Source organism: Carcharodon carcharias, chromosome 9, assembly GCF_017639515.1.
Source record: "Carcharodon carcharias isolate sCarCar2 chromosome 9, sCarCar2.pri, whole genome shotgun sequence".
Lineage (NCBI taxonomy): Eukaryota > Metazoa > Chordata > Chondrichthyes > Lamniformes > Lamnidae > Carcharodon > Carcharodon carcharias.
This window is the reverse complement of record NC_054475.1, coordinates 44565699-44626646: the sequence shown is the minus strand read 5'-3', so window position 1 is coordinate 44626646 and position 60948 is coordinate 44565699. Positions and strand designations below refer to the sequence as shown.

General features: G+C 41.5%; 2 protein-coding genes and 1 non-coding gene across 4 annotated transcripts in view; 2 read left to right on the top strand and 1 right to left on the bottom strand.

The window, feature by feature from the left end:
- Positions 1–242: 242 nt before the first annotated feature.
- On the top strand, positions 243–29858 carry mkrn4 (makorin, ring finger protein, 4). The gene is made up of 8 exons (XM_041194824.1): positions 243–393; positions 4866–4994; positions 5805–6235; positions 13390–13505; positions 17606–17799; positions 20866–20973; positions 25947–26076; positions 29004–29858. Exons 1-8 carry the CDS (start codon positions 341–343, stop codon positions 29217–29219), a joined length of 1377 nt encoding a protein of 458 aa, XP_041050758.1. The 5' UTR covers positions 243–340; the 3' UTR covers positions 29220–29858.
- LOC121282699 lies at positions 19981–20128 on the top strand. Its single transcript, XR_005944116.1, has one exon. It is a non-coding gene; the product is annotated as a U4 spliceosomal RNA (small nuclear RNA).
- A 7991-nt stretch (positions 29859–37849) lies between the features above and the next one.
- The window catches only part of fance (FA complementation group E), a 235753-nt gene continuing 212654 nt past the window's right edge, over positions 37850–60948 (bottom strand). The window contains exons 3-11 of one of the 2 annotated variants that reach the window (XM_041194850.1): positions 57964–58618; positions 53895–53939; positions 52984–53037; positions 47860–48003; positions 46638–46761; positions 45267–45342; positions 43529–43595; positions 42287–42412; positions 37850–38163 (exon numbers count right to left, since the gene is read on the bottom strand). In XM_041194850.1, coding sequence (XP_041050784.1) covers positions 38059–38163; positions 42287–42412; positions 43529–43595; positions 45267–45342; positions 46638–46761; positions 47860–48003; positions 52984–53037; positions 53895–53939; positions 57964–58618 — 1396 coding nt within the window. In that variant the 3' untranslated portion in view covers positions 37850–38058. The remainder of the gene's footprint in view (positions 38164–42286; positions 42413–43528; positions 43596–45266; positions 45343–46637; positions 46762–47859; positions 48004–52983; positions 53038–53894; positions 53940–57963; positions 58619–60948) is intronic. The other variant, XM_041194852.1, reaches the window with a different exon arrangement.

The window sequence follows — 60948 nt, the reverse complement described above, 5'->3', positions numbered from 1 at the left end:
AGATTCAGATCAATTCTTAGCCCACGATCATATTTCAATCTGGCGGGTCTTGACATCATAATAGTGATCCACTGTGATTGGCTGATGTGTGGACCTATTAACATCGCGAGTCGTGGTAATTAGGTAACATCTGCTTGTGATTGGTGAATTGTAAAGGATGACGCGAGGGATGCTCTACAGCGATTGGTCGGTCTTGGGGTCACTCTTCAGTGATTGGTCAACCGATAAGAGGGCGGCGGCCACCGGCGAAGCCGAGCGGCCGGGGCCCACCGGTCTGGAAATAAAGGGGCAGAGCGAGAGGTCCGTGGTTGTCAGGGTAAAGAAGTGGGGGGTGGGTCAGATGGCGGAAGCATGGTCAGGAAGTGTTCCGCGTCGGAAGCGTATCCTGTGCAGGTAAGGGGCGATGAAGAAGTTCCAAGACTTTCCTTCCAGCTAGGGAGATAAATTAAAACAAAAATTAAAATTCCGTCGAAGCTGAAGCGACGGTTGAGGCCCGAGCTCAACATTCTAGAGCGCCGGGGAGGGGCGGGTTGCGCGTGCAGGCGGCGGCGGCCCGGGCTGAGCACTGTAGAGCGCGGGGGCGCGTGCAGGAGGGAATGGTTGGGGGTCTATTGCTGCCTTGTTTACTCCTGTGTTAGCGGGTGCAGCGGGGAGTCGGCTCCGTTTTAAGTGTAAAATCAGAAACCTATTACATGTGACCATTTCCACAATACCCCCCACCCTCATGTCCAACTAACGCACCAAAAGTTGTTTTTTTTTTCCACATTGAAGCTCTGCTTTGTGCCCATCCATTTGTAGACTTGGAGGGTGGTGCGGGTGAATTTATAATACAGGTTTACAAGCTTTAAACGATATTTAGTGGAAGGACAGACTCGGAATATCTTTATATGTTTTTTCGCAATTTAAAGAAGACAGGAGTTGAGGTGCCTTGTGCCTGATATTTGCGCTGCTGAGGTAAAGAAGCATATGTAGTACTGCTGAATGGTTTGTATTATAGTTATTGAATAATTAAGTTTTATGCTTGGAAGTGCGTATCAGCTCTGTTAGTCAGCAGAGGTTCAGACTTCAGGATTCCAAGAAGGCGGTTTTTCCCTCTGTCTTGGCTTCTGTTTGCAGACTGCTGTACGTAAAGTTATGTGGACGTCAACTAAGGTAATATGTGCAAATGCTGTTGTAATCCTTTAACCAAGCTCTCTTTCTGGTTAAGAATGGAAAGGTGATTTAATTTTTCTGCGTTTTGTAAATGTCATGCAGAAGCTAAAATAACTGTTGTGGCTGAGCATTCTAGAATTTGTGTTAATCTGTACTTTAGTAATCAAAATCTAGTAGCAAAAATAATTAAGACTGTTACTAATAAAGCTGTGAATTAAATTGATGTACACAAGATGCTTTTGTGGCCAAAGCAATCATTCAACCCAGCCATTAGGTGTGAAGTTAAGGCCCGTTAAATGGTTAATCCAGGCAATTCTGAATATTGTTCAAAAATCACTAACATTGAATGAAATTGGTGATGCCTAATCAATCTGGCAGAGGTTATGAAAATTTCTCTTACTTTAATATTGCTGACCTGAAGTAATATAGTTGCTCTGAAATAGATACAGGTAATTGTAAGGGTGGATGCTAGTCTCCTGACAGGCACCAAAGAATAAACCAGGGTCTGGGACTGCTGTTTGATACAGTCCATCAGTTGGGATGTATGGTCTTATGTACCTGTTGTTGCACCAGCACTGAAATTCATATACCACATTAATCATATATGTGTGGTAGTAAAATGTCTTTTAACTTAATGGCAGCATCCTGTTAGTGAAAAATACCACTCCTGTTGTTACAGCACAGTAGCACTGTGTAACAGTGCTTCATCTGTTGATCACAATTTGAGATACATTGTCCTTTCGGGGTAATTTGAGGTACACTGGGCACTTTTCAGTCTGAAGGTTGTGCTGTAAACCGCCCATTTACTTCTATGATGAAAAGGATTTAGGGCCAAGAATAGCTAATCAGTATTGCTATCTGGACACAAGGTTAATGGATTTCATCTAGCTAAGGGGACGAGGGAAGGAGAAGCCATTTCTGAGATCCAGATTACAAGTTTCCCTACACACCAGTAAATATCACAGACAGCAATTCTGTCTGGTCAACTGAGGAAGTGGCTGTTTTGGCTTTGAACTATCATAGCCAGATGTGGGGTTGAGGAAGTCTGCAGATGAAGAGATGTATCCTGCAACCATGTCAAGGTTGTAGGAGACTTGCTCTGGCATATCCAGGGGGTAGAAGAAGCATCGGTACAGGTTTTATTACTAGTGGTTGGCTTTTAATTTTTTTTTTTAAATTCTAAAAACTGAGAAAGTGTAGATGGTCATTTGAAGTTACTACTCTGATACAGGTATACAGAAAGCTGGGAGCAACTTTAGATGATTTGCTATCAGGACTGTAATTCTGTGGAGTGCAATGAGCTATATGCATAAAAGGGAGCATCACTTTCTACAGTGCAAAGTATAAGTTGCCTTCAAAAATAAAATAACATGTAGCCAGTAGTGCGCTTGGTCATTTTTTACAGTAAAAGTTTTGAAATTGGAAACAATGCTGTATGTTATGACACAGCAGTTGGTAAAGCTGAGTTATTTAAAAATCCCAACAACTGTCATAACCTATATTTTCATTTGGTATGTTTTGAGATGCAACCTATATTTTCATTTGGTATGTTTTGAGATGCAACTCTGAATTCAGGAATAAAACTACTAGTTCGAGAGGTTTTTATCTCAAATTAAAGGAGACATTTATTAATTTACAGAAGTTAGACATATACACATGGCTACAAATTACTACTATCATAACACACTAAGGCAACAGCAACCATAGACTTTAAGCAGACACCAGGCAAAGCATTTTCACCTTACAAATTCAAAATGAGGTTCCTTTCACTTTGGTTCCTGTGCAGTGTTTTTTTTTTGCAAAAATATACTTTATTCATAAAATATCTTCAACCACATTCCAAACCATTTCAAAATCACCATTACAAAGGTACAATCAGATTCAACTTTTACAACATGTATCACAAGGTGCATCAGTACAAACAATGAATATTTACAATCATTTGCAGACATTCATTTTGGGCAGTACAGCCCGAGGGGCTCTACACAGTTCCCAGCCCTTCGGTGCACTATGGCAAAAAGGTCTTAGGCAGCGACCCTTCCCCATTGCGCCTTTGCGGCAGCTGCCCCAAGCTTTAGTGCGTCCCTCAACACTCGGTCGGAGACAACTCTTTGTGCTGGAAGACCAACAAGTTTCGGGCAGACCAAAGAGTGTCTTTCACCGAGTTGATGATCCTCCAGCTGCAGTTGATGTTTTTCTCGGTGTGTGTCCCTGGGAACAGCCTGTAGAGCACAGAGTCCTTTGTCACAGAACTGCTCGGGATGAAACTATTCCTGTGCAGACAGTTATAGGTTTACAGCTGCTTTGATGTTACAAGCCTCTGCTCTGTACACATACAACTGCTGTCTGTTATACCCAGCACGTCTTTGAATGTAAATTCTCATTGTATCACCAGCCACTTTGATCTCCACCTCTTCTAACAATAAAACCTCTTTCATAGTACCAATTTTATTAGTAATATAAACTAGGTGCCAGATTTCACTCCCCTTCTTGAATGCTGTATTCAACAAAATGCAAATGCACTCTTATCTCTTACACCTCAAAACCGGTATACATCAAAGCACCCAGACTAGCTTTCTTTAATCCAATTAAGACCCACCTACAGACTAAACTTTTTCAGAAAAATAATTTCCAACAATATTATATATATTAGTAGCTTCATGACACCATGTCAGTTCTTTCAGCTCGAACTGAACCAGTCTCCTACGGAGATTGTAAGAAAGGTTTCAGACTATGGGAGTTTTGATAGCTGCTACATTAGCTTTTGTTATTTCCATAATGGTCACAGATTTTAGGTACAACCATGACACACATGATAAATTTCGAGTAAAATACATAATGGGAATGCTTGGCTTTGAGAACCTTGGAGCACATGGTGTTAAAGTACCATCTTAAAATCCACAGCAAGTGAAGGTCATTCAGCCTGTCAGATCTCCTCAATCTAGAATTCATATTAATCCACTGTGGCTGGCACTCTATCTCAAACGCAAACTGGAGGAACAACACCTCATCTTCCGACTAGGGACTTTACAGCCTTCCGGACTGAATATTGAATTCAACAACTTTAGGTCGTGAGCTCCCTCCCCCATCCCCACCCCCTTTCTGTTTCCCCCTTTTTTTTTTCCAATAAATTATAAAGATTTTCCTTTTCCCTCCTATTATATAAAAAAAACCCCCACTAGAGCTATACCTTGAGTGCCCTACCATCCATTCTTAATTAGCACATTCGTTTAGATAATATCACCAACTTTAACTTTAACACCTATGCTTTAACTTTAACACCTATGTGTTCTATTGTACTATTGTGGTTGACATCTTTTGATGATCTGCTTCTATCACTGCTTGTTTGTCCCTACAACCACACCTCCCCCCCTCCACCTCTCTCTCTATCTCTCCACCCCCCACACACACACCTTAAACCAGCTTATATTTCAACTCTTTCTTGGACTCGAACTCAAGTTCTGTCGAAGGGTCATGAGGACTCGAAACGTCAACTCTTTTCTTCTCCGCCGATGCTGCCAGACCTGCTGAGTTTTTCCAGGTAATTCTGTTTTTGTTTTGGATTTCCAGCATCCGCAGTTTTTTTGTTTTTAACTCTATCTCCTTTCTGTTTGTGTCCCATCTTTCTGGGATCTTGGGCTTTTAGCTGCTAACTTGAGGGATCTCAATATTGATTTGAAGCATGCATAAATTTAGTGACGTCTGTTTTCCAGGAACTTCGTCTGTGGAGTTTGCAAATGGGGACATAGCTGCTATTACTCACATGATCTTTCTATGCTGAAGTCGTCCCAGATCTGTAAACACTATTTAAATGGATTTTGCTTCTATGGAAATCGATGCAGGTCTGTATTTGGGCTGTTGTAGGAATTTTTAATGTTACAAATGGTTCTTCTTGGACTTCACATGCTAGAACTTGAATTCCTATAATACCTTATTGCATCATTGAAATACTTAAGTGCTTCACATATTTAAATATTTTGTATGATCATTATATAGATAAATATGACATGCATTCTGTGCCAGCAGGAAAAAACTATTCAAGGGGGACAGTCCCAGCACAGACTGAAACCTTTAGTTTGTGTTAAATCTTTCTGCAATATACACATTTGACGTGATTGACAACTGTTTTCTCTCTGTACCAGAATTCCCATTTTAACATGAGGCTATTCCTCCCCTATCTTTGAAGAGAATGTTGTAGTGTTTATAAATTGAGTTTTAGTAACTTCTCTTGGTGCTGTAGAGATGTCTTTCTCAGGAGCTAAATTGAAATTCAGTTAACTCTGGTCTGTCTCAAAGCAGTTCAGTACTGTAATGGCCACCTATAACTGCACATAATTTGGATGATTTGCTTGCTTTGGGGTAGCTGTTTATTGAAAGTGGTAGTACCCTGTCCTGAGGCTGGATTTGATTGGGCATTTAAGACAGCATAGTGGCAAAAATTGAGGAAGGCACAAAAATTAGTTCCATTTTCCAACCTGAATATAATTCCCCTTTTTAATACCTAATGTATTGGAATGGGTTGCTGGGATTTGGTATAATCGTAGTTAGGCTGGTTCATTACCTAGCAGTTTTGGACTTGCACCCAAAGGTTGCTTTTGTATGAGGTGGTATTAAAATGCATTAATGAGCAATATTGAAAAATCTCGTACTAGATATCAACATATCCGACCCACTGCAGGATGGTTATCTGAAAGTAGACGTGGTTCTGAACCTGCTGTTCAGCTGAAGGCTGGCGAATCGCCCCAGGGTTACTATAGTGTGAAGTCTAGTGATCCTACTGGAAGAAACTGCGCTCAAAACAGATGTAGCTCTGCTCCTGCTATTCATCAAGGCCCAGGAAAATTTGTCCAGCATTCCCATGCTGCAGAATGTACTGCCCACTCAACTACTGAAAAGGGTGCTTCAGGTCGGCGTGGTTCTGAACCTGCTGTCTCAAGCTTCACTTGCTTGGGTAGGAACACACGGTATTTTGGCATGCAGCTGGAGGAAGATGTGGAAGAGGATAAGGAGAATGAAATGCCTCAAAGCACAGACAGATGGACCCTTCCTGCAGAGTTTAAATCTCAACCATTTCAAGAGCATGGTAGGTAACAATGGCCTTGCATAAAAGGAGGGTTATGTATTTATTGGAACTTGCATTTCTCATACATTATGTTACAGTTTGATGTGATTAAATATAGGAAATAGTTGTTGCTACGACGACAGTGGAGGAAAGGCAGAGGAGAGATTTCTGCTTCCTTAGTTGAAAGGAGAGGTCTCTTCAAATTGTCTTCCTAAATTATTTTGCTGCCATTTTGTGTGAACTGTAATCAAGCAATAAAAGCTGCCTTTAAGCATGCACAGGGAATCTTTGCAAGTCTGGCAGGAATTAAGTTTAGAAAGTGCCGAACCTCAATAAGAGGACAGAAGGGATTCCAATAAATTGGAAACCAGCCAAATTCATACTTCCCATCAAGAAGTGACAGCCTTGACTTTTGAGCATGCCATTCTAAAAGGGTGTAAGAAAATTCCATGATGTAGTACACATGGACTTCAAAAAGCCTTAATCAAGTCTCAAAATATTGCAAAGTTTAAAGCAGTGGGTATTATGGGTAAAGGTTTTGAGGTTTTTAAAAGTTTGCAAGAGAACATTGCGCTAGCCAGGGGAGCAGTGTCTGTGTGCACTACTGACATTTACATAATGCTTTTCACAATCACCAGAAGGCTCAAAAGCACTTTGCAGACAGTGTAGCACCATAAAGTGTAGTCACCTTTTGTAATGTAGGAAATGCATAGATCAAGCTCCAGCCAACAGCAATGTGATAAAGACCAGATAATCATCTTACAACAATAGAGATTAACTCCCATGCTTTTGAAAACTGCCATGGGATCTATGACTTTCCTCCTAGCACCTCCCTCTGCTGTGCTGAGGGAACACTGGACTGATAGCCTCGCTTTACATTGAAACCTGTAAATTACAATGACACCATGGTGACTGGCAGCAAATCAGTGTTCCCCGGGATAGAAACAAAAACAAAAAAATTGCTGGAAAAGCTCAGCAGGTCTGACAGCATCTGTGGAGAGGAAAACAGTTAACGTTTTGAGTCCATATGACTCTTCATCAAAACTAAAGAGAAATAGAAATATAAGCTGTTTAAGGGGGGGTGATGGTGTTGGACAGGTGAAGCAGGATAGAGGGCCAGTGATAGGTGGAGGCAAAGCAGAGATTGCCAAAGATGTCATAAACAAAAGGTCAAAGGGGTGTTGACAGTGGTGATATTAGCTAAAGGATGTGCTAATGGTGACATTAAGGGTGGAAAGCAGGGTGAGCAAGTGACAGTTGGTCCTAGTGGGGGTGGGGTGGGGAGGGAGTCAAAATAGGCTTAAAGGTGGGGTTAAAACAATATGGAAATAAATTGTAAAAATAATAGAAATAGGTGGGAAAAGAAAAAAAAATACCTTTTATTAGAAAAGGGATGAGGATGGGGGAGAGTTCATGATCTGAAGTTGTTTAACTCAATGTTATGTCTGGAAGGCTGTAGAGTGCCTAGTCGGAAGATGAGGTGCTGTTCCTCCAGTTTGCGTTGAGCTTCACTGGAACATTGTAGCAGGCCAAGGATGGACGTGTGGGCATGAGCAGTCTGGTGTTAAAATGGCAAGCAATGGGAAGGTCTGGGTCATGCTTTCAGACAGACTGAAGTTGTTGCGCAAAGCGGTCATCCAGTCTGTGTTTGTTGTCTCCAGTGTAGAGGAAACTGCATTGGGAGCAGTGAATGCAGCAGACTAAACTGAGTGAAGTGCTGTTTCATTTGAAAGGAGTGTTTTGGGCCCTTGGACAGTAAGGAGAGGGGAAGTAAAGGGGCAGGTATTGCACCATCTGTGGTTGCATGGGAAGGTGCAGTGGGAGGGGGTTGAGGCATAGGGGGTGATGGAGGAGTGGATCAGGGTGTCCTGGAGACAACAGTCCCTATGGAATGGGATAGAGCTGTGTAAGTGTTCAATCCCAGACAACAGCAATTTATCCTGCTGCTATGCATGCTGAGTACAGAGATCATTGCACAAAAGTTGTTCCTTTGACAAAATACCTGTTGTGATTTGCACTGACCAGCAAATGCTGACCTCATGAATGTGGGAGTGGAAGGGAAGCAAGCTGCAAGGGAAAGTGCCAGTTCCCCTGAATCAAAGTCACAGATGTAGCAGCCATGAAACCGGCTGTATTCTGTGAAAGCTATAAAATGGCTTAATGTGTTAAAGGCAGTCCATTATTTCTTATGCTTCTGCATGATGAAATACAAGTTATTTGGATCTCAATAAGTGGCTTTTACAAGTATCTGTTTATATAGTCGTCTTTGTCTATTGGTATTTGAATTCCCAGTAGGTAATCTGTTTAAGCATCTGATTTTTTTTTTTTTTTCTCCATTTCCCTCTTCTAGCATGTATGCTTTGGAAAATTGGAATTTACCACTCAAGGTGTCTAAAGTGAATCATCTTTAACTCTGTCTAAATTTGATTTGATTGGTTTGCAAGGCAGCTGCAGGGCAGTGAGATGTAATTAATTCTAGCATTCTGGAATTGGCAATGGTGATATTGCATTCACATTACATTTGACCACACCTTTGTTAACACAATCGCTAGATATATTTAAAATTTAAGGTTCAAAATCTAAAGGAATGAGACTTGAAGAAAATTAGTCATTGAGTATAGATATGTATGTATTAACAGTTAAGATCATCATGGGTGCAACCAATATTTTAAGTACAAAACAATATTATGATCCTAGCTGAGGTTATTTTATTCCTGGACAAGCCTGATCCCAGAGTGGAACCCAGCTTGATGGATCCTAACTCTCATGTTTGTTTAGATATGTGGAGAGTAGCTACTGAATGGAGTCACAGGAGTCAGCTGATGAACTTTTAACAAAAGAATAAAACACTTATTAAACAAGAGCAAATGAACTATATTACAATACTCCACCCACAACTATACCTTTACAGATTTGTAAGGATAATACAAGTTACAAAAGCCATCTTAAACTAGAATGCCATGTAAAAATCTATGGCACCCTGTGGTCAGACACCACACTGACCTCAAGTGACAGATGCCATCTCAACCAGATGCTATGGATCTCAACTCCCCCCCCACCCCCACCTCCCCCAAGCACTTGTCTCACCATGAACTAACTAATCTCACTGAATTCTGCCCTTCACACAAGGATTTCCAATCTCTACTCTCCAAGACCTTGCCTTCTCCCAAACCGATGCTTTCAGAAGCCTTCCACAATGATTCACCTCTAGGATTTGAACTCTTCTTTCAATGTTCCTCTACCCTGGGTCACCACATGCATTCAAGCTGTCTTCCATGCACTCTCCAGCTCAGCATTAACAGTACACCACTGCTTCAGGTGTCCATAGCAAAGAGTTACAGGCCTTCAGTTGTCTCTTTGGGCTGCCTTGTCCCTTGCAAACTGTTCTCACTTCTAAATCTGCTTTCTGCAACTTTTGTCTCTTTAAATCTGAAGCATGAAGCCTTTCTCTCTGCCCCTTACTCTTAACTTCACTTAAGAGGACCTTTTCCCAGGTCCCTGTCCTTCCTTTGACTAGAAGGTCATCTTTGGACTTTTCCCTCTTCACTCCCCTGGATTTTTGGGGTTTTCTTTAGCTTGGGACAGGCTATCTGTCCTCCTTGCTCCAGCCTCTCTCCTGCCAGCAACTTTCAGAATCAACTGCACTCAAACAGCTTCCAAAACAACTGCTGTTTCTCTTCTGTGGGAGGGACCTGCCTCTCTGGGCCCCTGCTGCTAGGCAACAGTCCAATCCTTCTGTCCACTTTCTCTTTAGAGGTTGTAAAACTCTGCATTAGAACTGCAAGCATCTTTCTAAAGTGAAACTAAAACTCCTTTTTGACCTTTACACAGATACAGAAGTACAAGTCAAACAAACTTTAAAGCTAAAACTCATTCCGGACACCTGCAAATATCAATCTAACTTAAACTATCTCTATTTCCTAACAATATCTTAACTCAACTAAGATTAGCTTAACAATTTGTCAAGATTCCAGGATTACAACATTGCCAAAGTTTGCATTGACTATTAGTAAGATCCCAGTATCAAATCTATGCTTACAACTGCACCCTTTAGTGGGTGCAGTTACATGTTACACTTGCATGTTTTAACTGTCTATTCAATCAGAATGAGGTTGAATGTCAGAAGGGTATTCACCATAGTAACTTAAAGATTTTCAAGGTTAGAAAATAACCACAAAGGCTGCTGGATTCTTTAAAAACCAAACTAGTTCACTAATGCACTCTACAGAAGGAAGTATGCTACTGCCATCCAGTCAGGCCTGTGTGACTACATGGGGACGGGAAATAAATACTGTGTCTAGCCTTTGATTGAAACTGGAATTTTGGTTCTATAGTCTTTTCCTAGTGCCGAAACCAAAACTGAGATGCCTTTATCTGGGATAGGAGGTCTTTGGTTGGTTGTAATATTGTACCTGCCAGACAGACTTCTGGACTGATATTGAGTTCAACGATTTTAGATCATGAACTCTCCTCCATCCCCACCCCTTTCTGATTTTCTCCCCCACCCTTTTCCCAATGTTTTATATAGATTTTTCTTTTCCCACCTATTTCCCTTATTTTTAAATGTATTTCCATCCATTGTTTTATCTCAGATAAAAACAAAAAACTGCGGATGCTGGAAATCCAAAACAAAAATACCTGGAAAAACTCAGCAGGACTGGCAGCATCTGCGGAGAGGAACACAGTTAACGTTTCGAGTCCGAATGACCCTTCAACAGAACTAAATAAAAATAGAGGTGAAATATAAGCTGGTTTAAGGGGAGTGTGAGACAAGTAGAGCCAGTGATAGGTGGAGATAACCAAAAGATGCCACAGAGAAGGACAGCGAGGTGTTGAAGGTGGTGGTATTATCTAAGGAATGTGCTAATTAAGGATAGAAAGCAGGACAAACAAGGTACAGATAGCCCTAGTGGGGGTGGGGTGAAGGAATAGAAATAGACTGAAAGGTAGAGGTAAAACAATGGATGGAAATACATTTAAAAATAATGGAAATAGGTGAGAAAAGAAAAATCTATATAAATTATTGGGGGGGGAAAATCAGAAAGGGGATGGAGGAGAGTTCATGATCTAAAATTGTTGAACTCAAATTCAGTCCGGAAGGCTGTAAAGTGCCTAGCCAGAAGATGAGGTGCTGTTCCTCCAGTTTGAGTTGAGCTTCAATGCAGCAGGCCAAGGACGGACATGTGGGCATGAGAACAGGGTGGAGTGTTGAAAAGGCCAGTGACAGGGAGGTCAGTTTGCAGATAATATCACCACCTTCACCTCTTTTTTTTGTCTGTGACATCTTTTGGTTATCTCCACCTATCACTGGCCCTCTATCCAGCTCTACTTGTCCCACCCTCCCCTTAAATCAGTTTATATTTCACCTCTCTTCTATTTTTACTTAGTTCTGTTGAAGGGTCATTCGAACTCTAACCGTTAACTGTGTTCCTCTCAGCAGATGCTGCCAGACTTGCTGAGTTTTTCCAGGTGTTTTTGTTTTGCCTATTAATTAGGCTGACGTGCAACCTTGGAGCTCCACCTTTTATTCGTTCACGGGATGCAGGCATTGCTAGCTGTGCCAGCATTTATTGCCATCCCTAATTGCCCCACGAAGGAGGTGGTGAGTTGCCTTCTTGAACCACTGCAGTCCGTGTGGACCGAGTTTCATAAGTTCCCTACTAAAATGATAGCAATATTAGACTTTGTCTCACTTTCCCAGTGTGCAAATATTAACTTTGTTATACCAGAATTCCAGTAGTGTCTCAGATGGACTATCTTTTACCATCTGCAGTTTTTTTGTTTTTATCTTCTACAGTAGCTAACTTCTATACACTACTTTGATTTGGAGATGTGCAAGTTGGTTAAATTTTTTTAGATGGTACTAAATTAAGGATCAATAGAGCCTGAAGTAATGACCAGAAAAACTTACAAGCATGTAGGCCAGAAACTTACCTATGTCGGGCAAGCCAGGCATGGAGCCGATTGCCGGCTGCTTGACGTGAAAGAGCACAGCAATCTCCGTGAGGCATGGAGCTGCCTTGGATTGAAATTTTTTTAATAAAGAAAGTAATTATTTAGAGATGTCCCCTCCATGTGACACTGTCACATGAGCTTGGACATGTTTGTCAGTTGAACAAAATTTATTTGTTGATTTTATTAAACCTTCAGAAAAACCTCATCACACCTGTGGATGAGGTTTCCTGAAAAACGCAAAGACTGCTTGGGCTCTTTGCCTGACTGCCAATCTTAAGGTCGGAAGGGCAGTGCTGCTAATTAGCTAAATTAGTTTCCTAATTGTCTTAATAGGCCATTTGACAGTTCGGCAACTGTCTCTGGCACACACCTGCCGAACGTGATATTGGAATGACACGCGATGATGTCAGGATGCATGCCTGGCGTCAGCTCGTGTGATTTTGTGCGACAGTGTCAGACACACTGACAATATTCTGGACATAGATCTATGGCAATAGTGATGAGCTGAGTTCTTCATATTGGATAAAAGATGAGGTGTGTGTCTCTTTACTCAGCAGTGACTTAAAATTGCAGCACAGTACTGACTCTGGTGTACACATCATGGTCCATGGATGGAAACTGGATCACCATGGTTATACATGCACTAGGTTTAATTGAAATTCTTTGAGACAGGCCCTCTTGCATTCCTCTACCTAAGGATAATACTGGTAAATTTGCAATTAATTGGGCAAATTCAGCTGGGTAGCCAAGGGTAGTACAGTTGGTCTCTGCCTCATGACAAAATGTGGAGAAAATTTGACCTGTTACTGAGTATATGTTGATGATATGGCCCTAAAGCTAACACTTCCAGCATATTGGAAGAAGAGCCTCTTGTTTGGGGTTACTAGCAATTGTAGAACTATTAATCACTTCCAAAAGAAGAGCAGTGGACAAAAGGAAAGACACATTTTTGTTTTAAAAATCAAAGTATTCAACATTATAGTTCGCACACATATCAAAACTACCCATACCCCTGTTATTTGTCAATTACTACTGGAGAATTCAATTTTTGGAAACTCTAGATCTTGTGCATTACTCTTTTTAAAAAATAATTTGTTTGGAAATCTGTTTTGAATTTGCATGTACATGTACTTTGTCACCTTTTGAGACTAAATCTTGTGTCCTTTTTTTATTGTATGTACTCTAATCGGGTTTTGTGTTGAATTGTTTGCATATTTCAGATTGTGCATCAACATCTCACACAGCAGGTCCTTTCCATTGTATGCCCAGTTGTGACAACAGCATACCTCAAACTGAGAAGCCAAAGAATCGATCTTCAACTCCATCTGTTACACAGGTATGCAGTTTCAGCTCTTCTAAATGAATCCACCTGCCTGTCATTGCAATGTGATGTCTTTTTAGAATTTTTCCCCCACCAAAGGAAGTATCTGTATTTTTGGTATCAGTATTATTGCTGGGCTAGTAATCCATAGACCCAGGGTAATGCTCTGGGGACCCAGGTTCAAATCCTGCCACAGCAGATAGTGGAATTTGAACTCAGTAAAAATTGGGAATTTAAAAGTCTAACGAGGACCATGAAACCATTGGGAAGGAAATCTGCCATTCTTACCTGGTCTGGCCTACATGTGACTCCTGACCCACAGCAATGTGGTTGACTCTTAAATGCCCTCTGGACAAGGGCATCCAATAGAATAAAAAAAATCCCACTTTTTCAATGAAGGAAAATTTTACCTTTTTTGGAGTGCTACAAAGTACAGATCAAGTCAGTAAAGGTTCTTAGATTAATATGAGCCCAGTGCATCGATGAAGATTGAAGGGACATTTTGCTTTGGGTAGCACCTATGAATTTCCATCTGTTAGTTTGCATGTATATGATTTATTCTCCAAGCTGACAAAATATTTTTCTTGATTATTCAAGGATCACTGAACCATAACTTATGCTGTGATTTTTTTGGTACAGGGCAGTGTGAGGAGGCAGGCACCAGCCCCTCAGCTGGAATGGGGATCAAACCCTTCACTGGTGTCCTGAACCATACTAGCTGTCCAGCCAACTGAGCCAGCCCCGGTAGGGGCATTCTTGTTTTTCAAAAAAACATGATCCCCTGCCTTCTTTCCTAACACACTTCATTGTAGCACATCTTGCTATAAACTTTTCCTGTCAGGGGAAAAATGAGGGAAACTTAATTCTTTCCTGTGAGTTTTTGGACAGTTCTATCTTTTTTTCCCTTTTTGGGATGGCTTCTTTGCCATGGTGAAAGTAAAAGTTACCTATGTTTATAGATGATGAAATTGTGAAAAATAAAAGCTCGTGGGGTAATAGATTGGCTAGCTAACAGGAAACAGAGGATAGGCATGGATGGATCTTTTTTCTGGTTGGCAAGATTAACGAGGGATGTGCCACAGGAAGTGCTGGAGCCTCAACTCTTTACAAATTATATTAATGACTTGGATGAAGGGTTTGAAGGTACGGTTGCTAAATTTGCTGATGAGAGAGTTAGATAGGATAGTAAGATCTGAAGAGGACACATGGAGGTTGCAAAGGGAAATAGATGGGTTAAGTGAATGGGCAAAGATCTGGCAAATGGATTATAATGTGGGAAAGTGTGAAATTGTTCATTTTGGCAGGAGGAATAAAAAAAGCATAACTATCTAAATGGTGAGATTGCAGAGCTCAGATGCAGAGGGATCTAGGTGTCCTAGTGCATTAATTTTGGATTGGGGGAGAGTGGATTTTGGTCAGATAAGGCAGGATCTGGCCAAGGTAGACTGGGAACAGCTACTTGTGGGGAAATCTACAGAGGAGCAGTGGGGGGCATTCCAAAAAGGAAATGGGAAGGGTACAGGCTCAACATGTTCCCTCTAGGGTGATAGGAAGGAGTAACAAGCCCAGAGAACTATGGATGACCAGAGATATTCAGGTTACAATGAGAAGGAAAAGAGGCTTTTAGCAGGTACAAGGGAAGCAAATCAGCAGAGGCATTAGTGGAGTACATAAGTGCAGGGTGGAGCTTAAGAAAGCAATTAGGAGAGCAAAGAGGGGATATGAGAGAGCTCTGGCTGATAAAAGTAGGGAAAATCCCAAGGTATTCTGTAAGTATATCAGTGGGAAGAGGATAACCAGGGAAAGAGTAGGGGACAATCTATGGGTGGACCAGAGGACATCGCTAGAGTGTTGAATACATACTTCACATTTGTCTTCACCTAAGAGAATGAGGATGAAGGTATCCAACTCTGGGAGAGAGACCTTGAGGTTCTGAATAAAATTGATATAGGGAGTTAAGGTATTGGAGGTGTTGGCAGGTTTAAAAGTGGACAAATCTCCAGGTCTGGATGATTTGTATCCCAGACTGCTGAGGGAGGCAAGGGAGGAGATTGCAGGGGCTCCGACCCAAATTTTTAATTCCTCTCTGGCCACGGGGGAGGTGCCAGAGGACTGGAGAACAGCTAATGTGGTTCTGCTATTTAAGAAGGGTTGTAGAGATAAGCCAGGGAACTACAGGCCGTGAGTCTCACGTCAATGGTAAGAAAACTATGGGAGAAAGTTCTGAAGGATAGAATCTATCTCCACTTGGAGAGGCAAGATTTGATCAGGGATAGTCAGCATAGCTTTGTCAGAGGGAGGCCATGCCTAACAAATTTGATTGAATTTTTTGAGGAGGTGGTCAGTTGTGTAGATGAGTAGTGCAGTTGTCAAAGGCTTTGCTGAAATGCATATAAACTACAAGGTCCCACATGGGAGACTTTTATAAAGAAGGCAAATGCACATGGGATACAGGGTAATTTGATAAGGTGGATTCAAAATTGGCTTAGTTGTAGGAGACAGAGGGTGATGACAGAAGGATGCTTTAGTGACTGGAAGCCAGTGTCCAATGGCATACCACAGGGATCTGTGCTGGGTCCCCTATTATTTGTCATTTATATAGATGACATTGGTGGTGGTGGAGGAGAGGAAGATGTAGACAGGATGGTCAAATGGCAGATATGTGGCACATGGAATTTAACCCTGAAAAGTGTGAGGTGATGCACTTTGGAAGTAGTAATTTGACAAGGAAGTGTTCAATGAACAGCATGACACTAGGAAGTTCTGAGGAGCAAAGGGACCTTGGTGTGTGTGGCCATAGATCTCTGAAGGTGGAGGGGTATGTTAGTGGGATGGTGAAAAGGGCATATGGGACACTTGCCTTTATCAATCGAGGCATAGATTACAAAAATAGGGAGATCATGTTGGAGTTGTATAGAACCTTGGTGAGGCCACAGCTGTAGTACTGTGTGCAGTTCAGGTCACCATTTTATAGGAAGGATGGGATTGCACTTGAGCGAGTGCAGAGGAGATTCACGAGGATGTTGCCTGGGATGAAACATTTAAGTTATGAAGAGAGCTTGGATAGACTTGGGTTGTTTTCATTGGAGTAGAGAAGACTGAGGGGCAACCTGATCAAGGTGTACAAGATTGAGGGGCATGGACAGGGTGGATAGGGAGCAGTTGTTCCCCTAAGTTGAAGGGTCAGTCACAAGAGAACATAAGTTCAAGGTGAGGGGCAGGAGGTTTAGGGGATGAGGTAAAACTTTTTACCCAGGGGGTGGTGACGGCCTGGAATGCACTGCCTGGGAGGGTGGTGGAGGCGGGTTGCCTCACATCCTTTTAAAAAGTACCTTGAGCACTTGGCATGTCATAACATTCAAGGCTATGGGATTAGGTAGGTCAGGTGTTTCTCACATGTCAGTGCAGACTTGATGGGCTGAAGGGCCTCTTCTGCACTGAGATTCTGTGATTAATCATAAAAGGCTAGTATGTAGGTACAAGTAATTAGGAAAGCTAATAGAATGTGAGACCACATCTGGAATACTGTGCACAGTATTGGTCTCTTAACTAAGGAAGGATGTAAATGCGTTGGAAGCAGTTCAGAGAAGGTTAATAAACTAATAACCTGGATTGGTCTTATGAGGAAAGGTTGGGCATGCTAGGCTGATATCCACTGGAGTTTAGAGTAAGAGGCAACTTGATTGACCTCTCAGGATCTTAAGTTTCAATGTGGAGAGGTATGTTTCCTCTTATGAGAGAATCTAGTACTAGGGGCCACTTTGAGGTTGATTCTTTGGAACTCTTTTCCTCAAAAGGCAGTGGAAATGGAGCCTTTGAAGGCAGAAGTAGATCCTTGATAAGCAAGGTGGGGGTAAAAGGTTCTTTGGGATAAGCAGGAATGTGGAGTTGAGGTTAAAATCAGATCAGCCATGATCTCATTGAATGGGGGAGCTGGCTCGAAAGGCCAAGTGGCCTACTCCTGGTCCTAATTCATATGTTCATGTGATGATTGGGTAAATGCTTACTGATACTTTGCTGAGCAACTTTGACATGATAGAACTTTGATGGAAAAGGAATTCAAATTCAGATATGAGAAAACACTTTGCTAAATGTTTTACTTCCTTAAATTTTAGGGTAAGTTGACGAAAGACCCAGCCTTTGAAATGAGTAAAGATATAACTTGTGGAATTTGCATGGAGAAAGTCTATGAAAAAACACCAGCTAGAGATCGTTGCTTTGCAATTCTCCCTGACTGCAACCATGCTTTCTGTGTGACCTGTATCAAGAAGTGGCGAGACAGCAAGGGGTTTACCAATAATGTAATAAAGTAAGTACATGTAACCAAATTAGCAACTTCAGTATTTGAGCCATTAGTAATCTCACTATTCCAATTGTTTTATTGACTTAACTGTTGAAATGCCTAATGAATATATAATCTAAGGCTTCCCCAGTGGCTCCCCATGTTTGTCAACTAAGTAGCTGAGCTGATACTATCACCATTCTGCTGTGTTGTTCTGAAATTTTAGTAGTATTAACTCCTGGTTGGAAGAAGTGGACTTGGTGCCATTTTAGCTTTCAATTAACTTGGGAGCAGGAGGAGGCCATTTAGCTCTTTGACACTATTCTGCCATTCAATGAGATCATGGATTTCTTTGGTCATCTGTATGCATGGCTTTGCCTGTGTCCCTTGTGCCTATCAGTTAACAAAAAACTCTGTCACCAGTCAGAATTTTAAATTACCAATTGATCTAGCATCAGTTGCTCATGGAAGAGAATTCTGAACTTCTGCCATCCATTGTACTTAGGAGTGTTACTGATTTCACTCACTTTTTTAAAAAAAAAGTTTGGTTCTAATTGTTAGACTGCTTCCTGTGTCCTAGATTCCCCAACCAGCCAAGATAGTCACTCTACCTGTCCGTTCCCATTTTAATATCCTAAACTTCAATCACATCACCCCTTAACCTCTAAATACAGGGAATACAACTCTAGTTTATGTAATCTTGTAATTTAACCCTTGGAGTTCAAGTAACTTCACTGCCTGCCCTAAAGGCCAATGTGCCCTATGGTCCTAGTGCAGTGTAACCAGTGTTATGTATATGTATGTGCTTTACGTAATATTTATCCCTTTTTTATGTTCAATCCTCTGGATATGAAGACCAATATTGCATTATTTTTTCTTTTGTTCATGATTGGTGTACCTGAATTTTCACCTTTTCTGGTTTTTCACTATTTAAAATGGTTGTCCAAAATCTTCGCATGAGGGCCCACACTTTAATTTTTCCGAAACTCGTGTGAGAGAAAAATTGGAGTTTGTGCAACATTAAACATGAATTTGAAAAAAAAAAATCATGTCTGAGCAATAAATTGGTAATAGTAGCAAGCAGCAGAGCTAACCGATTAAAATCTTTTTTTGCCTTTTATGCTTAAGAAGCAGAGCTAGAGACAGACTAAGCCCTAAGTCTTGGTGACCAGGGAATGACTGGGGCCAAGCTAAGGAGTTAGATTTCACTAACATTGACCTTGTGTTTGCCTCAGGTGGTGCACACAATGAGCTGGGCACAGTGGAAAACATATGAAAGTGGGGGTCAGAAGCAGGTTGCCTTTCAGCCTGGGTTTTCACTTGTGGCCAGACAGTATCCAAGTCTGTGCACGTGTGTTTTGGACATTTTACCATCGAGGAGGAATTTGGGACTGCAGTAATGATGCCAAAACGTGCTTCCTCACTCTGCCCTGTTGCAGCAACTGCTGTTCCTTGCGGCCTCCCCAGCCCAGTGCCTGCATAGGAGGGTGAGTGATGGAAGCAAACAGCCAAAGGTACACAGAATGCACCATGGCCACTTCTCTTCATGCTGCAGAAGAGAAACAGCTTATGATTTGAGAAGTTCCTTGCCTATCTTTCATTTGGACTTGCCTGTATTTGAACAGAGAGTCTGGAGGCCAGTAAGAAAGGCATGGTGGGCTGGATTGTGGTCTGCAGACCATATCTTAGATAACCCTAATTTCAAAAGTATTTCCTATGAGAAGTATATGACCTCATTTGCTTGCATTTAAATCCTTCTATTCATAACAAAATTAGAGACACAAATTGTTTTCCATCTACACTTCTTACAATCACAGAATTTTAGTGGCACAGGAGGCCATTTAGTCCATGTCTGCACCAGCTCTCCAAATGAGCGTTATGACCTAGTGCTATTGCCCTGCCTTTTCCCTGTACCCCTGCCACACATTCATCTGCCTTATCCTCCTATTTCTGTACTCACTGACATGTGGCACTGGGAGTAATTTGGAGGTTATTACATTTGAGGTCCTGCTTGCTAATTTTATACCTAGCTTCCTAAATTCTAATTGCAGGACCATTATTCTTCTTACCCATGTCGTTAATACCAATGTGGACCATGACCTGTGGCTGATCACCCTCCCCCAGAAGAATGCCTATCTTTCCATGAGCAAATTTGGGCATGTGGCTTTCCATCCCATAGTTTAATTCATTACTAAATGGCTGTGTTTGCTCACACTACAAGTGGCAGTATCGTAGCCGATGAGGTTTAACTGAGGCGCGATTATTGCTTATTGAAAACTTTTCCCAATACCCCGCTATGACGACTTGAAATATAGTCGGCAATGACAATTTTTGATAGTCTCTACAAGTATGGAGGGCACACACTACTTGTATGCAGCTGTGGTGTCTGTGTAATCACTGTTAGTGATATCCCAGACAGCTGCCTGTGTCATAGATAGCACAGACCAAACTCACCCAGTTCACCTCTCCAATATTGCCAGTGAGGGCTTGGAAGAAAGGCAACAAACAAAAGGCAAATAACTGGTGCACAACAATAATGTCAGCAGTGGGAGAAATGACATGTGCTGGTGAATGCCAAGTGGGCATATGCAACTGCTGTTTGGTGCCAGGAGTTAGTGTTGTTAAATACTGTGCATAGTTGTGGCCTCCACATAGGACCTTGCAGGACACCATGTAAATTATCTACTAACCCCAGCCAATTTCCTAGCCAGGAAATTCCATGAGCTTCAACTTTAGGTTAAAGTCTAGGGCAAGTACAGCACAAATGTTACAATGGCTTAATAACTTTTCATGAACAAATTCAAAAACAAGTTTTGAAAACTGAATGCTTGAAAATATGTTTTGTAGCCCTGTAGTAAAGGGAAAGTAAATGTTTGGTATCTGAAAGCAATTTATGCTGGTCTCGGAGCATTTACGTCTAAATGCCTGGAAAAATAAATCTTAACTTGTGCTGCATTCATATGGTGTAGCTGTGAGGGCATCTTGAGGGTCTGGCCCAGACGGTCTTGTGGACTGAAATGGGGTTCTGGTTAAAATGTTTTTATCTTTGTGCTGAAGAAAATTTAAACTTCAAAGATATTCTTTTGTTTGCAGGGCATGTCCTGAATGTAGAGTTGTGGCCAGTTACTTCATACCATACAAGTACTGGGTAGTTGATGAACAGAAACAGAAGCTTATTGAAAAATTCAAAGCTGAAAAGAGGTAGGTTTGCCTAGAGGTATCAGTGTCACAATAAAAGCAATATTTTATCTGTTTTCTAATTCTGAATTTACTACAGAGCTGCACAAGTTTCGATTTAAAAATCCAACATTTAAACTTTTGCATTTTTAAAATTCTGAAATATGAAGTTAATTTTGAACTTGAGCCAGTTAGATTGTGTAATGCAGAATTAGTTCTGAATTTATTTCCAAAAGGATCTGGCAGATATGTACACTTGGAGTGTATACATTTCATTCACTTGTGATATGTGATTGAAATGGCTATAAAACATTTTAATTTTTAATTCCTCTCTGGCCAGGGGGGAGGTGCCAGAGGACTGGAACAACTAATATGGTTCCGCTATTTAAGAAGGGTAGTAGAGATGAGCCAGGGAACTATAGGCCAGTGAGTCTCATGTCAATGGTAGGGAAACTATTGGAGAAAATTCTGAAGGATAGAATCTATCTTCACTTGGAGAGGCAAGGTTTGATCAGGGATAGTCAGCATGGCTTTGTCAGAGGGAGGCCATGCCTTACAAATTTGATTGACTTTTGAGGAGGTGGCCAGGTGTGTAGATGAGGATAGTGCAGTTGATGTAGTTTATATGGATTTCAGCAAAGCTTTGACAAGGTCCCACATGGGAGACTTATAAAGAAGGCAAATGCACGTGGGATACAGGGTAATTTGATAAGGTGGGTTCAAAAGTGGCTTAGTTGTAGGAGACAGAGGGTGATGAGAGAAGGATGCTTTAATGACTGGAAGCCAGTGTCCCGTAGTGTACCACCAGGATCTGCTGGGTCCTCTATTATTTGTCATAGATGACTCTGGGGGGGGTGGGGGGATAGGATTAGTAAGTTTGCGGATGACACCAAGATTGGCCGGGTGGTTAACAGTGAGGTTGAGTGTCTTGGGCTACAGGAAGATAAAGATGGGATGGTCAAGTGGGCAAATAAGTGGCAGATGGAATTTAACCCTGAAAAATGAGGTGATACACCTTTTGGGAGGAATAATTTGACAAGGAAGTATTCATGACAGTAGGAAGTTCTGAGGAACAAAGGGACCTTGGTGTGTGTCCATAGATCTCTGAAGGCGGTGGGGCATGTTAGTGGGGTGGTGAAAAAGGCAAATGGGACTCTTGCCTTTATCAATCAAGGCATAGATTATGAAAGTAGGGAAGTCATGTTGGAGTTGTATAGAACCTTGGTGAGGCCACAGCTGGGAGTACTGTGTGCAGTTCTGGTCGCCACATTATGGGAAGGATATGATTGCACTGGAGCGGGTGCAGAGGAGATTCACCAGGATGTTGCCTGGGATGAAACATTTAAGTTATGAAGAGAGGTTGGATAGACTTGGGTTGTTTTCATTGGAGCAGAGGAGACTGAGGGGTAACCTGATCGAGTTGTACAAGATTGAGGGGCATGGACAGGGTGGATAGGGAGCAGCTGTTTCCCTAAGTTGAAGGGTCAGTCACACGGGGACAAGTTCAAGGTGAGGGGCAGGAGGTTTAGGGTGGATGTGAGGAAAAACTTTTACCCAGAGGATGGTGATGGTCTGGAATGTGCTGCCTGGGAGGGTGGTGGAGGCAGATTGCCTCACATGCTTTAAAAACTACTTGGATGAGCACTTGGGCACGTCATAACATTCAAGGCTATGGGCCAAGTGCTGGTAAATGGGATTTAGGGAGGTAGGTCAGGTGTTTCTCACGTATCAGTGCAGACTCAATGGGCTGAAGGGCCTCTTCTGCACTGTGATTCTGTGAAAACTGAAAACTTTGTGTATATGAACTCTAAAGCAGTGATTGTAAATGCTGAAAATACTCAGCAGGACAGGCAGCATCTGTGGTGAGTGTTAACATTTCCAGTTTATATAACCTTTCATCAGAACTAGTAAGTATGTTAAGTATGTTTAATGGGTTTTAAGTGAAGGGGGCAGGGTGGAAGAAGAACACCAGGAAAGGCCTGATAAGATGGAAGGTAGGTGAGACTAAATTACAAGGGTTGGTGATGCAAGGCCACCAGTAAAGAAACAAACTAGGTTTGAATGGCAGAATGATGAACAACTGCTATCCAAAAGCAAAGAGTAAAACCAAAAGCTAGCAAAGAGAAAAGAAGCAAAATGGGAACACAAGTAATGATCTGAAACTGTTTGAATTCTTATCAAAAGATGAGGTGCTTTTCCTTGTTTGGATTGAGTTTCATTGGAATACTTCAGGAAACAGAGCTCAGAACCAGCAAGCTGGAGAATTGAAATGACAGATATGAAGCTTGGGATCATGCTTGCATACAGAACAGAGGTGTTCTGCAAAGCTGTCAGCCAATCTGCATTTGGTCTATCCAATGTAGAGCATACTGCATCATAAACAGCAATACATAGCAAATATATATACTGAATTGAAATTATGAATAAATTGCTTTCACTTGGAAGGAGTATTTGGGACCTTGCACAGTGGAGGGGGTAAAAGGGCAGGTGCTGTGTCTCCTGTGCTTTCATGGAAAGGTGCAATTTGAGGGATTAGGGCTGATTTGAAGAATGAGCCAGGGTGTTGTGGAGAGAAGGATGCTGGAAGGAGAGGGGGGTGTGTTTTAGTAGCATCATGCTGGAAGTGGCAGGGATGATCCATTGAATACAGCCTGGTGGATGGAAGGTGAGGAGAAGGGGAACCTCATGATTATGGGAGGGACAGTGGTGAGCAGAAGTATGGGAAACTGGATGGATACACCTTTTTTAGATGGCAACTGCTCACCTTTCTGCATTTATACTTCTAGACATAACCTTTGTTCCTTTTACTCATTCCGTTACTACTCCCTTTTCCTTGCAGCACCAACCCTTTCGTTATTTAATCTCCTACCCCTCAATCCTATTGGAGGCCTTCCCTACTATGACAGGTGCACATGCTCCCTTGTGCGCCTGCATTCTTTTATTACACTTATGATTGGTCCCTGTAGAGACTGATCTTTCAGAAAGATAGGAATTTCCCAGCGACTACAAAGAACCTCATGATAAGATTTCATGTTTTAAGAATTGCTGTAACAAACTAAAATCAACATACGCTAATATTTAGTTGATTAGTTGACTATTAAGTGAACTACAAAAAAGGTTAAATTTGTTTTTCCTTGCCCCCATTAACTTGGCACAATCGCAACCCCACTCCACATTTATACATTATACTGCAGTCTCAGCAGAAACAAAGGATAGGATCCCCTTCTCCCTGCCTCACCAGTGTCCAAAAAGTCCTTTCACTTAATCTTCTGAGCATAATGGAAAAGATGTCTTTTAGCAAGTCACCTTCTGGTGATTCCTTGATCCTTAATCCTCCAAGCCTTGTTTCTATGAACAGTGGATCTGTCCTCACCAGTATGTTGCTTGGTGGTTAACTCAAAAAAAAAGCTATACCTTTGGCTAATGTGGCTATTCTTTCTACTTATTTAGCTGCTTCTTAATGGCATAATTGTGGGCTGTGTCTATTAGGGATAGTCCCTAAATGTATCTTTTTGAACTAGAGTTGCCTTTCTCTTCTCCCTTCTGCAAAAAAACTGAAGGAAGGCAAAATATAAAAGTTTGGCTCTTATTTGGAAGGACAATACTGGACCTCCAGATGAGCTTGCTATTTGATAAAAGTTCCAGGACAATTATGATGCCTCAAAACCAATGCCTAATACCAGCTTGGCTAGGTTAGACTAGTCATAGGTTGTGGATTCAAGTCCCAGTTCAAACCATCTGGGTTGATACTTTAGCATATTGGAATGCTGTGTTGTCAGAAGTGCTATCTTTAAGCCAAGGTTTTGTCTGGCTTTTCCATTGAATGATGAGGATTTTGTGGCACTGGTTGAATAACAGACCCTTTTCCTCATTCACTTATTGACATCTGAAAACTTGGAACCAGGTTCTATATGACATCCAGCTCTTCCTCTTCTTTCTCTCTCTCTCTCTCTCTCCCTCCCCACCCACCTGTTATTAATCTACTTGTCTGACCACAAATCCTGGATGTGTACAATTTCCTCCAGTGCAGCATTGCTGAAAGCCTCTTCAGGACCCCACTTCTGTGCCTTTTGCCACTGCAATGAGAGCTATGATTCTTGATTTTGTTTCTCTTCTCTCCAGGTTTTTTTTCTTTTGGTATCTATTCTGACATTCTTAAATACATCACTCAGGACCCTGTATTGCCACCACATAGTGTCTTGTCTATTCTCCTGACTGGAACTGTCCCTGTGCTTTTGTATTTTGGTCTCTATCCCTGCCTCTCCAACCCTGACAACCAGTTGCTCCACTTCTGATGCTGGTGGATACTTTCCTATTAGGTTTCATGCAACATGTACTTGGTATCAATTTTTTTCTTTTCAGCACATTCAAGCTGAATGGCCTGAAGTTTACTCCTATCTGATTAGGTGGTCTCACTTGTGTTCCTTGCTAACATTGTTTATAGGGTGGCCACCTCCTGGAACTTGCATTCCATGGATCCTTCAGCCTGCTAAATGTGAATATCACAGTTCGGAAGTCTGTACTCTAGCCTCTAAAATGCAAGCATGTCCCCAGTGTCTTTCAGTGGAAGTTTCTTTGTGCTCCTCCTGTTCCTCTTATTGTAAAGAATGTATCATTGCTCCTCCAAAGACTGAGGCTATTACTTTGTCTTTTAGACAGCAAAGACCTAGAAGCCCCAGGTTCAAAACCCAGTTGGCAAGTTGAAGTAAGGGTGATGATGCAATTGGCCTTAACATCTGAGGAGAGGTGGGTGGAATTGGTTGGTGTTCCTGACCATTATCCTTTCCTCCTGATGGGGGTACATGTAGGATTGGGCTTGTGCTCCAGTCATAGTCTGCTGAAACATGCCATCCAGGTGGCACGTGAATGGTTATTTGGGCAAAATGTGAGGGAGAGTGACTGGAGAGTCGGTTGCTGTGATTTAGTTCTTCAGTTGATGGCTTTTGAAGGAGTTGGGAACAGTTGATTCACATCTAACAACTTTTTCTTTTTCACAGAAAAATACACTGCAAGTTCTTCCTACGAAGTAACGGCAGATGTCCTTTTAAATCTGAATGCATTTACTTACATGAGTTTCCAGAGGGATATCGACCCACCCAGCGTCGACAAAGGAGGCAAAGAGATAGTGTAAGAGCATACTATATATTGCAACATAAGAACTGATGTGTTTAGTGACAGGTCAACATTATCAAACCATCTAACCACAGCCTTGTCTCCAGGCAAGGAGCTGAGTAAGTTGTCTTTCAGCCCTTTGGAATGTAATAGTGACACCAAGAATCAACAATTTTTAATTTCTGAAAGTAAAATGCTTAAAAGAACTGAGCATTAATTTCAAATCTTTATTTGATGTTTGTTTGTATCTACATTGAAGCTGTTGACCAAAGTGTTGCTGTTGTTTATACCCTCTGAAGCCTGTTTAATTGAATGGACAAATTCAGCATTTTGCATTCTTATCAGCAGTAATTTAACAACATTAGCATAAATCATGTTAATAACCCCCATGACAATTTACCCCCTTTTTTATTATTGAGTAACTTCCATACCACATTTATAATGCAGACCAGATTTGATAATATTTATGGTTAACTCTTGCAGTTAGTACCACGACATATTTTCTTGAAATCTGGCTCAACAGCCCTCTGGTGGGAGAGAAGGCATCTGGGCTTCACACCTGCATGATGTCTCTAGCTCAGCATCAGTAACTTGTCAGGAGGACTATTTTGCCAACTCATATATGAAATAATTGGAGGGGGGAAATGCCCCATTGTTTAAAACTGTTTCTCAGGCAATGAAGCAAGTGATGACCAATTCAAACCCTGTAGAATAAACATTTTAGAAACCTCTAATTTTCAGTAGTTTTGACCAATAAATTTGCCTATTTGGACACATCTGGTTTGCAAAGACTGAAAGCAGTAATCTGTTACAGTTATGTAATAAACCATGTGGAATTCTTGCCTTTTTATAAATAGAGGCATGGAGTAACAAAGCAAGTAATGCAAAACCATCATAATCAATGGAATAGACTTGGCTTCATCGTTTTCCTCCCTCAACACTGACTTTTCAGCCTCCACCACCTCAACGCATCATGTTCTCTTCCAAGCTCACCTGCCCAAGAATCCCCTCTATATAAACTCCTCAATCTGGGGAAACCTTCTCCACCCACAGGAGAATCAGTAAACAGAGAACACCAATTGAATAAATTGTGTAATAACACTACATAAATATAAAATTTTCCAAAGCATTTCACAGGAGCATTGTAAACCAAAGTATGACACCAAGCCATTGAAAGAGATTGAGTCAAATGACCAGAAGCTTGGTTTTAAGGAGTGCCTTAAAGAAGGAAATGTAAGGTGTAGAAATGCAGGGAGAAAATTCCAGAGTTTGGGGCCTAGGCAACTGAAGGCATGGCCACCAATAGTGGAGTAGTTAAAATTTGGGATATGAGGCCAAAATGAGGGTGTGCATATAGAAGGGTTGTGGGACTGGAGGAATTAGAGGGAAGATTGAGGCTATGGAGAGATTTTGAAAACCAGGATGAGAATTTTAAAATCAAGACATTACTTGGCCTGGATCCAAAGGTCAGATAGCACAGGGATGATAGGGGTACATGACTTGGTGTGATTAATGCAAGGGCAGTAGAACTTAGATGACCTCAAGTTTGGGGAGGGTAGAATGTGGGAGATCAGCCAGGACTGTTGGAGTAATTAAGTCTAGCGGTAACTGGTTTCAGCAGCAGATGCTGAGATGGGGTGTGAAGTTGGGCAATGCTATAAATGGAAATCAGCAGCCTTGGTGATGGCACAAATGAGGGTTGGAGGCTGATCACCAGGTCAAATGTGACACTAAGGTTGCAACAGACCGGCCTAATCTTGAGACTGTTGCCACGAAAAGGGATGGAGTTGGTAGCTAGGGAATGGTGTTTGGGGTAGGGATTGATCACATTGGCTTCAGTCTTTCCAGTATTACTGGAAATTTTTACTCATCCAGTGCTGGACATCAGCTACGCTGTCTGATAACTTAGTAATAATGGAGGGGTCGAGAGAAGTGATGGTGAGGTAGAGCTGAGTATTGTCAATGTACATGCGCTAACTAACTACTCTTTCAGATGATGCTGCTGAAGTGCAGCATTCAGGTGAGAAATTTGAGGGGATGGAGGATAGATTCTTAGAGAACACCAGAAGTAACAATGTGGAAGGAGGAAGAGAAACCACCAAGTGATTCTCTGGATACCATTAGATAAGAATGGCATAAGATGAGAATCACTGAATGACCATGGAGGAGGATGGTGTTGTCAACTGTTAAAAGTTGCAGGCAGGTTGAAGGCAAGATGAAGGAAAGTCTGCCTTTGTCACAGTCACAGATGCCATTTGTGACTTTACTGCAAACAGTCTTAAACTGCTCTTAGAGTAGAGAAGCTGGGGGTTATCTTTGCAATTCATGATCATGAGCAGTTTTAGTAGACAAGAACAGGACCTGATGTTTAAATTGTTCCAGCCAGATCTGGCAGTGGATGGCTAAACCAGTTGTCTGGCATAGCCCTTCAGGTCTGTGTCCCTTGGGTGAGAGGGAGTGAAGTTGAGGGCTGTACCAAGGTGTGAAAGTCATGGTTTTATTGGGGACTAGGCCACAAGTTGGAACATATCAATATCTGCAGGAATGGGATGAATTGTGGAGGGCAGCTTGAAGAGCTGTTGGAAAATGGATACCTGTTTCAAAGCTGACACACAAACAATGGTTAAGTCTCTACCTCAAATCAGTTAAATCAGTTCTGTGCTGCTTTGATTCAACTTTGGCAGTGCTGAAAATGTGGATAAGTATAAGCTACATTTGATGACAAACGAGGTCTGTCATTTTCTCCGACAAGAAACATGTTATCCAATGATCACATTAGCTTGCTGACACTGTGGGGCAGTAGCTTTGCCACTCCAGGGTAGCTAACAAGTAAAGGAAATTAATATGATCAACTTCTGTTTGACTTTGTTTAAACTTTTGTTAAAGTTGAACAACTGTCTTTTTAAAGTCTTGGATTTAATGTCTTATTATATATTCCACAGTCTCCGTTGGGAACTATGTGGGAAGATGATTGCGATGATGATGACTATGACCGTGCCCTTCACCTTGTTGGTATTCTTTCCCTCGATGATACCTTTTTAGAGAATTTGGTGCATTTTCAGTTTGAACTTTTTGATTCCGATCTGTCTGATTTTAATCAGGATGATGATTCTGATGATTATGATTCTGATGATTTAGATGGCTTTGTGCCATTTTAGCCTTCTGTATGAAGTAGTGTTCCTGCATACAGCAGGTGGAATATTGATGGCAATTGCTTATCCTATATTTTGGCAGTGTTGTTGCAGGTAGCAGGCTGAACCATACAGGTTGGGTATTTGCACACTGATCTATAATGCATGTGAAGTTGATTTTTTTTCTTGCACTAGTTGTACTTTGACAGTTTAGTGAAGCTACTTTTTGCTAAATCCTATAGTTGCAGCTACTCAAGAATTCAAACTTTTTAGGTTAGAAATATAAAGTAAGTGATATGAAATGCATTTAAATGATTTGAACAATTCACTGATTTTTTTGATAGTGGACTTCAGGGATTAACCTTGGGAATTGGCTATTTTACCAAACCTTGTAGACTTTTGACTGCAGGTAATCTGACTATGTACTGAAATGTTGACTTAATAAACCAAGTATAGAGAAGTGGAATAATGTATATTTAGTAGAACTGGAATGTTTTTCTCCTTCCTTTCATCCACTAATGACAGCAAATGTATATTTAACACGGGGATCGATGGCAGTTTGACATTTTGTAAGCAATAACAGCTTGCTGATCAAGTTAATCAGTGGGAATGTTTTTTTTTAAATGTTTGTGCTAACAATGTTCAAATAAAAACTTTTTGTAAATAGTTTTCTTCAACTCTTGCATTTTCTCTTCTGGACATGCATGTCTGGAGTGTGTGCTTGCAAAGTCATAAGTACATGGGGCATGTTACTGATGAGGTGTTAAAACCTGAACTTAGTGAATACCTGTTAATAAAATGACAGCTTCAAATAGCTATGAGGAAAACACCTCTTTACTATAGCTATATTAAAAGCAAAAAACTGCAGATGCTGGAAAGTAAAAAAAAAACAAAAATACCTGGAAAAACTCAGCAGGTCTGACAGCATCTGCGGTTAACATTTCGAGTCCGTATGACTCTCCAGCAGAACAACTCTTTTTTTTTTTTACTACAGCTGTTCTTGTTAGAATTATCACCAGAAAATCTGTCCTGAGCACCATTTTCATTTCTCTCTGCCAACTGCTTGAAACTAAGCCAGACCCTTTCACAACCTTGGTGGTATTTGGCCCTGGGATGATTTTCCAACTATCCTGCTCCATCACCAAAACTACCTATTTCCACCTCCATAATGTCACCAGACTCTGACCCTATCTCAGACCATCTGCTGCTGAAACTTGTCATTTGTACCTTTTTTTTGAGCTTTCAGCTACTGAACCCTTAGGCTCTGGAATTCCTTCCCTAAATCCCAGTGTGCTCTACCTCCCTCTAAAACACTCCTTAAAACTTGCAAATTTGACCAAGGTTTTGGCTGTCTTTCTGAATGTCCTCCATGTGGCTTGCTGTGACATTTTGTTTTATGCTTCTACTAAGTGTCTTTGAATGTCTTACTATGTTTAAGATACAATTGAATTGTTAATTGCTGTTGCCTCTAGGCTATTCCAGTGCTTTTCTGGCCTGGCTACCTTCTACTTTACAAACTTGTATAGCAGCAGCATTGGATGATCACCTTTTTAACTCTCACCAATTCTCATGCTTGCTGATCTGTAATGGCTCCCTCTGCAAATGCCTCCATTTAAGTTCCAGATCCCTCCCATGACCCCTCCTGTAAGCTGCTGCAGCCCTCCATACCTTTTTTGAGACCTGTCTTCCTCCATTTCTGGTATTGTGTCCCAAATTTTAATCATTGCACCAAAGGTTTCAAATGCCTAGCTCCAAAGTCCTGGGGTTCCTTCTCTCCCACCCCCCAAACCTTTTGGTGCCTCTCCTCTAAGATGCACCTAAAAGCTTTTAGTCTTCTGTCCTGTAACTGCTTTTGTTGCTTGCTGTTAGCACCACAATTTTTTAATGTATTTCAGTGCTACTGTTATTATAGAGCATTTCTCATGCCTCTTGTGGGGGGTTGGAAAATCAGATGAAGAGGGATTTTTAAATATCACCCACGTACAGGCACTGAAGTTGTGGAATGTGCAGAAGTCCACCTTAGCGGCAACATTAAACTTTTTCCTTTTGCTGGCATCAGTATCACCTGTCATGGATTCCATGCTGCAGCAACCCCAAAAGCAGGAATAATCTCTGCTTCTGATGCTTTCTCTTCCACATGTGCATGAGCTTTTGGTTGGTAATTGGAGCATTTATTGTCTCTCCTTAGATGCCCTTGAGTAAGTGATGTAAACCACTACTTTAGGCCATGTGGTGAAGGCACTCCTGCAATGTTGGGGCTTCTAAGATTTTTGAGCCCAGCAAAAATGGTGTATGTATTGCTGGGGGCAATACATGCTGGTGAAGCTTTTCATCTTGTGGGTCTGACTTACTATCTTAAATTGGTTAAGTGAAATTCTTGGCAGGATCAGGATTGTTTAGTAATACTATGCTCAGTTTTGCACAAGTGGGTTGAGTACAGTCAGTACTTAGCACATCCCTTTGTCTGTTTGCGAATAGCAGTTTGATAATCCACTAGATGTCAGGATGTACAACCTACATACTTGGCATCGCACCAGCACTGAAATTCATATACCACCAATACTCTTCTGTAATAGGTAGCACATTTTTTGGCTTGACAGCTGCATCTTTCTTTGCCTATTGCTCAGTTTTTTGGAGGAGGTGATGGTGTAGTGGTACTGTTGCTGGACTAGTGACCCAGAGTAACACACTGGGGACCCAGGTTTGAATCCCACCATGACAGCTGGAAATTGAAAGTCTAATGATGACTATGAAACCACTCAATTGTTGTAAAAGCCCATCTTGTTCACTAATGCCATTTAGGGAAGGAAATCTGCCCTTCCCTGGTCTGGTTTGGCCTGTGTGACACCAGACCCATTCTTGAATGCCCTCTGAAATGGCCTAGCAAGCCGCTGTGTATCAAACTGCTACAAGTCTCAAAAAGGAATGAAACTGGACCACTCAGCATTAACAACTGCAAACTTGGCCCTGGTGACCCTGTGTAGTCCTCGTTACTAATGGTGGGTGGGGCAATGAATGGAGTGCCAAAATTGGGAGAGCTGTCTCACTGACTAGTCAAGCAACAGCCTGACAATCATCCTCAAGGAAGCATACTTTACGGATAATGTCCCAGGTGCCACCGTCACTATCCCTGGGTGTGTCCTGTCCTACCGACAGCACAGATCCCAGCAGAGGTGGTGGTACATAGTCTGGGGAGTCTTCAACATCGACTGGATCCCATGAAGTCTCATGGCACCAGGTCAAATATGGACAAGGAAGCTTCCTGCTGATTACCACATACTGTCCTCCCTCATTTGATGAATCAGTGCATCTCCATGTTGAACATAACTTGGAGGAAGCACCTGAGGGTGGCAAGGGTGCAGAATGTACTCTCATTGGGGGACTTCAATGTCACTGAATTCCCCCACTATCAACATCCTGGGGAAGGGTTACCATTGACCAGAAACTGAGCTGGACTAGCCATATAAATACTGTGGCTACAAGAGCAGGTCAGAGGCTAGGAATCCTGCTACAAGTAACTCACCTCCTGACTCCCCAAAACCTGTCTACCATCTACAAGGCACAAGTTAGGAGTGTGATAGAATATTCCCCACTTGCCTGGATGAGTACAGCTCCCACAACACTCAAGAAGCTTGACACCATGTAGGACAAAGCAGCCCACTTGATTGGCACTCCTTCCACAAACATTCACTCCCTCTACCAATGACGCACAGTGGATCAGTGTGTACCATCTACAGGATGCACTGTAGGAATTCACCAAGGTTCCTTAGACATCACTTTCCAAACCCACGACCGCTACCATCTAGAAGGATAAAGGTAGCAGAGAGCTGGGAACACCACCACCACCTGGAAGTTCCCCTCTAAGTTGCTCACCACCCTGACTTGGAAATATATTGCCATTCCTTCACTGTGGCTGGGTCAAAATCCTGGAACGCCCTTCCTAACAGCATTGTGGATGTACTTACATCACATAGACTGCAGAGGTTCAAGAAGGCAGCTCACCACCACCACCTTTCTCAAGGGCAACTAGGGATAGGAAATAATTGCTGGCCTAGCCAGCAAAGCCCACATCCCATGAATGAATAACAAAAAAGTTTTGAGACCTCACCCTTCCAGGCTAATCTGAGGTAGACAGGCCACTTTTCAGGACTGAAAGTGGCAACCTTAGGCCCATTCATAAATTTGCACAATATTGAGTAAGCAATGATCTGATTGAGGTAGATGTTATCCTGCAGCATAGCATTGAAATGCCCTATTTCAGCATCAAACTTGTGAACAAATGGCTTGGGCCCCTGTTATGCCACAGCGGATGGTAAGTGCCGAGTTGCTCAAATCCTAGAGGGAAACTTGAAACAGCTGCCACGACTGTTTCACAATTTGTATTTTATTTCAAGATGTGTGCCTTGAGTTCAGTAGGAATAAGTCCACCGACTCTGAGGTTTTTTTTTTACAAAACTAAATCAAACATTTATTAAAAGAAGATTTTAAGCACATAGGTCTACAAATTACTACTATAACTTCTAACTCCCCTAATTTATGACTCCCAGTCACACCTCCGTTAAGGCAACAGTAAAAACAAATAAATTTCAACAGACCCAGGCAAAGCACACAACACCCAGGACAGTGATATTCACAGTTTTCTTAGCTTCAGTTCCTGTAGACAGCAGCTTGATGCATAGAGGCTGGCGGTTTTTCACACGTTAGATCTTAGAATGCCTTCTCCCTTACACAACCTAATCTCCTTTATACATGTTTCTCCCTTTTAATGCAATTTCCATTGTTCCCAGATGTTTTTGCAACTTTTCCCATAATATAAATCTTTTCATAGTACTAATTTCATCAGTAATCTTTGGGAAAAATAAACGCACTGTTTGGCTTAGCTTTTTACGGCTTGGTGTAACATCTTACCATCTCTTTGACATTCAAACTAACCTATCTAAAAATGCAAATCTTCCTCACCTCATTCTAAACCTTCAGCCATGTTTATGTATTTAGCATTTCTAGCTTCCCTTTTGCTAACTCAAAAGCTCCAGACCAGCTGTCTCCAATTCAATTAAATTTGTCACACACACATCCACACAGAGAAACTAATCCAAACCCTACTATTACCCTACCTTTACAATAAATCACAATAGTATGAAAATTATATTTTCGTGACAGCTCTATTTTCGAGATTGCTGATAAGGCTAGCCTTGTAGCATGTGGGACTGTAGGAATCCCAATGCATGTATTTGATCAGTGAAGGCACATCTAGATCACCATGATATAGTGACATGGTACAAATGTCTGTGGCTTCCTTGAGTGATACATTAGTGAATAGGCTAGCAATGTCAAATGAGCAAATGGAAATGGCCTTGGCCTCGATATGCAAGTACTGTATGGTCTTCGCAACAGTGAAGGCGAAGTGGTGTAGCAACTCACTCAACCATTTGGCCAATTCATGTTGTACAGAGCCAGTCGTAGAGTGTAAAGGGACATCACTTTTGTGTTTCTTGGGCAGACAACATATAATGAAGACACAGCAAACCATAAGTATGAAACCAATCATATACATCACCAGGTGGCTTGTTACTCATACACAAGTTCAATAAGCATTTTTGTAACCTGCTTTGAAGCAGGGCTGTGGCAGATCCAATGGATATGAATTTGGACCTGTCATTAAGAATGGCCTTCATTTGGTCGATATAGCTGCGCTTCTTAATGAATATTCCAGTCCCCTTGTCAGTGTTGCATGTGAATATCGGCCAAGTCATTGGGTGTCCCGCAATATACAAATGTTGGATCCGTTAGGCACACTTTCAAGTACTCAGTGTCTTCATTGGACACCATAGGCCACAGGATAGCTGGGAATAGAGAAGTTGGAACTCTGAAAGTGAGCAGTTTGTTCTTGTGCATGGTTTCAATGGCTTATGTGCCCTCATCCCACATCAAAGTTATTTGCAGAGAATACGTGGTCAGAGATTTACTACGTTTGGTGGCATCATTAATTGTACTGTGAAACTGCTTCTGCTTGAGAGTTTACAGTGTGGGTGTGCTTCAAGTGGGTATTGTTTATGGTGCGGTCATCTATCAGCGCAGTATGGTGGTACAAATGGATCAAATCAAAAAATGAAATATTTGTGCATCTCAGTCCAAGCACAGTGTAAGAGTGTAAATTAGTAATCCTATTACCAATCTGTTCAATCTCATCCTGCATCAATACTCGTTCGATTGTGGGACTCGCTCTCACTTTAGTATTATCAATATGCTGGGAAATGAACAGGTAGGCCATATATACCAACATCTGGTGGATCGTATCAAACAGCACATCCCTTCTATCACTGCTTGTTTGTCCCTACAACCACACCCCCCTCCACCTCTCTGTCTCTCTATCTCTCCGCCCCCCACACACACACCTTAAACCAGCTTATATTTCAGCTCTTTCTTGGACTCGAACTCAAGTTCTGTCGAAGGGTCATGAGGACTCGAAACGTCAACTCTTTTCTTCTCCGCCGATGCTGCCAGACCTGCTGAGTTTTTCCAGGTAATTCTGTTTTTGTTTTGGATTTCCAGCATCCGCAGTTTTTTTTGTTTTTAGCACATCCCTTCAGCTGTTCACAGCAGGCAAAGTACTGACCATATTTGACTAGCTTTTGTTTGCAAAACTCAGAACATAGTGTCGAACATTTTTACACCATTTTCAACTAAACAAAATCTTGGAGGAGAGTCATTCCCTGGTTCATTTCCTATGGCGATGCCTTGACCAACCAGTTTACCTTGGTGCAGGCCTTTTCAATTATTACATTTATGATCCTGCAATACCACTCAACCTCCTTTAATTCACTCCTAAAACTCCTATCTCTGACCAAGCTTTTGAGCACCTGACCTAATCTCTGTGGCATGTGTCAAGATGTCTGGCAACACTTGGTGCAGAGTAACAAAGTGAAGATATTCAATGCTTAGCTGTAAATAAATCAGGAAGTTTATTACCAGTGTGCATAAAGGGGGAGATCATCCCTCTGCTATGCCAGGGAGGTGACTCAATTTAGATTCGTTCAGAGCTGTTTCAACATATAGCCTCCTTTGTTCTACACATCAGTTCCCAAGGCTATTTAGCTGTGGCTACTCATTTATTTCCCTTCCATGTTTCACTCCCTTCCCCCAGTCATTCTCACAACAGTTCTATAACAAATTGCAATTATCAGTTATTTAGTGATCTGTCCACCAGCAGTTATAAAATCCCATGGTTCCCTATATTGTGAAGTATCCCGATTCCCCACTTCAAAAAAAAATGCACCAAGATGCATTGCAAATGTGTGAAGAGCTATAAAATGCAAATACTTTCAGAATACAATGGTGCAGCTCTTGCATAATAACCTGCGCTTGTGCTCTTCTACCTGCACTGATTTGATTGAAGGATACATGATCCTGAAAGGCCTTGACAAGCTGGACACGGAAAGGATGTTTCCTCTTGTGAGCAAGTCCAGGACTAGGAGGGCACTGTTTTAAAATTAGCGGTCATCCTTTTAGGACAGAGATGAGGAGAAATTTTTTCTGAGGGTGGTGCAACTTTGGAATTCTCTGCCTTTGAAGATGGTGGAGGCGTGGTCAGTGAATATTTTTTAAGGCAGAGGTAGATTGATTCCCTTGCCTAACAAGAACCTAAGGTTATCAGGCTTAGATGGGAATGTGGAAATCGAAACACAAACAGATCAGCCATGATCTTATTGAATGGCAGAGCAGGCTCAAGGTGTCGAATGGTCTACTCCTGTTCCTATTTTTTTGTGTAACTAAAAATGTTTTAATGTCACTCAACTTTAGATAAACTGGATCATTTCATGTAGCCAGAGGTACAGCCTAGGTGTTTGCCACTTCTTTATGAGTCACACTAACCCTGAGGAAATTACAGTAGACAAGTGGAGAACCCCTGCAGAAACTCAGCCCTTAGATAAGAGTCAAAGCCTTCAGCATCCATCCTACACCTATACATGACCTATATTTTAGTCCTGGATTATACTGAGCACAACGTAAATGCTAATTCTCCATGAATAAAAAAAAAAGCCAAAACAAAATGAATCGATGTCCACCTACTCAATGCTTCCTCCGACATCTAAATGTGCCTTTCCTTCATCCATTTTATTAATTCTCTTAGGTGCAATTTGAGGGCTGATATTGAGAAGTCTTCCACTTGTGGCGAATTTTATTTGTTTAAACTGCACACATTCTTAAACTTCATGGAGATTAGGAACAAAGTCTTGTTTTTGGAAGGTGATTGGTGCAGCACAAATCATCTAATAACTTTTCGTGATTTGCAACTGCCGCTGCCTAACGGGTTAACAGCTATTATACTAATAGCTAATGTATATCATCAGTGATGTTAGATCATGTGTAGAACTCAGAAGGAGCCTCATGCTTACCTGTCCCCGTGCATAGTTAATCAACTTTTGGAAGTTCCCGGATACCTTGTTCCCAGTAGTCTCTGTCAAACACACCCTGGGCCTGTTTCTGATATTACTTCAGTCTTCAAAATTACTCATTTACTGTACAATCCAACAATGGAATGTATATTTCCGGGCCAATGTCAGAAAAAGTATGAATCTGCAGCATCCTTGAATGGTGAAAGGGTGTAACTGCAGCCATGTCATGGAATAGTGAAGTGACATACACAGCAATTTGATTATACTGTACTGTATATTTTTATATACATAAACATATAATGTCACAGTCCTCAACTTTACAGTGTCCTTTATCCTGACATATGGTCTTCACCCATTCCAATTCTTGCTGTGGATCTGAAGAAGCATGTACTCCAACCAAACTGGATGTATGATAAATACAGTGTCACAATTCCTCTCACTGTCCCACCGTTGCTTCCTCGAAAAACACTTCACGTTGTAACGATGTGCTTTAATGCTGCCTGCATTGACTTCTTCAGAAATGTCTTGTGCAGTGCTAAGGCACAGGACAGTTCGTTTTTGTGCGCAGTTGTTATCTAGAAAAAGTAACAAAAAAAAAAAATCAATGCTTCAGAGTCATTTCTTTGACTGGTTTCCTATTAGCTTTAGAAAAGGAGAGAAACTATGCAATGGCTCTGTTTCGATAGTGATGGGGCTGGAGGCTTTCTCAGCCTGTCCTCAGCTGGCTGGTACATTTTCTAACTGGAGTCACTGGATAATAATTAGAAGGGAGGACCACATACTAGAAATGCAGTTCCTGTATCAATTCTATGAAAAGAACAAATCAAGCTGCAGCAGTCAGCCAGACTGAGTCCAAAGTAAAATATGTTTGGCCAATATCATTCAAATTCTTCAAAGGAGAAAGAGCACAGGCCAGAATTGCTGAAAGTGTGAGAGATCAACACTGAAGCACATTTCCCTTCAATTGTATTTCTTAAGATCATAAGGAATAGGAGTGGACCAATCGGCCCTGTGTATGTTCTGCTATGCAATGCGATCATGACTTCTGCCTCATGCTCCACTTTCCCACCCAGTCCCGATCTCCCCTGATGCCTAGAAAAACCAGGAATCTATTTCAGTCATAAATATACTCAGTAATGGGGCATCCACAAATCAATGGGGTAAGCAATTCTAAAGATTCAAAACCCTCGGGTGAAGAATTCTCATCTCAGCCCTAATTGATTAGCTCCTTATGCATGACATCTTATTGAATTTTTTTTGGAAATCCAAGTATACTATATCTACTGGTTCTCTTTTATCTACTCGACCACCTTTCTCTCTTCATACGGGGTTGTTGGTGTCCGAGGGCTGCTAATCATGGCTCTCCACACATCTCTATACCATAAGATGACAATGGATCAAGTAAAAGAGGCAGTCCCAAGAGCTAGTACGGGCACTGAACCCATGTCAGCAGTGTTGTTAAGCAACATGCTCTAGCAAACTGAGCTAACTGGCTCCACCCTACTAGTTACACCCTGACAAAAACTTAATACATTTATCAAACACGATTTCCCTTTCATAAAAGCGCACAGACTCTGTCTGGTCATTATGGAACAAATTTTCTCGTCTCCAGAACACTGGAGGTGGGACATACATCAGGAGATGTGCGTCAGGACCCTGCAGAAGTCCTGACATGTGGACATATGTGGGAATTGCCTGGGAAGTCTGAACTCTCGGTGGGCTGATGCCCTGCTGCCCAGGACCCTCTGCGCTCGCCTCCAACCCTGAGCTCAGGGAGGAGCCTTGGGCCAGATTTGTGGGACTTACCTGCATGTTTTCCCTGGAAATGTCAAGACACTTTAAAACCTAGTCTGACAACTGGGTAACTACACATCTGGCCCCTGACCTGACTGAGTGACCACTCAGCTAACCCTCCCTGACCCAGCCAACCTGCTCCCCCAACCCAACTCAACTACCTCCCGACTGAACCACCTCCCCCATGCCCCAACCACATTGCACCCCCTAACTCCACTATCTCCCAACCCAACTACCCATGACACCCACTCACTCGCCCACCTATCCATTCATTCATTCAACCATTCACCTACCCACTCATGCACACTTGTTCATTAAAATACTTGGACCTTTAAAAATTTAATTGAATATGGCAGCTTGTGCTGTAAAAAGTGGGCGTTGCCCTCTCCTTCCCCAACTCTACTTTGCTCGCTGAACTGTTTTAGTTGGGATTGAAAGGTCCTGGAGGAAATGGGCAGTAGCGTTGCGCTGGTAAACATTGTACAAGCAGTGGCAATGCACCCGGCACTGCTGCTTGAGCGGAAGATCTGGCCAATATGATTGTCTAAGTGCATTGTTAAGACTTCCTTGATTCCAGAATTTTCCTGATGACAGATGTCAGGCTAATTGGCCTACTGTTCCTTATTTTCCCTCTTCTCTCCTCTCCTGAATAGTGGTGTTACATCTGCTAACTATCATTCTGGTGGGACTGTTCAAGAATCTCAAGAATTTGGGAAAATCATAACCAATGTATCCAGTATCTCCGCAACCATCTCTTTTAGAACCTTAGGAATGTTGGCCATCAGGTCAGAGGATTTGTCAGCTATTAGTACCTTAGGTTTCCCTAATATTTGTTCTCTGCTGATGTAAGAATAAGGAACTTAAAGTAATTAGTTAGTCCTTTGGTTACCTCCGTTTCTGCAATATAATTTGTGTCTTCTACTGTGGAAACAGACAAAATATTTGTTCAATGTCCCTGCCACTTCCTCACTCCCCATGATAATTTCTTCTGCCTCTGCCTTTATAGACCAACATCTATTTTAGCTACTCTCCTTTTTTATATAAAAGTTCTTACTGTTTTTATATTTTTAGCTAGTTTGCTCTCATATTTTTTCCATTTTTATAACCTTTTGATTGCCCTATGTTGGTTTCTGAAGCTCTCTCAATCATCAGGCTGACTACTATTCTTCACAACATTATAGCCTTTTCTTTAATCTAATGCTGTCCTTAACTTCCCTAGTAAGTCACAGATGGATCTCCCTTGCTGAGATTTTTTTTAAAAATGGAATTTGTTTTTGTTGAGCATTTGGAATCGTTTAAATGTTTCCCACAGTTTATTTATCACCACAGATTTTTGTCGATTTACTCAATCAACATTAGCTAGCTCTCCTTTTGTATCTGTGCTTTGTTTAGGTTGAAATTTCTTGCTCTGGACCAATGTGTTTTACTCTCAAACTTAACATGGAATTCAATTGCAACATGATCACTTTTCCCAGAGGATCTTTTGCTTTGAGATTATGAATTAACCCTGCCTCATTACACAATACTAAATCTAAAACAGCTTTATCCTTAGTTGGTTCCACCAGGCATTGTTCCAGAAAACTGTTGTCAAAGCATTTTACAAACTCATCTTCCAGACTACACTTGCCAATCTGATTTGTTATTTTCTTAATATTATAAATGTGCAGTTAGTGTTTCTTAATCACTCTTCAGACCAGCCTTTTTATGGTGGAACTGACGGTTAGTATCTGCTTGGAAACAAGTGCCCACCACTTAAAAGGTTTACAACAGATTACATATTAGCCAAACATAATAATTACTTGACCATTTGTACTAACATCATTTAAAAAGTTACCAGTTATAAAGTCGTAAATGCTTTGTTTAATTTGGGCAGAAATGGCTCTGCTTACTCACCTGTGATGTTGTCTGAGTGAAGTCTACATGAAAAACTAAGAAACGTTTTCTTAAAAGTTTACTTAACTAAAATATCATGTGTAATAATCCTAGAAGCCGAACTTGAGTACCCTAATTCGGTGTTTGGGTTGCTTAAATAGTTGTCCTGCTCCTCCAGTTTTTTGATGACTGCAGCCAGGCTAAGATTGGAGCTTTGGGATGTTTGTTCAGGTCTAAGATCTGACAGTAAGGAAGTGCATTCAGGGAGCATCTACTTTAATGCTCCAAGCATTTTCAAAAAAAAACCCAAAAAATTATACTGCAGCAAAGATTAGTAAAGCACACAGCCCGCACAATTACCTGATCTTGAGTACTTTGATTCCAGTGCCTACAAAGTTAATGTTTCATTCCACAACAATGAGACCACTGAATTGTAGTATTAAATTAAAACATTACGTTAAACACAGGAATCTGAATTAGTTGATGCTGCAGAACTGGGGGCAAATGTCCAGAATGGTAGGTTTAGTTCAGTCAAAAAGAAAAGTCTCCACCCTCACTGATGTTCTGGTTTTGGGCATCAGTTACATTATCCAGTGGTTTCAGCATTGCCATTATGTATCTTCAAAGCTAAAAAGGAAATGGCAGAAAAGCTAATACAATCAATCACCAAAATTCAAAAACATTTCAATTTTGAACGGGATCTGTGCTGCCCACCTCAGCTGGTAATGAATAGGCAACCCTATGACCTGCACTGCTAAGGTGCAAACAGCAGAACATGTTGGTGCACATTTTCACTCTTTGCAGTTTATTCCATTATGTCCATGTCTAGATGGATAGACATATTGTTGCCACCTCTCCCACTACTTCACTCCTGGCAGGAAGGCTTTGAGGGGAAAGAAGGGTGAGCAGAGAGCCAGCTGACTGTTGCATTCCCACACCCCCTACTCCCACCACCACCTCACTGCCCCCACAAATCTTGAAAAATAAGATATAAGCCAAAGTTTTTCCTCAAAACTCAGTTGCAATACTTACATAGATCTGGTATTTTGAGAGTGCAGCCAGGACCACTTTGGCATATTTCATAGATTTGTTGAAAATTCCTGCATGCTGGCTGAGCTTTTGAACAAACTGCTCAAATAGTTCAGATGTTACTTCCACCTATTAAGGAAAATAGAATGATAGCTGTTCAAATGGCAACTAATTCCTGGCTCCTCCTTCAACCAACATGAAAACAAATTATCTGGTCATTTATTTGTATGCTGTACTTGAGATTTCGCAACTGTTGGTTGCTGCATTGTTACATAACAGTGACTACACTTCAAAAAAAAGTAACCTCTTATCTATAAAGTAATTTAGAACACCCTCATGAAAATATAAGGGGTTTCATAAACTTTATTCCTGTAAGTGATGAGTCAGTTCAGAAGGGGCAATACTGGATTTTAAATCCATATAGTGAATAGTGCACAATTCCTATCAAGATTGTGGTTTCCTTTTCTTGAAATATTTTTTGACCACCAGACTGTCTTTGTAACGCTCGGTTATAAAGGTAAGAATATTCAAAATTGGTGATGCCTATTATCAATGAAGAGGGTCACAGAGCCTGGAAGCAAGATGTAAGCAGGACTTGGGAGGTAAGCCTGCAATAGCTGAGAAGCAGGAGAGCATTATACTAAGTATACATGTTACACAAAAAGGAACACATATATACACAATAGTAATTCAGAATATTTTATCTACTATTATAATTTATCCAGCCATGGGAAAAAGCAGGCCAATTAACTAAGATGGTATATACATGGGATCAGTTCCAGTCAGTATTGGCAACTAAAACTGACATAATTCTGAAAGTGTTTGGTTACTCTGAAACAAATAGGAAGTAGTTTTAAACTTGGTATTGATTTCCACGCCCAACCCTCAATCATGTTTTGCTGGGGTACAATTAAACTGTGTCAGCAGCTGCTTGTTACAGCACTGAGCTAGTTATGAATTTGAAGTGGAGCCTAATCTTTATACACTTAATAACTTTTATTTACAGAGATTGAAAAAAGTTTGTCTGCTTCTATGTATAAATGAGTCCCACCCTAATACAGTTAAACAGTCAATTAATATATAATTAGCACCTGGTGCAAATCACATGGATGGTATTTTATATGTTGACACGTTAGCCATTTATTTCCATGTCACCAGATTATTTTGCTGTTATAAATAGTTGCTCAATTTAACTATACACAGTGGGTCATATGGTATCTCCAACTTGCAGTTACTATTACTCACCCTCCTCTCAAGCAGCGTATGGACCACAGAAAGTATTTCTTCACTCCACATGATGGACAAGATGTGCCTGTAAGTATATCACAATAATTAGCATGAAGAACCAGCACACTTTAAAAAAAATCCCAATAGATGATCCTCTTTCATCCTCGCAGTTCAATCTTTTCAATTCTCCCCATTTTTGTGCCCTCAGTAGAACCTTGCACAGGCTACCTGTGCCATTACATGTATTCCCTTCAACTTTCACTACCTTATAAAAAATGGAGATGAACTTGACTGAAGGCATGTGTCTGCCACTGAGGCAACCGTTCACTAAAAGTTGTACAATGTACATTTCTGACATTTCTTGTCCACCAATTTACATGCCAGTTTTGTTCAGCGTTTAGCCTCTGTGGGTTCAAGACCCACTAGGATTTGAACACAATGTAGGCTGACACTTCAATGCTGCATCATTGGAGGTCCCAGCCTTTGGCTGAGATAGCAAACAAAATGCTGTCTGCCTATTTGGACGGATGTAAAAGATCTTTTACATGGTTCTTTTTCAAAGCCCTGGCCTAGCACTTATTCTTCAACCAAAAACAGATTAACTGGTCATTCATCTCAATGATGCTGGTGCAGCTCTACAGTTTGCAAAGTGGCTTCCAAAACAAGCGACTAGGCTTCAAAAATTTTAGTGTGCTCAATTTATCAATTGATCTGGATTGAATCAGAGCTAATTACAAATGAGTGGAAGTTGCAAAGCTCTGGTTTAAAATCATGTTTCTCCAAATTTAATCCCGAGAACATTGTCATAAGCGGGATGGGGCCTGTGCTGAAAGTTGACAAGGTTTCTCATTGGCAGCAGACCTTCTTCAAATAGTGCAATGTCCCCAAACCTGAAACCACAGCAGGGCAAAATAGTCAATTCTTAATTTTATTTCTAACGGTTTCCACAAAAGTTCTTATTTCTTTTCTCCCTCAAAACTGATTAAAGGAGTGTAAAATCCCAGACCAAGTTTTGTTGAAAATACTCCCTCTTTCCACGAAAGTGAATGATATGTGCATCTTAAATTTATTTTTCAAGCATCAATGTTGTGGTTACTGTAAAGAGCTTCAGAAAGGGCCCAGACCTCTGTAGTAGTTGGCCAGCATACAATGGCTGTGCTGCAAACTGGCCTGATCTCAAAAGCCCCCTGCAGCCGGTGCAGAGAGAAAAAAAGGAGTGCAGTTCCAGAATGGCCCAATGGCTCTTCTGCACATTGTTTGCAGTGGAGTTGCTACAGGGATACTGAAGCTTCTAGATGAACTCCAACCAACAAAGCAGTCCAGCAGACACATAAATTATCAACATACTAAATAGTGCCTTTAACAGACTAAAACATCCCAAGGCACTTCACAGGAGAATTATAAAACTAAGCATCAACCGAGCCACAAAAGAAGATATTAAGTCGGATGACCAGAAGCTTGGTCAAAGAGGCAGGTTTCAAGGAGTGTCATGAAGGAGGAAAGTGAGGTAGCAAGATGGAGAAGTGCAGGAATGATATGCTAGAGTTTAGAGCTAGGCAACCGAAGGCACGGCCACCAATAGCGAAGCAATTAAAATCGAGGATCCTCAAGAGAATGTTGGCTTTTAAAAAATGTGAAGGATTTTGTTTCTCCATTTGACTATATGCATGGATACTTTCAAATATGTTCTCCTGAGAGAGGAATATACAAGATATACATGCAATGTAAACTTGAATTATCAATAGAATAACTCAACCCAAAAGTCACTGTTAGATGCTCTTGTTCAAGGCAGTCTTCTGTAAGTCTGCAAATCAGCTCCACTTGAATATTTCCTGTAAAGAATCCAGAAACATGAAACTGCAAGCAAAAGCATTTAACAATTACTGTCTATTTCAGCAAAATCTGATATACAGAACAAAACTTTACAGTTATTAATGAGATGATCAAGACTGAAATATGTCATAATGCACTTGTTGTAATGTGGAAAGACACAGGTACATGTCCAGAATTGGGCTCTTAACCTCAGTTAGACAGTCAGTGTAGCTTCAGAAAGGAGGTTTCAGAGAGAGATGAAGAAAGATTCCACAATGGGGACAGCGGTACTCTGATTGTTAACTGTGGTGACATTACACCACCTAACAGTTTATATAAGGGCAGAATCATTGAGGAGGATGTCACTTCAGCAGATTTCACATTTGTAACTAGTGACATAGATAATTTTAGAGAATATAACTTCACCATCATATTAGATTATGCGAATTCAAAGAAAACAGTGGCAGCCTGGTGACACAAATTGGGTTTCTTTCAGAAGATAATATTTTGGGATACAGTACATGAGTAACCTGAGACAAGATGTATAATAACGTAGTTAAAAACAAAAAACTGTGGATGCTGGAAATCCGAAACAAAAACAGAATTACCTGGAAAAACTCAGCAGGTCTGACAGCATCGGCGGAGAAGAAAAGAGTTGACGTTTTGAGTCCTCATGACCCTTCAACAGAACAGTTCTGTTGAAGGGTCATGAGGACGCGAAACATCAACTCTTCTCCGCCGATGCTTCCAGACCTGCTGAGTTTTTCCAGGTAATTCTGTTTTTGTTTTGTATAATAACGTAGCATGCTCTCTATAGCAAGAACAGATGATCTGGGACCTATGGTCCCCAAAGCTTTGCACTGTTGTGGGTTTACAGTTTCCTCATGTGTCTAGGTATGTTGGAGACTAATTAATAAAAGATTGATTGCTATTAGTCAACAACTTATATTGTTACGTCATATGATTACCAGGGTGGCAGAAGATGAAACAGGTGGACCTTGGTCATATTTCATCCAGCAATTCCTATGTACTGCTTCAGTGCCTTGTTCCACCATACCCATAATTTTGCACACTGCAAGATGTAAATCACTACAGTGATAAATCAGCTAGTCTTCCTGAATTAAAATTTGATGGTAAGTATCAGTTTGATGCTCAGTTAAAAAGAGGCAAGGAAAAAAAAGAAGAGTAAAATAATTTATGCACAGATCACCAGTTCATGTCTGGCTATAGTTAGGACTGCTTTAGACATTCTTAGTCAAACAGTGATAACAGTTGTTATCGGTACATTTCTGTAGTTTTTAAAATCTGACCATACCTATGTCTGGAGCCTGAAGGAGTGGCTCGATCAGAGCATTGCAGGATGGACGTGCATATTTCTTGCAAAATGAAGTGATGGCAGCCATTAGAAAGCGTGAGGCAGGCTCTGTCAATGAGAGTACCTACAAATATACACAATCCACTTATTTATTTATACTTTCCCCCAACTCTACCAAAGCCATACCCTTTTGGGAACATGACTCTACAGCCAATTTCTGGTGGCCTTTCTTCATGTATCAGTACAGAAAATGGATGTTAATGTGCTATTTTATGATGGAAGGCATCACAATGCCTCATCGTCTCTTTGTCACAATTTCAGCATGGGTACCCTGGATAACAATGAACATTTCTGATGCTAAACTGATTACAATTAACTAATGGTCACATGGTAATGGCCAGGAACTCTCAGCTGACGAGGGCAATAGAAGCAGAGACAATGATCTCAAAAGGAAATTGGATGGGCACTTAAAGGAAATAAACTTACAAGGCCACAGCGATAGAGCGGGCAATGGGACTGACTGGTTTGTTCCACAGAGAGCAGGCACGGACTAGATGGGCTGAATGCCCTCCCTCTGTGCCGTAAAGGGCTTGTGATCCCAATTCAAAACAAACCAAGGAACCATAATGGTTCATTTAAACAATATCTTTATCATCTGAGCCGACAAGAGAGCTACACATTATTTATATCAGCACATATATACAAAGACAAATCTTCGCTTCCTTTGCATGGGGACCTAATTGAAATTTAGTCTAAGGCAATGCAACATTCAAATGATGCAGCGCTCCAATCTTACTGTAAAGCATCCTTAAATATAAAATTGTACTGACATGGTAGGACAAATTGAATATTAAAAATAGTATCAACATGACTCCACCCCTCATCACAGAGAAATTGGAACATAGTGAAAACTTCTTTGGAAACACTTTTCCCCTGGCCCCTAATTCTCTCTCTTCATTTTCAGCTGGGATTAACACAGTGCCTGCAATATATCTGCCCATATATGGGTAAGCATGGTGCAATGCCATACAAATAATAGAATCATGTTATCTAACATTTGTTATTTGTGCCATAACAATCTCTGGTGTCCAATATTGTGTTTGGTGACAGAGGAGCCCAGTTAGATCTCAGTGGCTGAAACGGCTGTGCAATCAAAATGGAGGAGCTGGAAAAGAAAAAAAACAGCGATTGCAAATTGTAGTTCCACACAGTCCCATCATACCCTCGTCAAGAAAAGATTCCGAGCGAGCACAGTCGCATTACTGTAACTGAGATCAGATGACAAGGAGATCAGTCTGTTGCAGGCCAGGGGCAGGTGGTGCTCTGGGAGTTCGGACAGCCGCAGTAACAAACATAGTTTCTCCAGCTATAAGAAATGCAATGTGCAAATTAATTACCAAAAACCTAATGAACAAAACTAAAAATTTACAGAATCAATGCTGGAAGGATATGTGGATTACACTATTTTACTTTGCCAAACAGATGCTGTAATCTGGAAATTCTGCTAATATGCTCAGTCAAACCAAAGCTGCGCTATCGCAATTCTGAAACTAATCATGCATATTCCATTATTCTATTGACTTGTTTACACAGAAGTGATAAAAGTGGCATAATATAGTAAGATGCATCTTCCTCAGCTCTTGGCAATTCCGATGCAAGTTAGAAGTTGAATGGGATCTCTACCAATGCTTTATTTTATACATATTGATAAGCAATACCTGAGAACTTTAAATTGAGCTGGTTTGTGTAAAACGTTTTCAGATTCAAATTAATTATTCACAATAGATTAAATATCACAATATACCAGGTGGAAAACTAAATCCTGAACAATTTCCCTTAAACGTTAAACACATAAAAACCAACAGTACTTTGAGAAGTCACACATCCTGGCCCCAATCTGCCAATTGTAGATTTGGAATGGAAGGGTCTTAAAATGAGTTGGAGGGATACATTCTGCCTCCTCCTCCTCTTTTATAAGAGAGTCCTGGTGCAAGATGTGCCTGCCTCACGCCCTGATTAAATCAATCAAGGGCTGCCATTAGGGCCCAGTCTCCGGCATTCTCAAATGAGCAGAGGGGCGCAATGGAAGGGGCCTGTGGAAGTGTTTTGTGGGTGGATGCACAAAGGTTCCAGCAGCAGCACAGAAGAAAGCCATTTTCCTTACAAAGCTCATCATTGTTTTCTACCCTTTCCAGTAGTCCCAAGGGCTGCCATGGCAAACCTCTAGCTCCAATCTGCTATGACTGGAAGCTCCTTTTTAATTCTCCATGGGATGTGGGCATCGCTGGCAAGGCCAGCACCTGTTGCCAATCCCTAATTCCCCTTGAGAAGGTGGTGGTGAGCCACACCACAGAATTTTAACGCTCAGGAGGAGGCCATTCAGCCCACCATGTCTGCACTGGCTCTCCAAATGAGCATTATGACCTAGTGCCATTGCCCTGCCTTTCCCCTTACCCCTGCACAATGTTTCTACTCAAATAATCATCCAATGCCCTCTTGAACGCCCTGATAGAACCTGCCTCCACCATACTTCCAGGCAGTGCATTCCAGACCCCAACCACTCGTTGTGTGAAAAAGTTTTTTCTCACGTCACATTTGCTTCTTTTGCAAATCACTAAATTTGTGCCCTCTCGTTCTTGATCCATATACGAGTGGAAACAGCTTCTCCATATCTACTCTGTCCAACCCCCTCATGATTTTGAACAACTCTATCAAGGTCTCCTCTTAGTTGCCTTCCCTCCAGGAAGCACAGTCCCAACCTCTATAATCTATCTTCAGCTGAAGTTTCTCATCCCTGGAACCATTCTCATAAACCTCTTCTGCACTCTCTCCAATGTGTTCACATCCTTCCTATAGTGTAGTGCTCAGAGCTGTACACAATACTCCAGCTGAGTTCTAACGAGTGTCTTATATAAATTCAGCATAACCTCCCTGCTCTTGTACTCTATGCCTCTATTAATAAAGCCCAGGACACGATATGCTTTATTAACTGCTCCCTCCACCTGTCCAGCCACCTTCAATGATCTATGCAAGGGTCCCAATACTGACCCTTGGGGAACTCCGCGACAAACCTTCTTCCAGTTTGAAAAATATCCATTGGCCGTTACTCTCTGCTTCCTATTTTTCAGCCAATTTTATATCCACGTTGCTACTGTCCCTTTTATTCCATGAGCAATAACTTTTCTCACGTCTATTGTGGTATTGTACCAAATGCCTTTTGAAAGTCCATGTACACCACATCAACAACATTACCCTCACATGCCTTCTCTGTTACCTCTTCAAAAAACTTCAGCAAGTTAGTTAAATACGATTTCCCCTTTAGAAATCCATGCTGGCTCTTCCTTATCAACCCATATTTTCTATGTGACTACTAATTCTATCTTGAATAATTGTTTCTAGAATTTTACCCACCACTGAAGTTAAACTGACTGGTCTGCAATTGCTGGGCTTATCCTTACAACCTTTTTTGAACAAGGGCGTAATGTTTGCAATTCTTCAGTCCTCTGGCACCTGCCCTGAGTTTAGGGAAGACTGAAAGGTTATGGCCAGTGCCCCTAAAATTTCTACTCTCTCTTCCTTCAATATCCTTGAACGCATCTCATCCAGTCCTGGTGCCTTGTCAACTTTAAGTACCAACAGTCAATTCAACACTTCCTCCTTATCAATTTTGAACCCTTCTAATGACAGAGTTTCCTCATCTGTCACCATGGCCTGGGTAGCATCTACTGCCTTGGTAAAAATGGATGCAAAGTATTCATTTAATACCTCAGCCATGGCCCCTTCGTCCATGTGTAAATTCTTTTTTAGGTCCCTAATCAGCCCAACGCCTCCTTTTACCACTCTTTTACTATTTATATACCTACAGAAGAATTTGGGATTCCCCTGTATGTTGGCTGCCATTTCTCATAATCCCTCATCATTTCTCTAATGTGCTTTTTCACCTCTCCTTTGAACCTTCTGTATTTCTCTTGTTCTCAGTTGTATTTTTTACCTGACACCTGCCATAAGCACACTTTTTCTTTATCTTAATTTCTATCTCCTTTATCATCCAGGGATTTCTGGATTTGTTTGTCCTACCTTTTCCGTTCGATGGAATATACCTTGACTGTGCCCGAACCAATTATTTTTTGAAGGTAGCCCATTGTTCAGCTATAGATTTTGCTGCCAATCTTTTATTCTAGTCTATTTGGCCCAGCTCCGTTCTTGCCCCAACAAAGTCGGCTTTTGTCCAGTTAATTATTCTTACTCTGGATTGCCTGTCGTCCTTTTCTATCATCATCCTAAAACATACAATACAATGATCACTGTCTCTTAAATGTTTCCCTACTGACACTTGATCTACTGGGCCCACCTCATTTCCAATAACCAGGTCCAACAGTGCGTCTGTTCTTGTTGGATTGGACACATGCTGCTGTAGAAAATTCTCCTGAGCACAATCTAGGAACTTTTGCCCCTCTCTATTCTTTACACCACCACTGTCCCAAGTCTACATTTGGGTAATTAAAGTCAGCCATTATAACTATTCTATAATGCTTGTGTCTCTTTATAATTTCCCTGCAGATTTTTTCTTCTACGTCCTTCTCACTATTTGGCTGTCTGTAGACTACACCAAGCAATGTAATTGCACCCTTTTTGTTCCTTAGCTCTAGCCAAATTGATTTTGTTGTTGAACATTATTGAATTGCTGCTGTCTACCTGGTGTAGGAACACTCACAATGCAGTTAGAGAGGGAGTTTCAGTATTTTAACCGAGCAACAGTGAAGGAATGACAATATAATTCCAAGTCAGGATTGTGTGTGTCTTGGAGGGGAACTTGTAGGTGCTGGTGCTCCTATGCATCTTCTGCCCTTGCCCTTCTAGGTGCTAGAGGTTACTGATTTGTAGGTGCTGCCGAAGGAGCCTTGGCAAGTTGCAGCATTGCCTCTTGTAGGTGCTACACAATGCTGCAACTTGCTTCAGTAATGAATGGGGTACAAATCAAGTGCCTGCTTTGTACTGGATGGTATTCTTGCATATTTGTTGGAGCTGCACTCATCCAGACAAGTGGAGAGTATTCCATCACGCTCCTGACTCGTCCTTCTAGATGGTGGACAGGCTTTGGTGAGTCTAGAGGTGAGTTACTCGCTGCAGAATTCTCAGCCTCTGATCCGCTCTTGCAACCACAGTATATATATGGCTGATTTTGGTTAATGGTGTGGGATTCAGTGATTAGTAATGTCATGGAACATCAAGGGGAGATAGTTAGAAACTCTCTTGTTGGAGATGATCATTGCCTGGCACTTGTGTGGCATGAATGTTACTTGCCACTCACCAGCCCAAGCCTGAATGTTGTCCAGGTCTTTCTACACGTAGACGGCTTCAGTATCTGAGGAATCGCAAATGGTACTGAATAATATGTAATTATCAGCAAACATCGCCACTTCTGACCTTACAATGGAGGAAGGCCATTAATGAAACAGCTGAAGATGGTTGAGCTTCAGATACCATCCCAAAGGACTCCTGCAGCGATAGCCTGGGACTGAAATGATTGGCCTCCAATGACCACAGCCATCGGTATGACTGCAACCAGTGAAGAATTTTCCCCCTGATTTCCATTAACTTCAATTTTACAAGGCCACACCTGGTCTTTCACCCCATCCCTCCCCCACCAGGACTATCTGTACCTTTCCCGTCCTTTCTACCCTTAATTAGCACATTCCTTTAGATAATATCACCACCTTCAGCTCCTCTTTGTCCTTTTGTCTGTGACATCTTTTAGTTATCTTTACTTATCACTGGCCCTCTATCCAGCTCTTCTTGTCCAACCTCTCCCCCCCACCCTTTAATCCAGCTTATATTTCATCCCTTTTCTATTTTTTCTTAGTTCTGTTGAAGAGTCATGCGGACTCGAAACGTTAACTGTGCTCCTCTCCACAGATGCTGCCAGACCTGCTGAGCTTTCCAGGTATTTTTGTTTTTGTCCTGGTCAAATGCTGCCTTGATGTCAAGGGCAGTCATTCTCACTGAACCCCTGGAATTCTTTGGTCCATGTATGGTCCAAAGTTGTGATGAGGTCTGAAGCCATGTAGCCCTAGCAGAACTCAAACTGAGCATCAGTGAGCAGGTTATTGGTGAGTAAATGCCCCTTGTGAGCACTGTCATGTTAATTATCTGTGGGCCCAAATTACAACCAGGGTCAGGAAAGCATTTCCTGGATAGGGAGAAGTTTGACACCATCAGTTTCCCAAAAACAGAAGATGTAGGCCAGTGAGGCTTGGCAGAATGGGCCACCACCTCAACAAAGTCAACGTGTAGTGCAGTTCACTGCAAACAGGGTGTTACTTTAAGAAAACCACACTGGCCCTACCTGGCTTGGATCACATTCATTCAGGATATTCAGTTCTTGAGATGTTCCCAACTTCTGGAGGGAGAGGAAGGAAACAAAAACACTCAACAAAGAATTTACAGGTTGCAACAACCAGCTGACCCTTCGACTTGTAAACCATTACAAACACAATTCATTTGATTTCAGAAATAAATCAGCACAGTCATAGCTGCGCTGCAATTAACAGAACAGCAGAATTTAGTTTCCAGGACAAATCGCAACAAAGCTTTCACTGGTAGAGAAGCAAATAAGAATAGGTGAGGATAGTCACTCTATTTAGTTCTTTACCTGGCTAGCGACCTGTTGTAGGCATCTTCAACATCTCCTTCTCCACTTCAGTTAATGAGACATCATATAATTACAGTGCCAAACTCATATCATCTACTTTACTTACAATATTAGGCTTTCCATTGGCCAGACATAGCTTAATAACTGGGGGAGAAAAGCAAGTGCAACCCAGTTAATTCCAGAACTGAATGGATGGGGTGGGGTAGATAATCCACTGCAGAAGCCAATTGTTAGCTAGCTCAATGAGGAATGCACTAGCAGCATTTTTGGATTCTTCTCCATCATCCTGGTTCCTGGAACAGACGGCAGTGTCCTGGACTCTATGGTTTGGTTTGACTTGAAAACTTAAATCTATTGTACATCACTGCTGCTAGATGGCACTAATCACGAATGTGTCCCAATATGAGTTCAATGGATAATCAAATCAGTAAAGGTTATTTTCTACCCAATGCTAATCTGACGGATGAGCATGCTTTACTTTCTAACGTAAAAGCACTGCTGCAAATTGCCAGTAAAACAGAAGACTTTTGAAAATTTCGGATAAAAGCCACCTCCAATGGGAGCGTTGGCTTTGCTGTAGACAAAAATGTTAACAGAACACTTACATCCGAGTCAGCCTCAAACAGATCCCTCAGTCTCGATACTGAAGACTTTAAGAAAAACAGAATATACGTGAATCAGCAGATTTAGTAACTTAGAAACACAGAATCAGCAAGGCTTGCTCTATCAAATATCCCACCTAATGACCTCCATGTTTTAAATAATGGACTCCATTTGATTCCTAAGTCTTGGTTTCCCTTCCCTGAGGAATTACTAGTCTCCATTTTAAGTGCGATTTGAAGTTTCTTACATCAGTATGTAATTATACCAGTGAATCTCCTTTGATTGCACAGGGAGCTGGAGGAAATATACATCTAATAGCCTGTTAGGACAGATACAGCTAACAGCATTTACAGTACCACCTCTGGAATGAATGACAATAGCAGAACATCATCCATTAAATTTGATGTTCTACAGCATCAGTGTTATTAACTCAAGAATCTTGAGATATTTATGTGGATTTAACCTATTTACGTGGAGGAATCAAGTTTGATTGTACTTGCAAGTCTCCACATCTTCCTTGCCCACTTCAAATTATCCCTCTGATCGCTGGTTATGAAAGACAATACTGATTCTCTTATTTAGGGTCGGGTTGGGGAAGGTTTCTGTTTAATATCAGTGTGATTCCTTTTATGTTCAGCAGATTTGACATGATCTGTGACAGGTGAAAAGGTAAAGGACTGCATGTTGGGATAAGGTTTACTGGTCTGGGAGAACTGAGACTCTTCCAAACTGTCAATGAATTCTGCAGGATTACCACAAGGTGCACTTTTTTACTTTAACTTTTAACAGAAGAGTTTTCCTTTGAGTGAAGGATGGAGGCTTATTTGGCAAAAGGACCAGGAGGAGTGAGGAGTGAGAATGCACGAGGCAAAGGCAGTCAAGTATGCAGCTTTGACTCAGAGGGCAAAGATGCCCACTGAACTGCTCATATTTAGCATTAGAGGTGATGATGGAGGATACAGGGAGACAGACAAGAGACCATTAATGGTAGTGAGTGGGGCAGGGAATTGGAGCCTGGTGAATGAAGGCTTGAAGCTGAGTGGGAGTTTTAGCAGCTGTCATGCAAATTGTTTGGAGTCAAACACCTTCAGAGGTTTCGCCATGTTAAAGGCAGTATATAAATGCAAATTGTTAATCACCAGCACATATTCAGCAGCCTGTAGACAATCTGCATAATAGGTAAAGCGCCAATGAACAAAGCAGTGTCACAATTTGTGAACACCAACAAATAAAGAACAATTTTGCATATTTACAGTGCCTTTCATGACCTACAAAGTACTTCATGGCTAATTAAGTACTGAAATCATGAAATAGAAAGAAAGACTTGCATTATATACCATTTTTCACATTCTTTGAACTTCCTAAAGCACATAAAGGAAAAGTGATAGGAAGAGTCTAGGCTTGTTCTTGCCCCCTGAATTACAATGGAATCATATGAAGATAATGTTGCAGAGAGGGAGCAGTTTCAGGAGATCTCAGAATGGACAGTCACATACTGCCAATATGCAGGACCATGACAGTTGTTATACTGGGATTGAAAACACTCAGGGTCTGGTACTAAGAAGAATATTGAAAGTGAAGGCAAGACTATTGTGGCTTGACGGCTGACTGATAAAGAATGATGGGCAAAAAATGCCAACTTTGCCAGCACTGCCCACATCTTGTGAATTAATTTTTAGAAAAAATGCTGGTAGTAGGCCACAGGCTGAAAAACCATAGCAAGCATTTGAGAGAAACGAGGGGCTGATTTTTCCAGGTTCTGAAAGAGAGGGAGTTGAAGGGACAGAATCCCACAAGCAGAAGTAGTTAGCACTAATAGTCATCAACCAGCATCTGCAAGGTAGGAAGATCAAGGGACCAGTAAAATGCAGATAGGGCAGTCGAGAGGGAGAGGGAAATTGATGGCGGTAAGGATGGCAGAAGAAAGATTCCGAAGAGATGGGGAGAGGTAAAAGCTGCAGCTCCCAGTCCTCTCAGGTCATTGCAGTTCCTATTGGAGGTCACAGCCAGCCACTCTCCACTAACAATGTCATTAATAAATAAGTCGTAGATGTTGCTGGCGATATGACATCTCCAGACTTTTCCTCATTTACCAAGCATTTTACCAATGAGAAAACCTCCTGTGATCCCGTGGAAAAGTCTTCCGAGAGTGCTCGAGAGTTTAAGATGGAAAACCAGTTGGTCCTGATCAAGTTCCACCCATATGTTTAGTGTTCCATTGTGTGATGTCTCGTACGCTTCCTTCACTAAAGAAGCAGTTCCAAGTCAATGGAAGCAAACAATCATTGTTCTGGTGTCGAAGCAACAACCAGCATCATTTTTTAAGCTACGTCTCATTGCCTTGACAGGGCACTTCCCTGAGGTCGGCAGAGCAGTTCATAACTAAGTGGTTACTATTGTAGCCAGGCTGGAAGATCGACAGTGGTTAATACGGTGAATGTGCTTTGTAAAAGTGGCAAAAGCTGGGAACAACCTAAACCATTATTACTACAGATTTTTCAAAGGCGTTCAACAGGGTGGATCATACACTTCTGGTTAAAGTTAAATGTACATGAGATTCTTGTCCGGTGAATTGCTGACTTCCTCCCTGACCACACAAGTCTGTCAGGTAGTGTGGCCATCTATCCAAAAGTGTTCAATTAACAGCAGCTGTGCCTCAGGGCACTCTGCTAGGACCACATCCTTCCTAATCCTCATTAATGATACTTTTCTTCAGGTCTCAAATACTAGAAATAGGTGGATGATATGACAGTCAGGGAGTCTAGGCAGCTAACGCAGTCAATGAGGTCAGAAAACATTCAACACTCCGTGTATGGTGTAAGGAAGACTGTATGCAGCTAAATGCTACTAAATGTGATGCCATATCAGTAGACTTTCGTAGACATGAGCACATGCTCATTGACATAAAGTTAGGCAATTACACCCTGACAGAGGTGTAAGTCTTGAAAATCTCAGCTGTACACATTCAAGGGAGGAAAACAAAATCCCATTCATGTGTCAGGTTTCAGTCAGATTCAGGTTGTCAATGTACTCATCCTGGAAGAGCACAAACAAGAGGATCTTATTCAGGAGAGGAAAGACTTTTTTGCAGGACATTAATGGCCAGCCTGAAGGTTGCTAGGATGGGAGCTAGAAGGAGGTGTTGGGTCAGGAAATGGAGAGAGTATTGGGAAGGGCAGAGGACCTGAACAAAGTGGCACTGATAGTTAACACTGGGAAAGGGGGCAGCCTGAGAGAATGCTCAGAGAATACCAGCAATTTGTGCCACAAGAACCAGGTGGGAGTTAGATGAAGTTGTAGGGCCTGTTCAGGAGGGAGAAGGTTCTGGGACCAAGTAGTTAAGCAGAGTAGTGACGGGCAGACAGGCAGTATAGGAGACGGGCACAGGGGCAGGGAGTACATCAGTGGCTGAGACAGGAGATGAGGGATACAATAACAAAGCAGGGAAGAAATAAGTAAAATCATTAATACTGCACCTTGCATATCCTCAGGGGGCCCCAAAGAAAATCCCTACAAAGGGATATGAGCTGGAACACTGCATGAACTTCCTGCTCCTCTTTGAATGCCATGGGATCCGTTATGTTCCCATAAACTGGGAGACTGGGACTTAAAACATTTCATTCAAAAGACACCTCTGATACTGCAGCATTCCCTCAATGCTGCACTAATGTGCAGCCTAAATATGCTCAAGTGCTGGAGTGGGTCTGGAATGTAAAATCTTTTGACTCAGTTGAGAATTACATCACTACACTAAACTGACACTTCAAAGATGAGGAAATAGATGGAAAGGAAGGAGCTTTGGCTTTACTCCTCCGCCACTCTCCCCTCCCCACCCAAAAATCTTGTTTGCCTGCCCTTCCTTCCTTCTGCAGTGCATAATAGATAATAACATTCATAAGCCTGTTTGTGTCTGGAAAAACTATTTCCAAAATGTTAATACCAGAATTAAGAAACCAATTGTATAAGATACTGGAGAGATAACATTGGATGAAACAAATCATTCAAATTATGGGCACAACTCACAATGAACAGCTTCTGCCAAACATACATTTGGATAAAGGTGACTTGTACCTTGACATGTTCTGGCAAATCAAGACTTTTCTCTGTCTTTAGAGGTGACTTCTGTTCCACCTCAACGATATCCAACTTGTTCTGTACCTGTGGACTGATAATTGGCCCATTTTCCAAGCTCCCAGGCATTGTGGTGAGATCTTGCTTCTCGTTGCCAATAAGGGGCTCAGGACAGACAGTGTCCTGCGTCAATTTGATTTTCTTTGTTGCATTTTGCTCACCATCATCCAAAGGAGATGCATCTTTCATGAAATTTTTCCGTTTTTTAGGATTCTGTATTAATACTGACTTGCCTTCAGTATTTTCAGAGGATTCATTACCATTGCTCTTCTGTTGTTGACTGAAGTACCATCTGAACCTTTGCCCAGCATCTGAACGCTCTTCAGAAATCCCCATTAACTTTTGACAGAGGCTTCTCCATTGTTGCTGAGATTGCTCTGTATGTGAATGAGGCACCAAATGACCCAGTCCATCTCCTATGTCCTGCTCCAGGGTATCAATTAATCTCTGTGTCCAGAGATCAGCATCTGGGTTTTGCCTCAACTGTACGATGAGATGATGCAGGCAGTCTTTAGGTACAACAGTATTCCCCAGGTGAAGAAATGATAAAAGATTTCTTCTGGCTATCACAGGTAAAAGATAAAACAACGGTATTCTAAAAGAGAGAAAACAATGAAACCATTATTCAGCTGAGAGTCATAGCATTGTTACCACAATTGATCTCAAATCCTGCAATTTTTTACACCTAACCCCAGCGCGCCTTGCTGCCTGAGTAACTCAAATTTGCAGAAGCACAGAGAATGCCAGGCGATATCAGTGATAACAAATCACATGCCCTACGTATAATTTACAGACCAATGAGTTATTTAATACTTTAATTACATCCCACTGTAATGAGATGAGAAGGCACTTTCATTTCTGGGACTTGAGTTCGAATAAAAACCACACTGATGCAAAGGCCTTATCAGCTCCCTGTACAGTCCTACATGAAATGACAATCTCAATCTGGTTTTTAATGAAGTTGGCCTTCTTTTACAAATCCATATCAATTTTCATCGAAATATAATGAAGCAATTTAAGAAACTGCAATGTGGTTTAAGTGCACAGCAAGTGAAAAAGACTGCAAGATTAGCCATTTGGTGTAATACCAGACAGATGAGGTCAAAGACTCCTTTAACCAGTTTCATCCAAAGGTGTTCATACTAGTCATATCCAAGGCTGGGATTGGGCTCAGTTGGCACACTTGATGGCCTTCATTGTCCAAATTCAAACATGAAGAAGCTATTAGGGAAAGCCAGAAGATGGTCACTGACAATGAAACTTTACTCCAGTGTGAGTCACCATGACAAGGGGTAGATTCATTTAGCCATTGAGTTTCTAGTAAGTCACCATTAACCAAACAGACTTGAGGTATTTTGGCCAAAGACTTGGCTTTAACATTCCAGTTCACTTGTTTTTTTCTTTTACTTATTCTTCTGAGATCTGAACATCACTGGCATGGCCAGAGCATTTGTTACTCATCACTAACTGCCCTGAGAAGGTGGTGGTGAGCCACGTTCTTGAGCCGCTGCAGTCCATGTGATGTAGGTACACCCACAGTGGTGTTAGGGAGTTCCAGAATTTTGACCCAGCAACAGTGAAGGAACTGTGATGTATTTCCAAGTCAGGATAGTGTGTGATTTGGAGGAGAACTTGCAGGTGGTGATGTTCCCATCTATCTGCTGCCCATGCCCTTCTAGATGGTAGAGGTCGTAGGTATGGAATGTGCTGTTGAGGGAGACTTGGCAGGTTGTTGCAGTGCACCTTGCAGATGGTACACACACAGCTGCCACTGTGCATCAGTGGTGGAAGGAGTGAATGTTTAAGGTGGTGGATGGGGTTTCAATAAAGCGAGCTGCTTTGTTCTGGATGGTGTCAAGCTTCTTAAGTGTTATGGGAGCTGCACTCATCCAGGCATGTAGAGAGTATTCCATCACACTCCTGACTTGTGCCTTGTAGATGGTGGACAGGCTTTAGGGGGTCAGGAGATGAATTAGTTGCCACCGGATTCCTAGCCTCTGACTTTACTATGAATGGTGAGGCAGGTTTGCTTTCATGATTCCCTGATACAGCAATTTACATTTCTATCGTATGGTCATATATAAAAAAAATTGAGTCCATAAGGTAAAAAAAACAATGAACACCTAGTGGGTTCAGCAAACTACAAGTACAGACAAATGCGATAGCTCCTAACAAACATGCAAAGTCACAAAGAATTACTGACAGGAGGAAAGGCATTACCAACTCAAAGAGAGAACTAACACCACAATGTACATTTTATGGATCTCCTCACAGCTGGATCAACAACAGATGCCCAAAAGCAAGTCAATGTCTGACCTCTTGGCAAACATGTGGCAAATGGTACAGAGAGAAGAATTGAAAATAATAGACAAAAAATATGAATCTCAAATCAAAAAGTTAGGAAAGAACTTCCATGTATGTCACCTTTCACATCTTCAGGATCTCTCAAAGTACTTAAGCAAAACTTAATGGTGAATTGTAGTCATTGGCCTAGGCAAACATTTTGTGCACAGCAAGGTCCCAAAAAGAGCAATGGGATAAATGTTTTTAATGGGTGCTGGTCGAGGGATAAATATTAACCAGGACTCCTGCTCTTTGAACAGTGCCACAGAATCTTTTTATTCCATTTTAGGGGACAGATAAGGCCTTGGTTTAAAAGTCTCACCTGAAAGATGGCACCTTAAACAGTGCACTTCCTCAGTACCATACTGAAATGCTAGAAGGACTTGCATTTATAGTTCCGCGACGACTGGATACCCCAAAGCGATTTTAAAGCGTAGTCACCATTGTAATGTGGGAAACACAGCAGCCATTATGCTTATAGCAAACTCCCACAAACAGTAACGTGATAATGACCAGATAATCTGTTTCTGGGATGTTGACTGAGAGATAAATATTGGCCAGGAGACCAAGGATAACTCCCCT

Coding starts and splice junctions, on each gene's coding strand:
- mkrn4 (XM_041194824.1), top strand. CDS start 341: ATGGCGGAAGCATGGTCAGGAAGTGTTCCGCGTCGGAAGCGTATCCTG. Junction 6,236..13,389: donor TCAACCATTTCAAGAGCATG/GTAGGTAACAAT, acceptor TGCATATTTCAG/ATTGTGCATCAACATCTCAC. Junction 17,800..20,865: donor TTTACCAATAATGTAATAAA/GTAAGTACATGT, acceptor TTTTGTTTGCAG/GGCATGTCCTGAATGTAGAG.